This window comes from Aulonocara sp. 'chitande type north' Nkhata Bay, linkage group LG15 (assembly GCF_057382095.1).
Source record: "Aulonocara sp. 'chitande type north' Nkhata Bay isolate Kocher_YH1m ecotype deep benthic linkage group LG15, A_spYH_male_GT1.1, whole genome shotgun sequence".
In the NCBI taxonomy this organism is placed as follows: Eukaryota; Metazoa; Chordata; class Actinopteri; order Cichliformes; family Cichlidae; genus Aulonocara; species Aulonocara sp. 'chitande type north' Nkhata Bay.
The window spans coordinates 33,278,776-33,350,864 of NC_141358.1; the positions used below are offsets into that span (position 1 = coordinate 33,278,776).

The 72,089-nt window shown below is 40.6% G+C and overlaps 1 protein-coding gene across 6 annotated transcripts; it reads left to right on the forward strand.

Annotated features, from left to right (window-relative positions):
* Positions 1-29,870: 29,870 nt before the first annotated feature.
* On the forward strand, positions 29,871-56,831 carry map3k7 (mitogen-activated protein kinase kinase kinase 7). 6 transcript variants are annotated; one of them, XM_086262967.1, is made up of 18 exons: positions 29,871-30,153; positions 30,665-30,784; positions 30,903-31,013; positions 31,092-31,157; positions 31,237-31,282; positions 33,710-33,848; positions 36,380-36,504; positions 37,285-37,413; positions 37,740-37,870; positions 43,662-43,743; positions 47,340-47,470; positions 47,829-47,976; positions 48,723-48,803; positions 52,823-52,890; positions 53,479-53,578; positions 54,250-54,311; positions 56,246-56,361; positions 56,614-56,831. In XM_086262967.1, the coding sequence occupies exons 2-18, from the start codon at positions 30,692-30,694 to the stop codon at positions 56,792-56,794; spliced, it is 1,809 nt and encodes a 602-aa protein (XP_086119093.1). In that variant the 5' UTR covers positions 29,871-30,153; positions 30,665-30,691; the 3' UTR covers positions 56,795-56,831. The 6 variants fall into 6 exon arrangements, with proteins under 6 accessions (XP_086119093.1, XP_086119095.1, XP_086119098.1 ...); XM_086262969.1 differs by having other exon boundaries at positions 30,714-30,784; XM_086262966.1 differs by lacking the exon at positions 29,871-30,153 and adding an exon at positions 30,164-30,388 and having other exon boundaries at positions 30,714-30,784.
* Positions 56,832-72,089: the final 15,258 nt, after the last annotated feature.

Consider the following 72,089-nt stretch of genomic DNA (forward strand, 5'->3'; position numbering starts at 1 on the left):
CACCCCTTCTTCTTCTGTGGGCAAAGAGTGTGAAAATGAAGCAGTCAGATAGCAGGTGCTAGATAAGTCACTTTGGTTTGTAAAAGTGTTAAGGGAAAATAAAATTAATGCATCAAACATTTTCTGGAATTCATACTTGGGCACAACTGGGCGTAACTGCGGACAAAAGTTTTGGCCTGTCTCAGTAATCTAAATCCCCCAGCATCCAGCATCAGCATGGAGGAGAGGAAGGGACTCACATCGATTAGTAATGACAACAACATTATCATCCTTCTGGCAAACAAGGGTTGGTGCATGGTTTTGTTAAACCAGAAAGACTATTATGTTTCAGGGGCTCATAAGTATTTTTCTCACTGAGCAGTGACAAAAATTACTTACATGAAACAAGACCCAGGAAGTGGTTACAGGAAGAGAATGACAGATTGTCTGAAGCAGTTAGAACAAGACAATGCTATTGACCGGATATCATACCACAGGCTATACCAAGGGGAAGGTTCACCAAGTCTGTGTGGTTTACCGAAGATACATAAACAGGGTTTACCTTTAAGATCAATTGTCTCGATCACCTATAGCATCTCAAAGTTTCTGGTTTCGTCCCTCAGCCCAGTGGTAGGCAGCTCTAAACACCACATCCAGCACACCATGGATTATGGAGAACAAGAACACCTAAAGAAAGAAGTTGGAGGAGAGATTACAGGCACACAGGGTCGTTTTGAGAGGGTTGAGAGATATCTTTGGCCTTCAGAAGAACGGTATGGGTGAAACTGTGGGGGATGTGCAGAGGGCAAATGAGTGAAACCAGTTTTCAACAGGTTAAACTTCATCTCCCCCTCCTCAAACATCAGAACCCTCAGCTGCCCACCTCACCACACTCACTTCTACTCCCCACCAGCCAAACCCATTACCAGCATCCCATCAGCAGCCCCAGAGACCATCTCACCTGCCATCAGCCAGAACTGCCTGCATATCACACCTATTCAGGTGAGAAGAGAGATGGAGAGGCGCAGACAGCAGAACCCAATGTCATAAGTCCCAGAGTGCTGAAGGCCTGTGCTAGCCAGCTGCGTGGAGTACTCCATCACCTATCCAACCCGAGCCTGCACCTCCGAGAGTCCCAGTGCTATGTACAGTGGAGTACAGAGGACTGATTCATCGCTTTGTGAGGTGGTGTGAGATGAACCACCTGCAGCTGAATATGGCCAAAACAAATGAGCTGGTGAGGTGGTGGACTTTGGCAGAAACAGATCCCAATCCTCCCCTGTCTACATTGGTGGGATTGATGTCGAAATAGTCACATTCTATAAGTATCTGGGAGTCCTGAAAATCCTGAAATCCAGAATCCTGAAAATTAAGAATTACAATAATCTAACCTAAAAGTAATAAATGTGTGAACTGGTTTTTCAATGTCACTCTGAGACAGGATGTTTCTAATTGTATTTGTAAGTCTTTTAGGGCTGAGTACAATAGCCTATGTTTTATCTGAATATAGAAGCAAAAAATAAAAGGTCATCCGGGTTTTTTATGTCTTTAACACATTTCTGCACTTTAACTAATTGGTGTGTGTTACTTAACTTGTCACGGTGGTTTACTGAGTAGACTCAGGTGCGGAGCTCAGAATAAAGACAGTGCATTTATTTACAGTGAAGCAAGGTTGACAACAGTTCGAATGTGCAATAATGATAGTTAGTGCGTCCTTCTTCCCGTGCTCAGCCCGTGCGTGGTAGTGAGTGCCCCTCTCCTCCAAGTGCTTCCTTCTGCCAGTGGATCCTCTGTCCCAATTCCTTGGTGCACACAAACAACAGCAGAGATGAATATGTTGAGCAATCAACACTGAGAGAACGCAAGCGGCTCGTAACACTACCAGGCTTAGTGCAATACTCCAGTGCTGTCTGTCTGCCACACCATTAAATAGCCCTGCCCAAGATGGTAGATGATTGGCAGCAGCTGGTGAATTGATTGCAGGTGCGGCAGCACCGAGCGACAGAACTTCCGGTCGGAGGTCCCCTGTTGCTAGGTTACCTCCGTACACACCACAGCGGAGCAGAAGGGGAAAGACAGAGCGAGAGGAGAGGCACACACATATATACACACCAGCAGGTCAACCGGTTGGGGCACAGTCAGATCCTGACAGTACCCCCCCCTCTAATGGGAACCTCCCAGCGACCTACCAAACTTGTCAGGGTGCCGGCGGCGGAATTCTCTCACCATGGCATCATCAAGAATTGTGGACCACGGCACCCAGGAATGTTCTTCTGGACCATACCCATCCCAATTCACCAAAACCTGGAAGCCTTTACTGCAGCGCTGGTGATGGAGTATGCCGGGGCAGCGTTTATAATCCAGGCCGGTGGCGGGGTCCCGGGAGGCAGGCACAGTGGGCTGGTCCGAACAGGTCTCACCTGAGAGACATAAAAAACATTGTGAGTTCGCATATTACAAGGCAGGCTCAACCGAACTGTCACCGGGTTCAACACAGCTTGGATAGGAAACGGGCCAATGAACCGGGGAGCAAGCTTCTTTGATTCAGTTCTGAGGGGAATGTGTTTGGTCGAGAGCCATACCTGTTGGCCCACCTGGTAGTCCGGTTCCGGGGTGCGGCGGCGATCGGCCAGTCTCTTGTTTTGTTCTGCCGTTCTCAAGAGGGCTGCTCTGGCGGCACACCACGCCTTCCGACAGCGCCACAGGTGGAGCTGGACAGATGGGACGGCCAATTCCCTGTCAGTGATGGAAAGCAGTGGGGGTTGATAGCCCAAGGAAGCCTCGAACGGGGATACTTTGGTGGCCACTGACATGCTGGAGTTGAACGCATATTCCACCCATGCGAGCTGCTTGCTCCAAGTCGACTGATTGGACGAGACGACACAATGCAGCATAGCCTCCAGCGACTGATTAGCCCGTTCTGTCTGACCGTTGGTTTAACCCTCTGGGGTCGCCGGATGCGCCGGCGCGTCAAAATCACATGACCACTTTAAGACGACACAGCTACAAGATGCAGCACGTCAGAGTCTCCATTTCAACTTGGTTCGAAAGTGTGGACTTCAAACTATATACCAATTTTTGAATTGTGTCAATGGGCCACATAAAACCAGAGTTATGATAAAAAATACACGCAATGTTTTTTTCTGAACAAAACAGTGGCGTTTACAGCGGGAAGAACGGTAAAAACTGCGTTTTCTACAGACAGCACTAGCAAACACTCTCCGCTTGCGAGTGAAAAAAAGAAAAGAAAAAACACCCCTTCCCTATTGGTGTTAGAGTTTACCATGTCAGCCAATCAAAAATATGATATGGCAACAAGTGACATTTGGTTGTTTAGGGAGAAGGGGAAGGAATGACAAAGTCGGAACATGGAATTCGCATTTCTCGGCCTTCACAGACGATTCTCCAATAGGCGTTGCCGCACAAGCCTCACGTGCTCCACATGTTCCACCTAGCTCTGGGAAAACACGAGAATGTCGTCTAGGTAGACACAGTGGTTAATGAGATCATGCAACACATCATTAATCATAGCCTGGAAAACAGCAGGGGCATTGGTGAGCCCAAAAGTCATCACCAGGTATTCAAAATGCCCAAGGTGAGTGTTGAACACCGTTTTCCATTCATCCCCCTCATGAATCCGCACCAGGTGGTAAGCATTGCAGAGGTCCAGTTTGGAAAAGACCGTGGCGCCCTGAAGGAGCTCAAAGGCAGACGCAAGCAAGGGCAAGGGATACTTGTTCTTGATCGTGATCTTATTCAAACCCCTGAAATCAATGCACGGCCGAAGCATCTTGTCCTTTTTCTCCACAAAGAAAAATCCCCCGCCTAAGGTTGACATGGAGGGTCGAATGATACCGGCCGCCAAAGAATCATTAATGTACCATTCCATCTACTTCCGCTTGGGCTTAGAGATGTTATAAAGCCAACTGGTGGGCAAGGGAGTGCCGGGAATCAAATCAATTCCACAATCGTATGGTCGATGGGGCGGAAGCGAGGAGGCTTTGACTTTGCTGAAAATCTGGGCCAGGTTGTGATACTCAGGCGGGACACCAGAAAAATCAAGGGGTTCAACGGGCTCTACGGGATTAGCAACTGCCGCACCCAGAGTGGCGGAGCGTAAGCACAAGGCATGACACTGACTGCTCCACCCAGAAATACGGCCCTTTGCCCAGTCAATCTGCGGGTTATGTTGCTGCAGCCAGGGATAGCCCAATAGAAGAGGAGCATCAGCAGATTTAAAAAGAAACAGGCTGAGCTGCTCCGAGTGATTGCCAGAGAGGGTGAGTGTGATGGTTTGAGTGCGGTGAGTAACCATAGTCAGCGGGCTGTCATCAAGAGCCGAAACTTGGAGAGGCTCAGGGAAAGGAACAATGGGTAAGGCTAATTTAAGAGCTAGCGATTCATCCACAAAGCTCTGCTCAGCTCCAGAGTCAATTAGCGCAGTACAAGGGTGAGTGAGGGAATGAAAAATCAACTTGGCTGGACAGCTGAGATGAGGGACAGAGTTAGCTGTGGCACTCGCCAGTATTCCCACTGCTACTGGCGGGCGGATTCTTTTACTTGCTCATGTCTCGGCCCAGTGTCCCCTTTTCCCACACACAAAGCACTCACCCGTGCACTGTCTTCTCCTCCGATGAGAAGTACTGAATCGAGCCCAACCCAGCTGCATCAGTTGTACCTCATCCTCCGCTGGTTCTTCTTCTTCCTCTCTCCACTGAGAAGGAAGCAGTCCGATAGGCGCATTAGTGCCCCCTGCCGGTCACCGTCCCTCTCCTGCCTGTCTCCCAAATTCTCTCATATGATTATCAAGCTGAATGCACATATTAATTAAAGCACTAAGAGTGTCGGGTAGCTCTTTTGTAGCTAACTCACGCTTGATTTCTTCATTAAGGCAGTTCAGGAAGGCTCCCCGGAGTGCGTTCTCCGCCCAGCCCGTCTCCTCAGCCAGGATCCAAAAGTCCATGGAGAAATCCGCAACACTCTTACGTCCCTGCTTCAGGGTAAACAAATGGTTAGCGGCACCATCTGTGTCTGTCCCTTTATCAAACACACAGCGGAACTTGGTTAGAAAATCTTGATAGGAGATATTAGGTTGAACATTCAAAACATTCCACCATAAGAGTAATCTTAGCACAATCTGAGCCATAACCCTGTGTCTGTTGTCTGAAGATTAATGAACACTGCATCAGAAAGCCTCTACTCTTAGTTAAGTCCCCATCAAACTTCTCCGGGACTGGTAATGTGTGTTCTCACTTAGGTGGAGGTGGCGGTGAAGGAGGTAGTGGGCAAGCTGCGGCCGCACTTACTGATGGAGTGGGTTGTGGATTTTTAGCTGAAGTCCTGGGGGCAGTGAGTAACATACCTTGGAGGTCTGCTAGCACCTGTCGCATCGCCAATTGTTCTGTCATAATATGCTTCATCATGCTCTCATGGCGGTCCAAAACTTCGCCCTGAACAGAGAGCTCTCGTTGGACAGGATTAGAGTCCGCTGAGTCCATGGCTGGCTGGAGTATTCTGTCACGTTGGTGACAGAATACTCCAGCCAAATGGTTTACTGAGTGGACTCAGGCATGGAGCTCAGAATAAAGACAGTGCATCCTTTTTCCCATGCTCAGACCATGCGTGGTAGTGAGTGCCCCTCTCCTCCAAGTGCTTCCTTTTGCCATTGGATCCTCCATCCCAATTCCTGGGTGCACACAAACAACAGCAGCGATGAATACGTTGAGCAATCAACACTGAGAGAACGCAAGCTCGTAACACTACCAGGCTTAGCAATACTCCAGCGCTGTCTGTCGCTCTGCCACACCATTAAATAGCCCTGCCCAAGATGGTAGATGATTAGCAGCAGCTGGTGAATTGATTGCAGGTGCGGCAGCACCGGGCGACAGCACTTCTGGGTCGTGGGGTCCCCTGTTGCTAGGTTGCCTCCGTACACACCACAGCGGAGCCGGAGGGGAAAGACAGAGCGAGAGGCACACACGCACACACAAATATATACACACTGGCAGGTCGACCGGTCGGGGCACCATCAGATCCTGACATAAATAAATGTGGATATCATCTGCATAGCAAATGATGAAATGTATGCTTCTAAATATACTGCCTAAGGGAAGCATTTATAATGTAAACATAATTGGTTCTAGCTCCGAATAACAACAATGGGTTTTCCCCAGAAAGTTTCCCAGTTATCTATAGAGCCCACATCATTTTTTGGACACAATCCAGACAGCCAGCAATTTAAACACAAGCAGGATAGAACCCTGCTGCTGCATGTTTTTGGCTGTGAAACTGATGGTGCAGCTTCTCTGATATGCCAATAGAGAGAAGCAGTCACACTCCTGGGACACATTGCTGATAAAAAAAAAACAGAAGTGATGTTTTCATTGTAAATGGTTAAAGCTGTACTGAATGCAGAGAAAGTAAGGTAAAAGATTAACTTAAACTTTTCATGATACTGTGAGATATGCAGGAACTGAAAAGGGAGAAATGAAAATGCTGAATCTACTACTGGAGGGAAATACAAAAAAATGTAACTCAGTTATGTTTTTGTAAAGAATGAAATATACATTGATTTGGGATGAAGGAGTTCTGTGTTTAATCCATGTAATCTCATGAGGCTGGCTGAACCCACCACAATGAGATATGTGGTTATATATGGCATAACAGCTTTAACGTAAGCCAATTTACTACACTGAAAACCAAATAAATACAGGTTAATAAGGTGGGTTTATAAAACTTTTTGTGTTTGAAAGGGTTTTATGATGAGTGTAGACTTAGGAAAGGAACATTTTGTTTAAATGTTTTAAATGATAGCGAAAGAGACAAAACCACACCAACTTGAGCAATTGGAAAAAACTTATTACCAAAACAAATAAATAGAATTATTTGATAACATCATTTGTAAATGTTGCATCGCCCTTTGCATTTGCAAAGTGAATTGTTTATTAGATGTCCTTTGTTGTATCATACTGTTGTTTCTGTGTTTAACTGCAGTATAACAGTGATTTCACAGGAAGAGTTCTTTCCATAGAACAGGGCCTGACAAGTTCTGATAAAAGTGCTGATCTACTGCTTGTACATAGGAATAGATGTCTGCTCCTGGCCACAGAGAATACAACATCCCTTTGGAGCTGGAAAATAAGCAATTTTCTACTTGGCTTAGGGCCTCATCCATAAGAAGCATGGATATATGTGACCTCTGCTTGACAGTTTTGCTGATGTGCTGCTGACACTGGCATGTATAAATGATTCTCAATTTCCTTTATTAATTTCAAATGCCACTATAAATTTGCCTCTAACTGGACCTGACCCAACATTTTAGTTCACCATCAAACACAAGAGGAGATGACCACACACGCACACACATTTTGGTCATAGTATTGAAAGTATAGAATAGTACTGCAGGTGAGCTTAGAATAGGCACATCTACACCTGTTCTTCACCTGCTGCATGTGGTTAGAGTAATCCTCCAGCTCACAGCAGGTCTCCCAAGCAGAACTCCCATTTCTGGGGAATGCCACAACAGCAACCTGATCAGCCTGGGGACAGGGAAACATAAACCAGGCAGAGTGCTATGTTTTACCATTCAACAGAACTTTCAAAATAAGAATGTGGGATTCTCTATTAGTAAATTTAAATGTGTCATAACTGCACTGAATTTCCTTTCATTAATAGCGATGATGACCAGCTCATCACTCAGAGCACGAGGGTCTTGTATTTTCAAGCTTTCAGTGACCACTTTTAATCATAGCGCAGTTGCACAGCTGTGTATTTCTGTGTATTTAATATAAGTGAGTTTTTCCTTCCCACTGTTGCCAAAGTACTTGCTCATAGGGGGTGTGATTGTTGGGTTTTTCTCTCTATGTATTATTGTAGGGTCTACCTTACAATATAAAGCACCTTGAGGCAATTGTTGTTGTGATTTAGCGCTGCATAAATAAAATTGAATTGAATTGAATTGAAAAACAAATTTGCAACTGATAGCAAAAGGTTTGTGATTTTTGCTTATTTATCACAAACAGATTGCAAGTCATCTAATAAGAACTAATGAATGCAGCCTATCAAGTTCATTAGTGTGTATAACAAGCACTTAACTCAGTAATACACAAGTTAACATTTTCTAAAAGACTAGAGACTGAAATCCTTGCCCATTCTTCTTTGCAAAACAGCTCCAGCTCAGTCCGATTAGATGGACAGCGTTTGTGAACAGCAGTTTTCAGGTCTTGCCACAGATTCTCGATTGGATTTAGATCTGGACTTTGACTGGGCCATTCTAACACATGAATATGTTTTATTTTAAACCATTCCATTGTTGCCCTGGCTTTATGTTTAGGGTCATCGTCCTGCTGGAAGGTGAACCTCCGCCCCAGTCTCAAGTCTTTTGCAGACTCCAAGAGGTTTTCTTCCAAGATTGCTCTGCAATCCATCTTCCCATCAACTCTGACCAGCTTCCCTGTCCCTGCTGAAGAGAAGCACCCCCAGAGCACGATGCTGCCACCACCATATTTGCATCGCTGTGTTCTGGAACCTAAAGGCAACTAGAGCAGCAGCAAGCCCCAGCACAGAACAGTGCATCACTGACAACTAATATTATATTGGTGTAGTGTAGTGTAAATAGGGATGGGTATTGAAAACTGGTTCTTGTTGAGAACCGGTTCCTACTGTTTCAATTACTTGGAATTGTTTGCCATTTTTGCAAACGATTCCCTTATCGATTCCAGTCGCCCCGAATGACGTCACCACATTGCGGAGCGTCATTTACCTGGCAGGAAACATGGCGACTCAAACGCTAAAAAGTTTGGTTATACTTTACGAGAACGGATGACAACAGGGCAACTTGCAATACTTGCAAAGTGGATATTTCATTTAAGGGAGGAAACACTACGAATATGCAAAAGGATTTGTTCACAAAACACGCGATAACCTTAAATGAATGTTGTGTTTTTAATTCCGCTCCAGACTCGTGAATCTCAACACAGCAGCAGCGGTAACGTTTGCACATCCCGTTAATGCGGCAGGTAAATAATCAACTAACAGTGCATATTATGTTAGCGCTATCTGCCTTATTACAAAACCTGCCATTACTGTGCGCTGCATTTAGGTGACCATGATGAGAGAGACAGACAGAGTCTGGCTCAGATGCTGGCATTTCTCACTGCAGTCTACCGGTAGCGTCTCCTTTCAGGCCAGAATAGATGAATGTCACCGAGCAGTGACTAAGTTTGTGGTAAAAGGCTTGCACCCATTTGCCACAGCAGATGCCCCCGATTATCGGTAAGTGAATGTGTTTAATTGTAGGCAGGGACATTACTGGATATTCTTGTGTAATTGCTACAGAATAATTTATGTTATACTTGTCACGGCGGGTGTGAGGAAGCAGGACCCAAAAGCAGATGATGGACGAGGAGTTGAAAGTTGTAACAGAAAAGTGATCCTTTATTAATGACGGCACAGGAAACCGAAGCAAACTGACAAAAACACTAAGAAACAAAAACACTAAGAGGGACTGAGACCAAAAACCTATAACTATAACTGTGGTGGAAAATAACAGGCAAAGACTATGACTAAGACTAATGTAGAACTGACAGACGAAAACCATAACTATGACTGAGGGTGAGGAAAACTAACTAAGACTAAGGTCAAAATAAACAGACGACCCGACAATGGCATGCAGAAAACAAAGGGCTTAAATACATACATGAGGTGATCAGGGGAAGTGGAGACACATGGGGGAACAGCTGACTGACATAAACCTAATGACAGGACCAGGAGAGGAACGCTAAATACAATGAACAAAGAACACATGACACTGTCAGAATAAAACAGGAAATACTAAAACTAAACATGGCAACACAACTTAACAGACCTACGTGATGAATAAATACAAAACCCCAAAACATAGAAAACCAGAAGAACAATAAACAATAACTGCCCAAACTAAAGACAGATAGGAAATGACACAAAACTAATCACATAACAAAATGAGACAAATACAAACATGAACTCAGAGCACTGGGTCAGAGACCCAGCCTGTGACAATACTTTGTTATTGCTACAGAAGAATATTTATTTTATTATTTTACTTTTTTTTTTCCTGGGGACCCTGTGACACCCCATTGAAGAGCCGTAGGCTGGATCTCTTAAGCTCTCACTGTTGGGTTTGTAAGGCCATGTTACTCCTAAATTTCTATCTTGTTCAAATAGAAGATATAAAACAAAGTTTAAGCTATTCGACCTTAGTGTTCTCCTTTTTTTAAAAAAAACGATAAGAGAATCGATAAAGAGTCGAATCGTTAAACAGAATCAAAAATGGAATCGGAATCGTGAAAATCTTATCAATACCCATCCCTAAGTGTAAATAGCATACTTTATTCAAGAGTTGTCAGTTGAGTGTGCAGAAGCAGACATGGGCTGGTACTGACATCAACCAATGTGTTGGGATTGCTGCTGAGATTAATTTCACGGTCTGTCTGAACTAATGTTTGAATGCATATTTTGACCATTTTTAGCTTGATGAATTTTTGAAAATCAAATGTACATTCTAAAAAAGTTTTAAAACATGCTGTTAGATACATTAGAGGGATTGTTGCATTAATTTTAACATCTTAACTCATTCTACGAGAGATTTGGCCTTGGACTTTTGTTCCCAACAGTTTTTCTTGAAACATTATTGTTTTAAAGTCATCTCTCGTAATTGATCTCTATCTGATATAAGTACAGTATTAAATGTATGCAGTATCTTTTTAGGTTTCTTGAAAGTCCTGCTATCTGTACAAGTGTGTAGATGTTGTGCAGAATTGTGATATGACTGCAGTTTATTTTCAGTGTAGGAAAATATAAACCTGACAGGCAAAGAAATGTCCAGCTCTACTTATGTTCCATAAAGGTGGATATACTGATACATACAGTGATAAAAAAAAACATTAGTTGTAATAGTTTGAACATATCTGAACCACCTGTAAAATAGCAGAAAAATTAGACTTTTCAATTAGGTCAAAGTAGTACTCCAGCTAAGACTGTTTCCTGTTGTCAAAATCACTATGGTCTGGCTTTGAAGCTAGCTTTGGCCTGTTTGATTCATGGAAGGTTGCCCAAAAACAGGATAAGGGTTTGCATCTTCTGTATAGAGAAAGATTTTTACACATGTAGGAAGAGCCAAGATATTCACTTCTCTCTTGTTTGTTCAGGAAAACTAATACACGGCCGCAGCTTTTCAGCTGCATCCTACACACCACCATAACAGCAACTCTTCCTTTTATGTTCTTTTTATGCAGGGAGGCGTGATTGCCGATGGAGCTCCGGTGAGTTGGCCTCCCCTGCAGCTGCGCCACAAACCACGCCTGCCACAGATGGCATCCATCTTTCAAGCAGCAAACTGCTCATTATTGGCACTTTATTTGACTGGTTGTTCAGACATCAGTTGTCACAGTTTATCAGTGATACCAAGGTAGGGTCAAAATAAGCAATTGCCAAATCCCCTCAGCTGCAAAAGACTTGTGTAGAGAAAATGCTGGCACAGAGCTCTGGAATCTTTCTAAAGCCGCAGTCACTCTGGCATCTTTACAGTTTAACCCCACAGTTGATTATGATTCATGTCACCAAATAGGTAATAATTATTTTTCAGGAAATTGAAAAAGTGGTGCATATGAAGTGTTTAGTGTAAACAAATACATTTACTCTTCTTGCACTTCAACAATGGAGTGCAAGAAGTCAGACAAATTATGTGGTCATTTCCAGTCGTACTAATGAAGCAGCTCGCTAGTAATTATTATATATACCGTTTTATAGTACATTTTGTTAACTCTGCTGAATTCAATAAAGACAACTCAGCAACATAGCAGTTCTATCAGCATTGAAAAATTAACCACATCCTTAGTAGTTGATTTAAAATGATTATGAGTATATTGGATTTCAGGAAGGAAATTTTATTTGACTTATTTTAATGCAGTGGGTTGTTTTTACAAAATAAAACTAATGGTCAAGTGTTATATCTTATACACTCTTTTTCATTATTCAACTTTTTGTTGTAACTTTTTTTCATTGGTTTTTGTGCAGGGCTACTTATTTTTATTTTAGTTTATGACCAAATGCTAATTTAGAAAGCCAAGGCAAGACTGAAGACAGGAAAAATGTTGGTCACTTAATATACTGTTTCATAGTTTTTGATTATGGTTGTTTGTTTGTTTTTTCAACATTAATAAGAAAGCTGTTCATTGACACCAACGTCACTGGTCAATGTGAGGTCTGCTATGATAGCTGATAGTAGAGTTGGATTTAAACAGAAAAACTTCCTTGGTGTCAAACTGTATTTTCAAATCGCAACATGGCATGATCTGCCATTGTCTGAATTATAGAGAAGGGATTTATTCCTTGCTGAACTTGAGAGCCACAAAAACATTATCAGTAGTCACTAAAGGCCTGCAGGCTTCGCTTAGTGAACACTGGGATTAAGAGCAACAAGTGAAGAATTGCCTCCATGAACTGATTTTCTTGATAAACCACCTATAGAAATTTGTCAACAGAAAATGACAGCGATAGTCATTTTCTTTCATATTTTTTTCTTGAAATTTGATTCCTGCACTACATTTCAGTGAAAACTGAACTTATGTCAGCTACATCAGTGATCATGCTGTGTGGAGCATTGTACGCCACAGACTAAAGGCCTATGGTCAGACAGAGAAATGGTGCTAAGGGGTGGCCATAATCCTCCTAAATAGGGATGGGTATCGTTTAGGTTTTATCCGATACCGGTGCCAAACCGGTACTTTTGAAATGGTGCCGGTGCTTAAACAGTGCTCAAACCAGTGCTTAAAGAATGGAGAACACAAAGTTGGTCCAAAAACCTCTCATGTTCAGCTGTTTTTTTGTAAAAAGATAACAATGTTAGCCTTTTCTGCAGCTATAGGGCATATATGGTATCATTCTTGGCTGGAAGCAGTGCTTAAACAATGGAAAAAACACAAAAAATTTTCCAAAAACCTCTCATGTTTAACTGTTTTCCACTTTTTCTTTGGTCATTTTAGCCTTTTTGGCCAGGGTGAAGGGAGTATCTGCCATCAAACAAGAAGACAGCCGCATGTAGCTATGATGATGTTTGCTAGTTCACCTTACGTGCATTAATGTAATAACGTGGTTAGCCTACTCAACGTAAATTACACACGAACAACATTAAGCTACTCACGCAGAGAAGAACGGCTGCTGCTGCTGCCAACATCATCCGTCATCATTTCTGCTACACTGGCAGGGTTACGGCTACACCCGCAGTAGATGTGCCCGGTGTGAGGTCTCACAGCAAGCTATCAAATACGGCGCATTTCTCGGCTTTAAAAAAAAAACGCTATGCGTCGCCAGGTGTTTCATCGGATTTGAGGAGTTACCTCCTTTGCACAGTATCACCTTAAAGCACTTGTTGCAGGCTGCTGAGTTTGCATATTTTGCTGTGAAGTACAGCCAGACTTTTGACCGCTTCACCTTGGGCATTTTTAATCTGTAGCTCTGCTCTAAAAGAACGTACGTACCTGGACCCGCCTACCATCCTTGGAAACATAAAATGATTGGCTAGAATCTAAAGTGTACCACAGCTCAGGTAAAAAAAAGCACCGAAATAAAGCACCGAAATGTGCGCTGCTTTTCGGTCTGGTTACTACCGTTTATGTCAGAACTGGTGCCATCATGGCACCGGATACCGGTACCCATCCCTACTCCTAAATCCTTGAAAGGTTGTACAGCTGTCCCAATGGCATTAAAAAAGAAATTAGTTCCTTGTGCTCGAACAATTTCCATGGGTAACTTTAAAATTCTTCCTACTTTTTCATCAGTGTTTCTTTAAAAGCATTCCTGCAGATACTCGGAGTAAAATTCAAAAACAACAAAAATGCCCTTGATCCCGTTGGAGACCTTCACCCACTCTTGAGACTACCACAGTCTGTTCTTCTGTGTTCTCCCCTTGATAATATCACCTGCTCAAGGGTATGGATATTATCCTATCTTGCTCATCCATGTGCTTTGATACACAACACTGATGTGCTCATGTACCAGCTGCTTCCTCAGCAGAATGTTCTGTCTTTATCACAGTCACACATTCTTAAATTGGTGAGTGCTGTCAGAGTGCCAACAGAAAAGTTGCCAGGAATAACTGATTGCATTAACTTGTTTGTTTGTGATGTGGAAAACAGCTGAATGTTTAAAGTATCTTCAACCACTACTTTATAAATCCTATCATTCAGCACTGCTTTTGGATTTACTGTCATTGAGACAGCCATGCAAATTCAAAAGTGTTAAATTTTTTGGTGTTAATAGTCTCCTTGCAAAAGTAGAGTTAATTTTACTCTAAGCAGAGTCACATTCTTTTAATGTAACTCTGAGGTGTAAAATGATAGTAGTTAAAATCGAGTGTTAAAAATGAGTGTTTCTCTGTCAAATCTGGAGGTGTTAAAATGGAAACATTAACTCTTGACCTCTTAACTCTGAACTCCTAGAGGGGCTATGACACCAACAGAGTAAATTCACAGACTCCGCCCCCAGCACGGCTCCAATCGAAGCTGAAGTGAAGCCGTTTCAGAACATTTTGCTCTATATATTTGAGTTGTTTGCCATGCTTGGTAAGTCATTTTTTCAAAGATTGTTTCAATTGTTATTAGCTTTTACTTCTGTGGCTCTTTGGAGTTGAGACAAAGCTGTGTGAAAGGCATTAGCCATGTTGCTCGCTGATAGCATAATATTCTGTTTTAGCTAGCTGAAAGGTATTGTTTGCGGGCAAATACCACAGCCTTGAAAAAAAGGCTTTTCAGTCAAACCTTTGGTCAAATACACCTAAAACAATGTCTAGAATGTGAAATGTTGGTATAATGGTGCTACTTGAAGCCTGAAAACGATCGCCCATAAAAAAAATTAAAAAAAACGAGCACACAGCAGTAGCAGACATCCTGACTGGGTTCTACGTTAGCATAGATCCCTCCAGAGTTTTGTGCACACGGTTTAGGTAAAAATGAAAAAGGTTGAGGTTTTACATTTAGTTCAGTATTACCTGTTGCCTGTGTCCTTGTCTTTTGGGAAAATACTTTACACAAGTAATGGCTCAAAGAGGATTCCTTCTTACTGTGCTGCAATTGTTTACTGGATTATTTGTGCCATTAATTAGTGTCAACTAATTTTTATTCAATCTCTGCACAGGATATGCTTGTGAAGATGGAATATGGGGGAGAGCAGAAGTGCGTTGAAGTTCCACAAAGGGATGAATGAAGGACATGCATATTGTATTGAAGAAATAAGTGATGAGAATGCTGTTATTTGCATTTACCATGTCAGACCTTTTGATAAACAAAATTCTAATGAAAGTGAGAACATGTACACTGTTACATCTTTCAGAAAATGTTTTGAAATTGTGGTGCACAGTTCAGAATAAATGTTTTTCAAAAACCATTGCATCTTTTTAGTAAATGTTTATTTCCAAAAGAAATTTCTAGAAGTTCAGAACAGTAAAATTCCCGCTTTTTAGAATGAATTAGAAGATAACTCTTACGTAGTTAAACTAAAATACTCTTTGAGAGTTAATATATAAACTCTTAACACCAAGTGTTAAATTATCAACTCCAGACAGATTTGGTGTTTAACACTAAATCAGAGTTAATGTACCAACTCTCCAAAAAGAGTTAAATTAACACTCTCTGGTGTGGACCCATATAGACACTTTAATAGTGTTGAAATCAAATCCGACAGTGTTAATTTGGACATGCTGGATTTGCTGTGTGTAAAAGAGCTTTAGTGAAGGATTCTTTATCAGTGGTACTGTGACAGTATACTTAGATGATGTCACAATGCGATGTGAGCCCTCTGTTAACCTGTTCTGTTTACAATAAAAATATCAAGCTCGACCGTGGCTCAGGGGGTTGGGAATCGCATCTGTAACCGGAAGGTCGCCGGTTCGATCCCTGGGCTCTCTGTCCTGGTCGTTGTGTCCCTGGGCAAGACACTTTACCCTACTTGCCTACCGGTGTTGGCCAGAGGGGCCGATGGCGCGATATGGCAGCCTCGCTTCTGTCAGTCTGCCCCAGGGCAGCTGTGGCTACAACTGTAGCTTGCCTCCACCAGTGTATGAATGTGAGAGTGAATGAATAGTGGTATTGTAAAGCGCTTTGGGTGCCTTGGAAAGCGCTATATAAATCCAATCCATTATTATTATTAAATGAGAGTAAAGCCACTCCTGCTTTGAACAACTGTGTACCAGTGATTTGTTTTCTTAATCATATACTGTATATTGCTACACTCAGCTTAGAAGAATAAATATATGAGAAAACAAACAAGCCAAACAATCACTTGCTAATGGTGGTTATTGTCAGAGTGGTTGGGTTTAATTTGATATATTTTAGAGGGAGATGTACATACACTCATAGAGCAGAACATTAAAACCACCAGTCAATGCAACTAATGGTAAATAGACTGATTCGTATATAATGCTTTTCTACTCTGCTGGAGTACTCAAAGCACTTTATACAACATGCCACATTCACACAAGCACTTACCTAAGATTCACACACATTCACGCACATTTGAGCAAGTTGGGATTAGTATCTTGCCCAAGCATATTTGGCATGCACACTGGGGGAGCCAGGGATCAAACCACCAACCTTTCAATCAGTAGATGACCTGCTCTTTGAGTGCCCCAAAACGGTCGCACGACTGAAAAATCGGCTCAAAATGGGCCCAAAATCGCACAGTGTATGCCCAACTTAACTGTGTACTAATGCATAGTGGCAGGAGAGCCATGTTCAGCATTAAGATATTGTTTTACATTCTTCCTATTTCATGTGCGAACAGTCATTTTCTGAAATGTGACTGAAAAGTCACATTTCTGCTTTTAAGATGTACGAGTGCCAATAATGTTGCAGAGTCTCTGATAACAGCAGTAAACTTTATTCTGTTTTTAGTCAGATATGGTTTTAGCCTTTGGATCATGAAGATATTAACGTATGGTGGAATATGGATTTAATCTACTTTTCCTTTTTACACACCGCCACCATCACCATCACCAAATAAATAAAAATTCTAATTGATACTCACACTGTATGCGTGTGTGTTCTTGCTATCTTTGTGGGGACCAACAACCCTCATGGGGACAAAAATCCTGGTCTCCATGGGGTTGAAGGCATTTTTCACACTCAAAATGTGGTTTTAGTGTCAGGGTCACGGTTAGGTTTAGGGTAAGGGTTAGGCATTCATTTTTGATGGTTAGGATAAGGGGCTAGGGAAACCATTATGTCAATGAGATGTTCCCACGAGGATAGCAAACATGACGCATGCGTGTGTGTGTGTGTGTGTGTGTGTGTGTGTGTGTGTGTGTGTGTGTGTGTGTGTGTGTGTGTGTGTGTGTGTGTGTGCGTGTGTGTGTGTGTGTATGTGTGTGTGTGTGTGTGTTTAGCAGTGACTGGTGAAACAAATTCAGATTAACAACAGCTCAGTTCCTCTAAGTGTTAGATTGAGCTGTGACAATGAGCCAACATCCAACACAGCTGACTTCCCCTAAATAAAATGAAGCCATCATTGATAATTAACTTTTCCTACTATGACATGCCAAATATTCTGCTGTGATGCCGGTCAGTCACTATTTATTAATAAGGTTTTAAAATAAAATAAATTTGCTGCTTGTCACTTTATTGATAAACATATTCAATTGTCTTGTTGTTGATTTTATTTGCTCATCAGGAATTCGCCATCTTCACACTGCAGCATGGATCTAAGTTTTTGACCATACTTACTGTGTTATTTTTACATTTTTAGGTGATTGATATATTATCAACCTTCTTATCACTTCCTGTAAAAACATTAAATGAATGAAGCTAGCCTGTCTAAAACTGACTTAGTGCAGTGACGCATTTAGAGAAAAACTTGCTACAACTATTACATGGACATTTATGTCTTTTTAAAAATGAAAACATTCAGCATTTTTTAAAAAAATAAGAAATAAAAGTAAATTAAATTCAGTAGGGCAAATAAAGAAATGTGTAGGGCAGCTGGGTATAATAGTTTTGCCTCATTAAACATAAGAAAAGTTTATTAAGCACCAAGCCCATCACAGATGTATCGCCACAACAACATTAAAAGGGTCTAAAAACTCTCCCAAAAGGTAACATTAGTATTAGTGAATGAAAAGGTTGGCCAGATAAATCTGATCGGGTTCATTACAACACGTGAGAAACTCATCACACAGAATGGAAGGGAGGGTAAGGCAGCATTGTCCCACCTTGCTACTCCTCTCAAGACAGCATATCAACTGTGATACATTGGAGGAACAATGCAGAAAGGTCACTCTCAGCTGGTTATCTGTGGTGGTACTGCCACCACCAACTATGTAGGGCTGCAGCTGTTTTGTCACCCTGTGAACAGGAAGCAGTTAGAGGGGGCGCAATCCAATTAAAATCAACTCTTCAAGTGAGAACAGAAAGACGAGAAATAATACATTCATTTCTGCTTGGGCTCGAAACATACCTTGGCTGTAATAGTCACATTGCTTGACACTTTTACTGGACTTAAGGCATCCTTTCAGGTTTAGCTCTTTGATTCACTCTGCTGAGTATTCAGCCATTTGCACACTGCTTGCTCGTACTAGTACTAATTAGACTGTGGGATTATTTTTTCAGGTTATGTGTTTCACCTGTCAAATAAATTCAGCATAAGTGAAAGAAGGATTTAGATACATTTTTAAATGACTTGGCAGCAGTTCCCAGTGTCTAACCTGTTTACTTGTTGGGGTTGGAGGGAAACTGGCAGCGACAGGAGTTGTTGTATTTGTTTTGTTTGTTTGTTTGGATTGGTTTTTTACCATTCACTCTAATGAAATAATGCAAGTCTTCTCGGGGAAAAGATCTCCATAACACCAAACGGCAGTGGTCGTGGCACTTAAAAGCCATAAACACAAGATAAATGTTCATCAGCTGCATGAGTGAACTACAATCAATCATCCAAGTTGCAAGAGGAAAAAGATTATTTAAAATGTAGCAGAGTGCTGATGGTGACATAAGAATGAGTAAATGAATCCATCCTAATTGTGAGGAATTTCTTTGTAAGTGGCATACAAACAGATGAAATATGCTGGCCTAATATAAGTGGAGAAAAAGAGGGAACTGTGACTGATCGCTATTAGGCTCATCTGAAAGAGAGGCCAGCTGTTGGAAGTACAACAGCAACACCCTGTGGCTGTGATAACTCATAACGCTGACTCCTGACTTTAAACATGGCCCAAATTTCTTCACAGTGAAGGTACATTACAATAATGCATATTGACAGCCAAAACTAAATCAATAAAATCATCTTTGGCTCAGGAGGTAGAGTGGGTTGTCCACCACTTGGAAGGTCAGTGGTTTGATGTCTGTCTTCTTGATTTTGTCAAAATTACCCCAATGTATCCATGCGTGCAAATGTTAGACAAGATGCTATATACAAGACGGTATACTGCACTCTGTATAAATGTGTGTGGATGAGTGAGGCTAGCAGTTAAAAGCGCTCAGTTACAATAGCAAAATAGTTTATAAATATAAAAAGAGTAACTTTAGACTCTAGATTTCTAAAACTTGATGACTGATAATGTTGTGCAGTTTTTGCCTGCTAATGTAGTGGGTTAGATTTTGTAGATGTTCTGTTCATGCATGGGGTCTGTGAACTCAGCATGAACGTTCCACTTCTCTCTTTGCTCTCTAATGCTGGGCAGACACTGTGCGATTTTTTTCAGTCGCGCGATTCAGCTCCTGCTCAAACTGTACGATTGACTCGCAGGGGTTAGAAGTTCATAGGTCACGATGCAGGGTCTCACACTATACGGCCTGATGCTCTGATGCGACCTGAGTGCTCAAACTATGCGTACATAAAATGAAGGTTATAACAGAAATTCTGTCGCTCGCTCTCCCTCTCTGTCTTTCACTCACACAGACACGCACACCACCACCATCAACTTTGCTAAATTTCTCATGAAAAACATTGATCAGGCAGCTGTGATTGAGCAGCAGTGTAGATCCAACTATTTTCAAGGTTGTTGTGTCGTGATAATTTTTTGAGTCCACATCAAAAAGGCTCGGATGAGCTTTCCAAAGTTCTACAAGTTGTGCCTCCATCGCTTGTGTCCAGATCACACGCTGCACTGCCGTGCTGCGCCGTCTTTTTCGCTGACATTTGTGTTTGCGCGTGCGCAGTGTGACAAACTGCGGTGACACCCTCACGACCAAGCGATTGATGATCGGGAGCTCGTTGTGAGGTGTTAATCGTGTCTCGTTACCCCACGTATACTACACGATGCACGACGCACGATGAAGGCCAAAATCGGGCCGATCGCCAAAACGGTCGCACGACTCAAAAATCGGCTCAAAATGGGCCAAAAATCGCACAGTGTAAGCCCAGCATTAGGGAGCGCTAACACAGTCCAAGGATCTACCTCTATAAACAGACTACACAACTACTATCACCACTGTGCAAGACTTAATTTACATGCAATAACCCACACTCTAAATGTATGACACTATTCTTTCCCAGTTTGTATATTTGTACATTTTTTTAAATATATTTTTCATATGTATATAGTGCTTCAGAACTGTGCACCTCACCCCCCTTTCTTTTCCTACATGTTTGCGCTGAGTAGGAGATGCTCTGTATTTCATTGTACATATGTGTAGTGACAATAAAATGCATTCTATTCTAATCAGAGGCTGGTTATAAGAAGCAGCTGAGTCCTGGCATTTGGCAGTCATTCCTGCCGTAGCTGGCGATGATCACAGCCTGTTATTAAGCATTGCAGATTAGATTCATTTCCCCAGGCAATTGTTAAGCTGTGTACCTGTTAAAGGGTGGTGAGTAGGATCCTCATAGGTTGTCTGCATTTTGACTTATAGTCAGTGTTGGGACTAACGCGTTATTAAGTAACGCGTTACAGTAACTACATTATTATTGTTATTGAGTCGTTTGGTACCGGGCCGCGAGAGTTGAGGCTCAGGTGTGAAATGTATAGTTTTCAGGGTTTTTTAGCGTTATTTTGTTATCGTTTTTATCGTTTCCTCGGTTTTCCTTGGTCTTTTCACGTGTGTTATGAATAAATTTTATTTTTTTCGGTACCGGTACTAGTTTTATTTTGTTGAAAAAGACACAAAGCTGGAGTTATTCTGTCTTTACACTGCAGCTGTTTCTTCTTCTCTCATTCTCTCCCCCTCCCTCTCTCGTTTCTACTTCAATCATGAAACTGATCAATGATCAGCTGATCGGCTTTTCTCTCTTATTTGTTTATCGCCCACTTCGCGCCAGAAAGAAGAAACCAGCGGATGTCGCACTAAACAACAGCTGCACGTTTAAGCTTGATCAGCTGTTGTTAGAATTTATTTAATATTAATTTCTAGTATCAGCTGGTGTTTGCTGGAGCCACAGCTGTAAAAGCTGCTGCTCATGATGTCGGTTTGGATATGTGGTGAGAGGGAAACATGAAGATGAAACCTGGAGATGTCCTTACTGAATCATCAGAGCTCAACAGGTGATGGAAAAACTGGTTTACCTTTTACCTGACATTAATGAGTTGAAGGGAAGTTATGAACTGTTTATGAGAGACAAATAACACCAGCATCCTTTTTTTTAACGTAGCTGACAGCTGGTAATTGTGCGGAGGCAGGTCTAGCAAAGTTTTGCCAGGAGGGCCAGGTAGGGCATTAACAGGGAAAGGGGGCACAAAGAAATACTTTTCTTTCTTATTCTCATTTAAAATGTCTAGCTTTTATTAAATAATTATCTAAATCTTACAACAAACAATTGATAGATTGATACATATATACCATCAAGACAGTGAACATCACTGTCACAATAGCGTTTTTGTTTTTTTTTCATTCAAAGGCTTTATGATTTTTCCTATAATGGCGGGCCGGTCTCTAGTCAAAATGCCCGGGACGATTTTTTGTCCCAGTCCAGCTCTGTATGCAGCTCATCTGCAGTCTGGTGTTACCTACATCTTCCTATTCAGAAGGCAGAATTTCCGAGTTCTGAGTACAATCAAAGGACCACAACTGCAGTTTTGGTGTTGGATGTAAAAAGCGCACATGACGCTGTGACGTAGGCTAGAATCATGGCAGCGGTCAACGACGGTCCAGGTGTGGGATTTCTCTCGTGGAAATATGCACATTATTTTTTTCCTTTCTATTGGTAGGTGGCACAGTGCACTTGTGGCAAGTAAGCAAGCTAGAAGACTGGCAATCTTGCTGGGTATCCAATTACAGAAGCAACACATTAACAAGAGAATTCTGAGTAAAACCAAAGTTACTTTCCCTAGTAACTAGTTACTTTGAAACTAACGAGTAACTTGAAGTAACTGAGTTACTTTTGATAAAAGTAACTAGTAATGTAACTAAGTTACTAATTTAAAGTAACTTACCCAACACTGCTTATAGTAGGGTGGACCCCAGATAATTGTTCTTCTCTTCCTTGTTACAGGCCTACTCTGCTGCTATCTTGTTGAAGGCTGATTGTTGCTTTGTTGTGTTGTGTTGTGTTGTGTTGACTTGCATGTCACTGTGTGTGTGTGTGTGTAGACAAACTATTGTATAAATGGGTACATGTGGCTATCAGTAAAAGGTTCTTAGTGTTCAGATGGAGTACGAAAAGTGCTATCTGAGGTGCCAGTCCACTTTGCTTTATTTGGGACGTAAAAATGTAGTTTAAAGAGTGGATATCACCATTTATAACACAAAATCTTGATTCTTTGCTGGTAAGAATATACTTCTTTCTTCAGGCATGGATGCAACATGCAGTCATGTAGTTCAAAATTTGCCAAATTTAGATCAGTTGTAATTTTGGATTATTATTGGTGGAATCCCAAAATTTTATCAACACACCTCATGCAGCACTGATGCTGATAAAATAGGGCCACAGTGGCTCTCTGATATAGGCGGGTGCACATGCACAGCTTAAAAGCTTCACTGAGGTGAAAATAATTTTTTCCATATCACTCCCGCCATCAGGATGTCATTAGATAACTGGAGAAGCTCTTTCCCCGGAGTATAGAGACCAGAGAGAAATATATCAAGAAACCTAGCACATCTTAGGGAACTGAAGGTTGCTTGTAAGTATGAGCCTTGTGAATTTAATGTCAAGGATTTTTAAATTAATCATCCAGCCCTGAAGACAGATCAATTGTCCTTTTAAAAATCTCAGTAAATACCATCCCTAGCTACTACATGAAACTTTGACATTGCAAGGGACTACTCAACTTCTATTGTGATGCTGCTGGATGATGACACATGAATTCAAGGACATATCTTTTGTAAACAACACAAGTCTCCTGCGCAGAAGTTGTGGAGGAATCACTCTTGAAAAGATTTTAGGCAACATGCACCGAAATTTTGACTGTGCTCTCAAACCATATGTCTATTGAGGTAGGTCTAAAAAAAAACCTTCCAGGTGAGACCATTCTAATCACCTTTGAAATGAGTGATTAGAATAATTATTTCAGGCTAGAGGGATGGCTCCTGCTATTAACAACCCTCTGTTCAATATCACAACAAATTAGTTCATGCTCATTAGTATGAGTTGTGCTTGCTTAGTGGTTTGGAAAGCCTCCATTGGGAACATGCTTTATTACTCCCTGTGTGTAGAGCATGTAATTAACATTCATCAAATGCTGTGTTTATATAACGTCCCTCCTCAAAAATGTAATTTTGACATTATGTAAGTGTTATTTTCCTTATCAAGGAGGGTCTTACTGCTAAATTTGCTAAATTGTTGCATCAACGATCAGCAGAATCTGCATCTGTAGATACAGGGAGTGCAGAATTATTAGGCAAATGAGTATTTTGTCCACATCATCCTCTTCATGCATGTTGTCTTACTCCAAGCTGTATAGGCTCGAAAGCCTACTACCAATTAAGCATATTAGGTGATGTGCATCTCTGTAATGAGAAGGGGTGTGGTCTAATGACATCAACACCCTATATCAGGTGTGCATAATTATTAGGCAACGTCCTTTCCTTTGGCAAAATGGGTCAAAAGAAGGACTTGACAGGCTCAGAAAAGTCAAAAATAGTGAGATATCTTGCAGAGGGATGCAGCAGTCTCAAAATTGCAAAGCTTCTGAAGCGTGATCATCTAACAATCAAGCGTTTCATTCAAAATAGTCAACAGGGTCGCAAGAAGCGTGTGGAAAAACCAAGGCGCAAAATAACTGCCCATGAACTGAGAAAAGTCAAGCGTGCAGCTGCCAAGATGCCACTTGCCACCAGTTTGGCCATATTTCAGAGCTGCAACATCACTGGAGTGCCCAAAAGCACAAGGTGTGCAATACTCCGAGACATACCGAAGGTAAGAAAGGCTGAAAGACGACCACCACTGAACAAGACACACAAGCTGAAACATCAAGACTGGGCCAAGAAATATCTCAAGACTGATTTTTCTAAGGTTTTATGGACTGATGAAATGAGAGTGAGTCTAGATGGACCAGATGGATGGGCCCGTGGCCGGATTGGTAAAGGGCAGAGAGCTCCAGTCCGACTCAGACGCCAGCAAGGTGGAGGTGGAGTACTGGTTTGGGCTGGTATAATCAAAGATGAGCTTGTGGGGCCTTTTCGGGTTGAGGATGGAGTCAAGCTCAACTCCCAGTCCTACTGCCAGTTTCTGGAAGACACCTTCTTCAAGCAGTGGTACAGGAAGAAGTCTGCATCCTTCAAGAAAAACATGCCTAATAATTCTGCACTCCCTGTAGAAGCTAGCAAAGATACTTTAAACTAAAACACTCTATTTGACACAAAGTTGCATCAAAATCCAAGCAAACACTGGCAAAAAGTATTCAGATATTTAGTTTTGCAGACAATTGTGAGCAAAATACAATCACAGTATTTGTTCAATAGCTTTTCAGAAATTCTGGGTGAGTTTATGGCAACTATTACAGGGAGTGCAGAATTATTAGGCAAGTTGTATTTTTGAGGAATAATTTTATTATTGAACAACAACCATGTTCTCAATGAACCCAAAAAACTCATTAATATCAAAGCTGAATGTTTTTGGAAGTAGTTTTTAGTTTGTTTTTAGTTTTAGCTATTTTAGGGGGATATCTGTGTGTGCAGGTGACTATTACTGTGCATAATTATTAGGCAACTTAACAAAAAACAAATATATACCCATTTCAATTATTTATTTTTACCAGTGAAACCAATATAACATCTCCACATTCACAAATATACATTTCTGACATTCAAAAACAAAACAAAAACAAATCAGCGACCAATATAGCCACCTTTCTTTGCAAGGACACTCAAAAGCCTGCCATCCATGGATTCTGTCAGTGTTTTGATCTGTTCACCATCAACATTGCGTGCAGCAGCAACCACAGCCTCCCAGACACTGTTCAGAGAGGTGTACTGTTTTCCCTCCTTGTAAATCTCACATTTGATGATGGACCACAGGTTCTCAATGGGGTTCAGATCAGGTGAACAAGGTGGCCATGTCATTAGTTTTTCTTCTTTTATACCCTTTCTTGCCAGCCACGCTGTGGAGTACTTGGACACGTGTGATGGAGCATTGTCCTGCATGAAAATCATGTTTTTCTTGAAGGATGCAGACTTCTTCCTGTACCACTGCTTGAAGAAGGTGTCTTCCAGAAACTGGCAGTAGGACTGGGAGTTGAGCTTGACTCCATCCTCAACCCGAAAAGGCCCCACAAGCTCATCTTTGATGATACCAGCCCAAACCAGTACTCCACCTCCACCTTGCTGGCGTCTGAGTCGGACTGGAGCTCTCTGCCCTTTACCAATCCAGCCACGGGCCCATCCATCTGGTCCATCAAGGCTCACTCTCATTTCATTAGTCCATAAAACCTTGGAAAAATCAGTCTTGAGATATTTCTTGGCCCAGTCTTGATGTTTCAGCTTGTGTGTCTTGTTCAGTGGTGGTCGTCTTTCAGCCTAATAATTCTGCACTCCCTGTAGACGAACCTTCTTGCTATGAGACAACAGTACTAACCCCAAAACAAAAGACAAAATTACAGAGACATTAAAGAATGTTACAAATAGTATAAAATAGTAAAAGAAAAGAAATGAAATGACAGGTTTAATTTATTTTCTTCTTGAAGAATGTGGACTTCTTCAAGATTTTAATGGTAAATGAGAAGAGGAGCACCATAGGGGGAGAAAAGTGTTGATGATTCTAAGGGCCCATGACTGACAGGGTCCCTAGAAAACAGTAGAAGAGTCAACTAGTCTATTTTTTATAACTATAAACTACAGCATATACCATATTTTATTTTGTGTTTGGTAAAAAACAAGTGGTCCAAGTGCACACGCTCCTAGCTGATGCTGAGTGCTAGAGCTGTAGATAGTAAAGTGGTTTTATAGTCCTGCAAATGTGTCTGTCAGCATGCAGCAGTGCTGTGTGATACTGCAAATTTGGGCATTGATCCAATACCCAATAAATATCAGTATCAGTAATGGCAATACCAATACTGATACTGATATTTTTTTAATTTCTAAGGGCAACTTATGTAGGTGAGAGCATTGCGATTTTTGCTTTCCGTAGTAATTAGTTAACACAACAAGACACACCTTTCAGCTATTCATGCATTTTGAAACTGGGTTTTTTGGAGACCTGGAATGTAACTGTGCCTATTGTTAAAGCACTTTGGGTCAGCATGTGTTGTTTAAATGTGATATAGGCTGGGGAAAAAAATAGACGTGTAGTCAAAACAAACAGGTTCAGATATTTTTCATTATGCATATTCTTCTCATTTCCAAATAACAAATTAATTTAGTTGGGCCAAATACTGAACTTGGAGGACAGAAAAAAAATATTGATCCTATATTGCTAATATCGATCTGATATCAGTACCACCATTGGTATTGATACTATTGACATTTGGACCGATCCACCCACCTTTACCATACAGTTTTCATTTGGACAGAGGAGGGAGAGGGGTTTTCTCTTCAATCCATCAAGATCCTATAGCTGCGCATTGCTGGAAGCAGATAACGTATGGACTGCCTAATGTTGATTGGTTATAACGGAATAACGGAGCTCTCTGGGAAAGATGGAACAGTGAAAAACACCAAAGATCACAAAATAAAGCATCAAAAGCACTGACAGTGGCTGCAGTGAGGCTTTTCATTGTCTTTAACACTCAGTTTCACTACAGCTCTGTGCATGTTATAACTTTGCTCTCCTCCATGGTCCAATGGCACATCATGAAGATCTTGGAACAAATGATTTTACACCGAGACTGTCCTTTACAGGTGTCACCGAGCCCTAACTCATCTGGAGGAATCTGGCCCTTATGTGAGAGTTTTGTTCTTTGATTTTTTTTAAGTGGTTTCAATACCATTCAATCAAATATACTCAAAGACAAGCTCACCATGATTCCTCCTTTGTTTCCTGGATCGCAAACTACCTGACAGAAAGGACACAGTTTGTCAGGTTGGGGAACTGTGTTTCTAGGAAATTAATCAGCAGCACGGGGGCTTGACAGGGGACTGGCTCAATTCCTTTTCATTGTATACAGCAGAAATAGAAATGCTTGGACGACACTGCCATTGTAGCGTGTATCAGGAATAGACCAGAATCTTAATATGGGAATATTGTAAAAGCCTTCAGTGACTGGAGTCACAAAAACTACCTCATATTGAACAACTATAAGGCAAAGGAAATGAGAGTAGATTTCTCAAGACTCCCAGACCCCCTGTTACGACTGATCGTAATCATATGTAAATTTGAGTGTCCAGGTGCTCCTCTGGGATTGGTGCATCCAGGGTGGATGGCTCACACCGATTGGCTGAGGACCGGGAGGCAGCGGATATGAAGAGACCGCCGGCGACTGCCACTTCATTCATCCTCGGCCCAACCCAACCGGCAGACCGTTCACTGTGTCACGATGTTACCATGTTGGTTAATGTAAGAGCATGTAGGGGTGGACCGCCTTTTTGTTTGATCAGTTTTCTCCTGTTTTTTTTAGGCAGGGAGGAAAGTGATTGTCGTTTGGTTTAGTTCCTTTGAGTAGGTAAGTTGTGTTTATTCCTGAGATAGCCTACCTTTTGTTTGTTGTTTTGGCCTTGGGTTCACCCTGAAGTTATGATATGCTCCCTTCCTTTGTTTAACTGCACTTATTGTAAATAAATCACTGTCACAAAATATTAAGTGTGTGACGTGCTGCTTGGGGTTGGACGGGGATGGATCACCCTTTATGTTGTGGTCTGGCCGTGCCTAGACGGGCCATAACACCCCCTCTTCAGCCTGTGAAAGTTTGTGGGATGGACATAGAGATGGTAACAAAATACAAATATCTAGAAAACACCTAGATAACAATCTAAATGCGTCCCTGAATACCAACCTATACAAAAAGTGGCAAAGTTACCTCTTTTTGTTAAGAAAACTAAAATCTCTTGATCTGCAGTAAAATATTAAAGATGTTCTATCAGTCTATGGTGGCAATTGTCCTGTTCTATGCTGCAGTCTACTGGGGAGGCAGCATGAGTAACAAGGATGCAAGGAGACTGGACAAACTAGTGAGAAAAGCTGGCTTTGTAATTGGTGCCAGACTGGAGATGCTGGGGAAGGATGCACATTAAAGACATTAGAAGCCATCCTGAATAACGCTGATCACCCACTTTATAAAATCTTTATGGAACAAAAGGCATCAGTACTGGAAGACTCCTCTCTCTCTGTTGTAAAACAGAGTGATATAAGAAATCAAATACACCCACAGCTATCAGGCTTTTCTCATACAAATAGCAGATGAACAATTTCAGACAGGAGTTTTTCTATTTCTTAAATAAAGCTTAGAACAGACACCAAGGGTGTGTTCCAATAGCCCGATTTACTTAGTAAGGTTTCTAAACTTAATAGGTCTTCCAATTCTCCAAATACTAACAGAAAGAGCTTCAATGATTTCTTTTTGCTTCCTTTAGCATAGGATACACTGGAACATCCTTATGAAAGGGGAGGTGAAAACGATGATATAATGATATAACCCTGATATAGACCTGCTTATATATTTCAAGTTTTAAACAACAGCCTGTTAAATTCACAGCTGAACTTTGAACCTCTCACTTGCTTTCCATGAAGAATGCAGAATCCTGTATAAGCCCAAGATTATGATGTATAAGTGATAAAAGCTGCACTTAAGCTTCTGTATTATCATTGTTCATTACTAATGTTCCTTTTCTGAATTGCAGTATTTATATTTTTTTTTCTTTTGTACGAGTAAGCTGGGATAAGTGATAGACAGAGGGAATTTCACAGAAATACCAAACAGAAGGGAGGAAATGAGCTGCCCTGGATCACAGCAGGTAAATGTAAGAAAACAAGATGTATTTAATCTTATATTCTGCCAGCCCTAAAAATAAAAGACTGTACAGATGTTGAGTCAATATTCTGCTTAGATAAACGGAATTTTTTGCTTTCATGCAAGATTGACGACATGTGCAAGACACATTATTACATTTACATGTTTTTAATGAAAACATTCTTTTTTTTTATTTTTTTTTTATTGATTGGTACCTTACACTAAGGACAAATACAAAATATATGTTATCTTGGAAGTAAATTTAAATTCTAATCTGTAAAATGGCATAGAAGTATTTTTACTGCTTCAACATTTTTATTTATAATATTAAGTATCGGAAATTTTCAGAAAATAACTGAAATAATAATTTTTCAAACAAACTAAACAACCAAACAACTGTCTTTGTCCTGAGACCTAGTTTAGGACTTGTTCTAGAAACATCTTTACAACAAAGAAATATTCCACACGAAAACAAATTTCTTACTTTTTCTTTGTGTGTTATATCCGAACTAATTATGTCATTTACGGGGGAAAAAATGCTTCATTTTCTGAAGCTAATGCATTACGCTTCCGTACCTTTTTTGGGTTTCGGGGGACAGAATTACAATACGCACACACTTCCTGGTGGAGCTCCCCCTCTCCCCTGCGAAGAATCAAAATACATTCCTAGCAAGCCAGCTACACAAGTTGTCAAAAAGTTATGCTTGTTTGTCAAGTGGATAGACAAAACAGTTTTTATAAAAATGGACGTTATTCCAGGTTTTTTTTTACATGAATAGTAGAAAATATCCCCATGTCCACATAACCGGCACTGGTGACAAGTCATCTACGAAGAGTTGGATTGTTGAAGCTAAGAAAGTCCTGGTAGCTAGCGTTACCAACCGGGCCAGCCAGCTAACGTAAGCTGCTATTTTAACAGGCCTCGAATTGCTTGTCTTTTTTAAGGTTGTGTTGTGACAGTGTCAGACTCTGGTGAGGAATGGTGTAGTCTTATTCTGTCGTCCCAGATCTTTAATTATGCAAAAAGCTAACTTTAAACACTTATTTTCTCCAGTAGTTTTTCGTAGCAGCTGCATAACTGAGCTAGTTATGCTATGCGGTTAGCCTTGACTGCATCAAGGGAACTGACAGTAGGTAGGCAAACGCCGATCCGTTTTTCGGTGCTTGACAGCCGGCCAAAGAATGACAATTTGCCATTTTTGAAGGCTGTAACGTGTTTGTTTTATTGAGTAGCCATGTCTCCTTACGGCATCAGTCATAATTACGCAGTTACGGTAAAAAAAAAAAAAAAATACGACTGCGTAATTGCAATTGATGTCTTGAAACCTATCTAAGTATCCTTGTGCTGATTTATTTATTATTTATTAATATTGAGCTTTTTACCTATGTGTTGTTTGCTCGTTTTCATAGTAAGTTACTAGCTGACCTAAGCTAGTAATGTCTCTATCGTTACCACCAGCGGAAATGCTTGAAACACCACCTGGGTATCCCTTTGAAGAAATCAATTATGAGGACATTGAAGTTGAGGAGGTAACTTGGGATTATTTTTGCTGTTTTTCGTGTCACTAGCGCATGACAACAGTTAGTGTCAGCTCGATGAAGCTCTTACCTAGTGAGTGTAACTTTGATGCTAACTACCTGTTCTCAGGTGGTGGGGAGAGGAGCTTTTGGGGTCGTCTGCAAAGCAAAATGGAAAGGAAAAGATGTTGCAATCAAGACTATTGAGAGTGAATCAGAGAGGAAAGCCTTTATTGTTGAGGTATTTTTTCGTTATTGAAATATTCTCAAGATTATTTCAACAGCCTGCCTGTGTGTAACTTTTCCTTTTCATCTCCAGCTCAGACAACTTTCACGTGTGAATCACCCCAACATTGTGAAACTGTATGGCTCTTGCAATAGTCCAGTAAGTTCACTAGGATAACAATGACTATTTGGTCTATTTGGTTGATTTTGAGTTTTTGATGGTGTTCTTTCCACCGCAGGTTTGCCTTGTGATGGAATATGCAGAAGGTGGATCATTATATAATGGTGAGTCAATATGTTTTAATAGAAAACACTATGGTTGTGTTACATGTTACACCATTTATTTTGCTTTGCTAGTAATGAACACTGCTTTAGACAGACACAGCCCTGTTGAGTTGATCCTCCAGTTGTTTGCATGTTCAGCCACTTTTCTGATTCGTTAGAAGTCCATGTTTGCACAGCGACATGCAGCCCTTACATGCACATACCTAAATATTCAGATAAACCTGGGAACTGGTGGGGTATAAAATTGATCAGTAATAAAATAATTTGTGTGCGTACAGTTAAGACAGTTAAATTAACATTTTCAGTAAGAATGAAAATTGAGTATTTGAACCTTCTGCAAATAAATTACATACATATATTTCTTACAGCCTCATTTTCAAATAAGTTAAAAGACTTATCCTATGTATATCTAGGCTTGTTGTTTCTTATGTTTACCATGAGTGCTTTTATAAGCAATTTGTTGTCATGTAGCAGCAGAGTCTGGGATTACTGGATGTCAGATAGGTGCAGGTTTATTTGAATTTTTTCGCCTAATGATGGCCTCCCTTTCTTGCGAAATCTCTTTCCCCCTAACTTTCAAACCATGAAAAGCAAATTCAACACTTCAGAAATGAAATATCATGAAATAAGAGGGGAGCAGCCCTCACCTGGCCCAGCTGGCCAGGTGAGGGCCAGTTTCCTGGCCAGGTGAGGGCTTTTCCTCTGCAAAAGGGGGACAAATTTAAATCTCTGACCTCAACTAAAAGGTCAAGGTCAGAGGTCAAGTTTTTGAAAATCTTGTGAATGTGATAACTCAAGAAGGATGCCATTTTTTTGTTTTAAAAAAATTGAATTAAAGCTGTCTCCACTTCAGTCACAACTGTTTTATATATAATTCATTTTGGGTAGCATTCAGAGACAAAACGTCAAAAACTTGTGTCTTAAACATTATGGAGGGCACTGTTAGTACTAATTTGTATCATGTTCATAAAATATTCTGTGCTCAGTTGTACTTAAAATTTGCCAGAATTGTTATGGGGCAAATTTCGCTGAATTTCAGTGAGTTTGGGGTTTTCCCCTTGTAGCTATCAGGTTTACTTGAATGAGGTTTTGGGACAAAGTAGTTTGCTGTTCTTAGTGGTTTGCTTATAATACATTTTCATAAACTACATTTTTGGACATAGTTTTGTGGGACATTGCGGGCAGTGAAGCAAATATAACAAATGCTGAGAACTATCGAAAAGTCCTGTTGTTCTTGATGATATTGCGTGTGTTTGTGCGCAAATGGAATTCCTGGTCTCTGACTTTGGCTGGCAATTGTTGTGATGATGGAAATATGCTTACACCAATGGCATCATGGTGGACATGATAGTGTAAAAATGACTGTGTGAAGATGAGTTTGAAATTAGTTTTGCGGAATAAATTTGGACAAAATGAAGTGTAAAGTGAGTTTTTCTAACAAGGCTGCAGATAGCTCAGTTTGTGTTGTGATTACATTTCATGGTGAAATATGCTGACACTTTGAAATCCAGTCATAAGATATTGTTGAAACAATGCTTTTGGATGTCTACAAATTTAGAGTTTGAACCTCAACCTCTTTTCCACTGCAAATGAGACTCTAGGCAGTTTAGTCTTACTACAGAGTCAGGTCACATGTATATGGTTGAATGAGAAAATACACATTATTTTATATCAGTTACTCAAAATTAATGTCATTAATATTATAATTTTTTCTTAAAAATATATATGCTGTTAGAGGGTCATTGTGGGTATTTAATGTGCATATATGTTTCTTCGTGTGCTTAGGCCTTGTATCTGTTAGCTGTTCTGGCGAACATTTTTGGTTGACAGAATGTTTATTAAGGGTCACCCTTTATTGATAATCAGTAATGATAATGTCCCCAATGAGTTTGAAATTTTATGTTGACAAACACTCATTTTTATTTTTATTTTGATTGGTGAACTAATATACACTCCTGGGATGTCTTGTAATACTCGATTGAATTTCAAATTAACCTAGTAAGTTGTAAGATATTTCTCCAGCATTTTTAAACATGCTGCTGTCATTTAAAAAAAAAAAAACATTAATATGAATTATATTTTTAAATATGATTGTATAATAATGATCATTATTTACAGGTATTCTGTTCCTCCTGGTGTCAAAAATACTAAATTATGTCTTGGAAGCTGTTAATGTAACACTCTTCTCCTTGTGAAAATAACACCAGGCTGTTTCAAATTTATAACATAGGTGCATCTGCTGGGACACTGAGGGCTAGTAATAGCTTTTTGTCAGTACTCTTAAAGAAGCTATAGTGAAAATGCACATGGGTGTTTCAGTCCATATGACAGTGTCATAAATACTATAGGGACCCCACACTTTGCCTAGTTGGTTTGAAGGTATGCTGTCTGTGGTCGCTGTTTGAGACTGTGTTTTCTTGTCCACAGTACTGCATGGTGCTGAACCCCTCCCCTATTACACTGCTTCCCATGCTATGAGCTGGTGTTTACAGTGTTCCCAGGGTGTGGCCTATCTCCATGGCATGAAACCAAAGGCTCTCATTCACAGGGACCTCAAACCACCCAAGTATGCACCTTTTCACCTCACACACTCCTTTATGTTTCCAGCAAATTATTTCTTTAAAGTAGTTTGATTCAGTTTGTACTATATTGTGTTCTTGTTAAAATATCTGGTATCTTTTGAGAAACATGTAGAGGCTTTTTTTTTTTTTTTTGGCATGACATTGTAAGCCACTTAGTTGAAAGTTACTCAAGATATTAACTAGGGCTGCCACAAACGATTATTTTGATAGTCGACTTGTCACCAATTATTTTTGCGATTAGTCGACTAATCAGATCATGCATCCATTGGACGTAAAACGTACAGCTTATTGCACCAGCACGCATCTGCTCTTGTATAACTAACTCATTAGCTTACAGTTTGAAGTGTTTATGGTATGTGCTAACTAAAAATAAAGACAAGATGATAGTTTATTAAATTTTAATTAAATCTGCAGGTTGTTTCAGTGAAGTTTAAATAAACTCAGCCGCCTGCTCCTTGCTATCTAAAATATAACAAGACACCGGAGTATATTCTCGAGCATCTCACACTTCTGATAATCAGTTGTTTGCTTGACGTTTATTCAGCTGTGTAAAAACTATAACTTTATTTCTCAGCCAAACCGATTTACTCAGGAACAAATAAAATACTAAAAAAGCCAAACAATAACATTTTTAAGTTCTCTAAGTGACTTATATTACATGTTTAACCTGAGTAGTGAAAGACGGCGGTGGGTTTGAAAACGATTTGCCGGGAGTCCGGTGTTCTCACAGGCTCTAATGAGCCTTGAACCCCGGCTAACTATCGAGCTGGTGAGACGTATGTTACCCACTAGCTATCGAGCTAGTGGGTAACGCACATCTCCGAAAACGTCAGAGCGCTTTTGAAAATATGTGGTGTCTTGATAAACTGAGCAGATATTTGAGGTTTACACAGCTACATTCTCACCTGAAAATATGTTAAACTTTATTTTGTGACCCAAAAAGAATAATAAGAGTAATATTAAAACTAACTAGCTGCCGCCATTGTTGACTACTGCGCTGGGCCGCGCTATGAATTCTGGGGCACAGCTTCTTCTTCTTCGGGGTTTAACGGCACCTGGCATCCTTGTAGATGCAGTGCTGCCATCTTCTGTTTCAGTCCGTTATTACACTCTTAAATTCTACTACTTATTCCTGCGTCTTTTGTGATCTTACAAAGCTTCAAACGACGCGTCGAGTATTAAATCAGTCGTCGACGATTTTACTAGTTGACTAATCGTGACTAGTTGACTAATCGTGGCAGCCCTAATATTAACAGACATTTATTGCGACCTATCAGGAATGCTGAGGTGTGTGGAAGTGTCACAGTAAGATGTGTGTTGTATTTTGTTTTTCTTATTTTATTATGGCTCTTTTTATTTACCTTTAGGATGCTAATGAAAGTTTGGAATTGTGACATGTTCAGAATATATCATTTTTCTTTCTCTCTCATGATACGAATCCTACTATCAGAGAATTTGATAAAATGCTGTATTTTTCAAAAAAGAAGAAGAAGAAGAAGAAGAAATTAGCAAGACAGTGTACTCCAACCCTTAAATAACTAGCCAAAACATTTTGGCCATAAATGAACGACATTTGGATGTGTCTGATACAGGCAAAATGGGAAGGTGTAAAGACATTATTTACTTCGATATACATTTTGTTTTGGGCTTATTCAGATTATATTCTCATTGATTATGGAAAGCCTAGATGGAAAAAAGGGAAATGAAAAGCAGTGGTTGCAATTCAATCTGGCAGCTTCAGGATTCAGGGAATGGCATTACATGCCAGCAATGTAAAATCCTGATCAAAGGAAGTGGTAAATACCATGAAGAAAACCTGTGTTATCAGCATATAGAGTTACTTGCATCTTCTTTATAACAGCTGGATCAGACTAACACACCCTCTATAAATGCCAACTCTTGCAGGGCATCCACACAGGATGGAAATCTCATTATTATGTGAAGACTGTCTTTATTCTTATTGCATGGTCATTTCCTCTGTGGAAACCCTTTAAATGTGTTGCACTAAAAAAAAGAAAACATGTGGAAATACAGAATAGTGGTAGATTTGATGTAATTGTTTACTGCTATATAGGATGCAGTAATTAATGAAATATGTTGTGATATCTGGATTATATTCCATTGTCTCAGACCAGAGGCAACACTTCCAGCATTAATTAAAAAAAAAAAAAGCAAGAAAACTAACCTATTACTAGTAAGTATTCTGTAGGAAGAGAGGACCAGCTTACCTGTTCTGTGTAGATCATTTGGAGAGTTTATAGAATTAATGAAGCCTCTCATAGTCACAAATTGTCACCTATCCAATATTGTACAGGAATTTATTTCCTGCATTATTACTATAGAATTTCCTTTGTCTCAAACAGTCGTAAGAGCCGAGCACTGTCATTCCTCTAGTACTTTTTAAAAAGAAACATTTTAAACCAAACCGGGCTGAAGTTAGTTACAGTTAGTCCTATGTTGTTTAGTTCAAGGCACTTTTTTGCTGCTAACAGGATGTATGTCTTCCTTGTTTCAGTCTACTTCTGGTGGCAGGAGGCACTGTGCTGAAGATTTGTGACTTTGGAACAGCATGTGACATTCAGACACACATGACCAACAACAAAGGAAGTGCAGCATGGATGGCCCCAGAAGTATTTGAAGGCAAATATGAGTAGTATTACAGCTGTTTGAAATGTTTTCCTATTTTTTGACCAAGAAAAACTGAGATGTGTTTTTCTAATTACCTCAGCCTCATCATCTTTGTCATGTTTCATCTAATTGGAGATGGGTCCTGCTATTATTATTATTATGATTATTATTATTATACTATATATTACTTCCACCATACTCTTATTTATTGATAGTAGCTACCGAACCAGTGACAGTGAGATGATGAATGGAGTCATGCTGTACTGGCTTTTCTTCTGTAAACGCAGAATTTTTGTTCTTACACAACCAAGAGCCTAATGTAAGTCTACAATAAGAGACTGATTAGAGGATGTCACAGGGAAAGATGAATTACTCCTAGTCATTGCCTTGTTTTTGGATGCATGTTGCAAGACTCCAGTGCAATTAAACAAGCCGCTTTTGCCCCCTCAGTGAACCCTTCACAACTAATTTCCATCAGTGTGGAATGTTATCAGAAAAACCCAGCGCAGCAAGTTTGAAATAGGTGTATGATGTGCACTTTAATTCTTCAATAACAGGCTCCATAATTAAGCAACACAGGAGCCGTTCCTTGGTGAAAATGGCTCCCTTATTTTCATCCTCCTCCCCACTGAAAGCAAGAGAAAAGCTGCTGCCTCTGCCAGGCACATTCCTCGCTCTCTTGTCAAATGTTCCGCAGAGAATTTCCTTTATCAGTCAGTGATGTCAGACTGAGCCTTTTCCCCCTCTTTGAAAAGGACCTAAGTGTTGCTGTGGGTTTCTTTCTACTCACAGGCAGCAATTACAGCGAGAAGTGTGATGTGTTCAGCTGGGGAATCATTCTTTGGGAGGTGATCACCCGCAGGAAGCCCTTCGATGAAATCGGAGGGCCAGCTTTTCGCATTATGTGGGCTGTGCACAATGGTGAGTCACTCTTCCTGTCTGACTGTGTGGGTCTGTGTGTTTGTTTGTGGTGGGTGATGCAGAGGTCACATCCAGCTGTCGGCCACTAAGAGTGCTCAGGCATGCATGCTAGAAGATTGTCAAAATAAAGATGTTGGCAGAGGGGGTAAAAGACATGTTGACCTTTTCAGCTCTCCTTGCAGTTTATTGCATCCTGGATGCAGCACTACTGACTCAAAAAATGGGAGGCAGTAATATATAATATTTATTTCTCTTGTGTTGTGTGATGCAGATATGTCTTTCCCTGTAACTGCGTGTGACCAGTTATTTCTTTTTATTGTATTCAGGCACAAGACCACCTTTAATCAAGAATTTGCCCAAGCCCATTGAAAGCCTAATGACTCGCTGTTGGTCCAAAGACCCCTCTCAGCGGCCTTCCATGGAAGAGATAGTGAAGATCATGACTCATCTAATGAAGGTATTCTGCCTTGTGTACTTTTAGTAAATTGAAGTAAATGAATCAAAAAACTGCAGTCTCCGGGGGTCTCATCAGTTTGTTAAAATTAGGGATGTACACCTCTAGCTGACAGCAATGTTTAATCATTGCTGTCCTTGCTTGTCGGCACCAGAAAAAGTAGCTGGTCGAATATATTCTAAACATATTAGTTTATAAATGGCAGTTACCAGTCCAGAGATGTTATGACTAGGGATGGGTATCGTTTAGGTTTTATCCGATACCGGTGGCAAACCGGTACTTTTGAAACGGTGCCGGTGCTTAAAAAATGGAAAACACAAACTTTGTCCAAAAACCTCTCATGTTTATCTGTTTTTTTGTAAAAAGATAACAATGTTAGCCTTTTATGCAGCTATAGGTCATATATGGTATCACTCTTGGCTGGAAGCAGTGCTTAAACAATGGAAAAAACACAAATTTTGTCCAAAAACCTCTCATGTTTAACTGTTTTCCAATTTTTCTTTGGTCATTTTAGCCTTTTTGGCCAGGGTGAAGGGAGTATCTGCCATCAAACAAGAAGACAGCCGCATGTAACTACGACGGTGTTTTCTAGTTTACCTTACATGCATTAATGTACAATTACACACGAACAACATTAAGCTACTCACGCAGAGAAGAACGGCTGCTGCTGCCATCATCATCAGTCATCATTTCTGCTACACTGGCAGGGCTAGGGGCCAGGGCTCTCCTCTTCCGTTTCTTGGGGGATGTTGATAACTCCGGGTCCGATAACAGGCACCACACACGGAGTAGGTACGGTGCATTTCTCGGCTTTAAAAAAAGCGGTATGCGTCGCCAGGTGTTTCATCAGATTCAAGGTGTTACCTCCTTTGCACAGTATCACCTTAAAGCACTTGTTGCAGGCTGCTGAGTTTGCATCTTTTGCTGTGAAGTACAGCCAGACTTTTGACTGCTTCACCTTGGGCATTTTTAATCTGTAGCTCTGCTCTAAAAGAACGTACGTACCTGGGCCCACCTACTATCCTTGGAAACATAAAATGATTGGCTAGAATCTGAAGTGTATCAAATCTCAGGGAAAAAAGCACCGAAATAAAGCACCGAAATGTGCGCTGCTTTTCGGTCTGGTTACTACCGTTTATGTCAGAACCGGTGCCATCATGGCACCGGATACCGGTACCCATCCCTAGTTATGACACCACTATCCATCTCTCCCTCTATCTCTCCGGTCAAAGGGGAAGTAAACAGGCGACGAGTATTAAATGGTGAAGTTGTGCAGATTTTTGTGCTTTTTCAAAAAAAAATTGAGCAGCTGTATTTTTGCCATTCAAAATTAATAATTTCATTAAAACCAAGCAACCAAATTTTGCACCAGGGTGTGGACACTAGCATGAAAGAAAACAGTTTAGTCTGTTTTGCATTTGGGCTGATATATACACCATTTGTGAAAGAATGGGGCACTCTCAGGAGCTCGGTGTATTCCAATATGGTATCGCGATAGGGTTCCGAGTGTGCAACAAAAATGTCCTTGCTACTAAATATTACACAGTCAACTGTTAGTGGTATCATAACAAAGTGGAACCGATTAGGAATAAACCTTGTGGAAATTCTTCCTAAAGGAGTTGAAGCTGTTATAGCTACAGGAGTAGGGCTGCACGATATTAGGAAAACCTGCGATGTGCAATAACTTTGATCAATATTGCGATAACGATATGACTTGCGATAAAATAAATAGCAAAAAAAAAAATGAAATGAATACATAATTTCCATAATGGAAAAATACATCATTTCCATTTTACTGCAACAGTTTATTTAAAGAAAGCTGCTGTATGAGCAGTGTATGAGCAGTGTAACAACAAAGTGCACTTTAACATTGAAACATTACCCCCATAAAAAAAAGACATCCTTCCCGGTCTCTATCATTAGTTTTAAATAAACATAACTTAAATTATACTGCAAATGATCTCAATGCAGTTGTTCATCATTTTACCACTCACCAAGTAGTTATGATGTAAGTCAAAACTGGAGAGGAAACTTTACTGTAGTGCTTGCGTAGTTTTCAGCTTGGCTTAGTTCAAACATGACGGTCTTGCAGCATGTTTCGTACATTTGTGGAATGGCGACATGGGAAATGTAGTTTCGTGAGGGGATGCGGTATCTCCGGTCCACTTTATGTATTAGACTGGTGAAGCCCTCTCTGCTAACTGTATTTATAGGCATCATGTCTTTAGCCAAAAAATGTGTAATGGCCTCTGTTATTTCTTTATACCGCTTCGACGTTTTCTCATAAGGAGTTCCACTTGAAAAATCTGATACAGAGACTGCTGTTGGATTGCTGTGCTCTTTGTCTTAACATTAGCAACCTTTGTTTGGCTAGCCCTATCTTTCTGGAACTCTTCAAACAGTTCTCTGTGGTTGTATTGAAGATGATGGTGGAGATTAGTCGTGATTCCTCTGGTGGTTGCCACAAGTGTTCAGGAAGTTTTGCAGAGTACCTGTGTTTGGAGAACGTCGTCTTTATCAAATCCAAAGTACCTCCAATTAAGCGAGGTACTATTATTATTATTATTATTATTTTTTTTTTTTTTTTTTTTTAAGCCACGAGTTCATAGTCAGTAGCATTCTTGTCATGTGTCTCGCTCTCAGCCATTACAACTCTGACTCATTGCTGCAGTGTTGTTCACTCCCCACCTCTAATCCATGTGATTGGTTAATGCCGTGAAGGGCTCTATTCGACTGATCAAATGTGTAAAGGGGTTTCTTTTATTGGTAAATTCTTTAAAGCACGTGTGTAAACATTTTAAGGTACCCAATTATCGCCGTTTACGCCGTCTTTTGCGATGGGCCCATCGCACAGGCTGATATCGCGATGACAATAAATTTTCGATTTATTGTGCAGGCCTATACAGGAGGCAGGCCAACATAATTTTAAACGCTATTAATTAAGAATGGGACGTTTATATACGTGTGAACTAAGCCTGGGCAATATGAGGAAAATCTAATGTCACAATATTTTTTTGATTATATCATGATACACAATATATATCACGATATGTTTAAATAACCTCCAAAAAACAAAAATTGTTTTCAACCATACAGTGCCTAAATTTGCACTGGTATGCTCATTCAATATTTATTTTTCTGCTTTGAATACAAGAAATCTGAATGAATTAAAATGTTTTATTTAAACCATTTTTTTTAACCATCAGTTGCACGCAGAGGTTTTTGACCAATGACAATACTGTCACAGCAGGTGGTCAACACTAGACCTTTAAAAAGCAAACAAAAGATCATAACGAAAAAGGACATCGAGTAATAATAAAACAATTGAAATTGTTCTTTTGTGCTTATAATATATAAAAATAGTAAAATTAAAATGTGATGACCCCAAATTACAGAAAAAAAAGTCTAGACGGTGACTATAAAAACGATTGACAAAGAATCAGGTATCACAGCTGTTTTATTTAACATTTTCTTTGGTGTGTGGGAAGATATTGACATGCAGAGTTTAAAACATTCTTCATTTTGCAGTGGATGACTTTTCGGCTGTTGGAATACATTTGTGCTACTGCTTCCCGTTTGCGGCAATAGTTTTACGGCACATTTTAACCATTTAACACCATTTTAACAGTCTTACATTGATACCAAACGTGTATACTAAGAGGTTTGAGGGGTAGCATTGGTGGCCAACAGTATTTTTGAACATTGATGTAATTATGCAAATTATAGATAGTCTTGTGTATTATTTTATAACACTTCTAAAATACATCATTCATATGTTTGAAAAACCATTATACTATTCTAAACAAACCACATCTTTATTCATATACAGTGGGGCAAAAAAAAGTATTTAGTCAGCCACCGATTGTGCAAGTTCCCCCACTTAAAATGATGACAGAGGTCAGTAATTTGCACCAGAGGTACACTTCAACTGTGAGAGACAGAATGTGAAAAAAAAAAAGCCATGAATTCACATGGTAGGATTTGTAAAGAATTTATTCGTAAATCAGGGTGGAAAATAAGTATTTGGTCACCTCAAACAAGGAAAATCTCTGGCTCTCACAGACCTGTAACGTCTTCTGTAAGAAGCTTTTCTGTCCCCCACTCGTTACCTGTATGAATGGCACCTGTTTGAACTCATCATCTGTATAAAAGACACCTGTCCACAGCCTCAAACAGTCAGACTCCAAACTCCGCCATGGCCAAGACCAAAGAGCTTTCGAAGGACACCAGGAAAAGTATTGTAGACCTGCACCAGACTGGGAAGAGTGAATCTACAATAGGCAAGCAGCTTGGTGTGAAAAAATCAACTGTGGGAGCAATCATCAGAAAATGGAAGACATACAAGACCACTGATCATCTCCCTCGATCTGGGGCTCCACGCAAGATCTCATCCCGTGGGGTCAAAATGATCATGAGAACGGTGAGCAAAGATCCCAGAACCCCACGGGGGGACCTGGTGAATGACCTGCAGAGAGCTGGGACCAAAGTAACAAAGGTCACCATCAGTAACACACTACAACGGCAGGGAATCAAATCCCGCAGTGCCAGACGTGTTCTGCTGCTGAAGCCAGTGCATGTCCAGGCCCGTCTGAAGTTTGCCAGAGAGCACATGGATGATACAGCAGAGGATTGGGAGAATGTCATGTGGTCAGATGAAACCAAAGTAGAACTTTTTGGTATAAACTCAACTCGTCGTGTTTGGAGGAAGAAGAATACTGAGTTGCATCCCAAGAACACCATACCTACTGTGAAGCATGGGGGTGGAAACATCATGCTATGGGGCTGTTTTTCTGCCAAGGGGACAGGACGACTGATCCGTGTTAAGGACAGAATGAATGGGGCCATGTATCGTGAGATTTTGAGCCAAAACCTCCTTCCATCAGTGAGAACTTTGAAGATGAAACGAGGCTGGGTCTTCCAACATGACAATGATCCAAAACACACCGCCCGGGCAACAAAGGAGTGGCTCCGTAAGAAGCATTTGAAAGTCCTGGAGTGGCCTAGCCAGTCTCCAGACCTCAACCCCATAGAAAATCTGTGGCGGGAGTTGAAAGTCCGTGTTGCTCGGCGACAGCCCCAAGACATCACTGCTCTCGAGAAGATCTCCATGGAGGAATGGTCCAAAATACCAGCTACTGTGTGTGCAAACCTGGTAAAGACCTATAGTAAACGTTTGACCTCTGTTATTGCCAACAAAGGTTATGTTACAAAGTATTGAGTTGTATTTTTGTTATTGACCAAATACTTATTTTCCACCCTGATTTACGAATAAATTCTTTACAAATCCTACCATGTGGATTTATGGATTTTTTTTTTTTTTTCACATTCTGTCTCTCACAGTTGCAGTGTACCTCTGGTGCAAATTACTGACCTCTGTCATCATTTTAGGTGGGGGAACTTGCACAATCGGTGGCTGACTAAATACTTTTTTGCCCCACTGTATACTGTGCTATATAGTGTCAGAACTATAGTAAACGAAGGTCACTTAGCAGTTGACCAACCCTATCTCTTTTCTGCAAGGTAAATATGGCTTTGTGTCAGTGATCTCTGGTAGATTCATTCTTGGTGTTCTCTTAGTGTTTGAGGTTGTAACATTAAGCCAAATATAGCTTAAACTTTCCATATATTATTTATTATATATATTACATATATATACATAATACATATATTATGTCTCAAAATATCACCAAGTCCTACTCTCCTGAATTAATTATACTAATAGGATTTTTTTCATTCATAGTAAGCCTGAGTTGAGAACTCCCAACATTATGTGTTGTTTTCATTCTTTTTGCAGTACTTCCCAGGGTCTGATGAACCCCTTCAGTATCCATACCAGTATTCAGATGAGGGACAGAGCAACTCTGCAACTAGTACAGGTACATCTCATGTTAAGGTCGTGTGAAGATGACCCTCTAGATTATGTTTAAATAATTATAGTTCCTCTTACTGCTGCTAATCGCTTTTCTTTACAGAAAAACTATTATGTGCGTCATTAACTTACTTCTTCTACCACATAGGATTTTTTTCCTTTGTTAATTCAAACTGTTTTCTCTGCCTGCACAAATACCATGGATGTTTACAAAGGTGTACTATGAGCGGCATGTTGTTGACCAGCACAGCAACTCCAGTGTATCCTGGTATCTATACAGTTGCCCAGTACTGAGCTCAAGGTCACATGTGTTTTAGAAGTTCTCAGAATAATATACCTTCAAAAGAAAGCAGCCTTGGCTTAAGTTTGTGGGCAAATGATTGCAGTAAAATTCAGGCCAGTACACATAACATTAGCAGCTGGATTAACATTAACATGAAGCAGTAAGATAGATGTTCCTAAGTACATAAGTACTGGAGTACACCAAAACATCCTCAAAAGCCAGACATCATTCCGCGATCCAAGAAAATTCAGGAACAAATGACAAACTAAATAAAGCCATATCTAATTCAATTCAATTCAACTCAAATTCTTTGTTGTCCCAAAAGGGAAATTAGTTTAGCAACAGGATAAAAGTAAACGCAACAATAATATAAAATTACAATAATAGTAATAGAAAAGCTCTGGGACTCCAGAAAGCCACAGTGAAAGCCATTATCCACAAATGGGGAAAACATGTAAGAGTGGTGAACCCTCCCAGGAGTGGCCACATGACCAAAATGACCCCAAAAGTGCAGTGACGACTCATCCAAGAGGTCCCAAAAGACCCCAGAAGGACATCAGAAGAACTGTATGCCTCAGTTAAGGCCGGTATTCATGACTCCACCAGAAGAAAGAGACGACAAAAGGAACATAAAGGCTCTTCTCAGTTTTGCTGGAGAACATCTTGATGATCCCCAAGACTTTTGGACAAAAGTGTGTGTCCCCTGGCATCTTGCATTACTATAACACAGCATTTCAGAAAAGGAACATCATACCAACAGTAAAATATGGTGGTAGTAGTATGATGGTGTGGAGCTGTTTTGTTGACTTGCTATAGTAAATGGAACCATGAATTCTGTTGTCTACCAAATCATCCTTGAAGGAGAATGTCCAGCCATCAAGCCGAAGTTCACTTGGGTTCTGCAGCAGGACAATGATCCGAAACACACCAGCAAGTCCACCTCTGAATGATATAAGAAAAACCAAATGAAGACTTTGGAGTGGCCTAGTCAAAGCTTTGAACTGAATTTGATTGCCATTCTGTGGTATGACCTAAAAAGCCGGTTCATGCTCAAACTCTCCAGTGAGGCTGAATTACAACAATTCTACAAAGATGAGTGGGCCAAGATTTCTCCACAGCGCTGTAAAAGACTCATTGCCAGTCATCACAAATGCTTCAGTGCAGTTGAGGGTGCAGTGACAGTAACACTGAACAGAGTACACAGAAGTGTGGCATTTTTGTGAATTTATAGGACCAGCACTGAATCAGTGTGGCATACAGTCAGGTCCATAAATATTGGGACATCGACACAATTCCAACAAATGAAACAAACAAGATGTGCTTTAACTGCAGACTGTCAGCTTTTATTAGAGGGTTATTACATCAAAATCGGGTGTAGGAATTAAAACAGTTTGCATATGTGCCTCCCACTTGTTAAGGGACCAAAAGCAATGGGACAATTGGCTTCTTGGCTGTTCCATGGCCAGGTGTGTGATATCCCCTCATCCCAATTGCAATGAGCAGATAAAAGGTCCAGAGTTCATTTCAAGTGTGCTATTTGCATTTGGAATCTGTTGCTGTCAACTCACTATCAGTGAAGCAAGCCATCATTAGGCTGAAAAAACAAAACAAACCCATCAGAAAGATGGCAAAAACATTAGGCGTGGTCAAAACAACTGTTTGAAACATTCTCATGAAGAAGGAATGCACCGGTGAGCTCAGCAACACCGAAAGACCCAGAAGACCACAGAAAACAACTGTGGTGGATGACCGAAGAATCCTTACCCTGGTGAAGAAAACACCCTTCTCAACAGTTGGCCAGATAAAAAACACACTCCAGGAGGTAGGTGTATGTATGTCAAAGTCAGCAATCAAGAGAAGACTCCACCAGTGTGAATACAGAGGGTTCACCACAAGATGTAAACCATTGGTGAGCCCCAAAAACAGGAAGGCCAGATTAGAGTTTGCCAAACGACATCTAAAAAAAACCTTCACAGTTCTGGAACAACATCCTATGGACAGGTGAGACCAAGATCAACTTGTACCAGAGTGATGGGAAGAGAAGAGTATGGAGAAGGAAAGGAACTGCTCATGATCCTAAGCATACCACCTCATCAGTAAAGCATGTTGGTGGAACTGTCATGGCGTGGGCATGTATGGCTGCCAGTGGAACTGGTTCTCTTGTATTCATTGATGATGTGACTGCTGAGAAAAGCAGCACGATGAATTCTGAAGTGTTTCGGGCAATAATATCTGCTCATATTCAGCCAAATGCTTCAGAACTCATTGGACGGCGCTTCACAGTGCAGATGGACATTGACCCAAAGCATACTGCAAAAGCAACCAAAGAGTTTTTGAATGGAAAGAAGTGGACTGTTTTGCAATGGCCAAGTCAATCACCTGAACTGAATCAGATTGAGCATGCATTTCACTTGCTGGAGACAACACTGAGGGGAAAATGCCCCAAGAACAAGCAGTAACTGAAGACGGTTGCAGTAGAGGCCTGGCAGAGCATCACCAGGGATGAAACCCAGCGTCTGGTAATGTCTGTGTTCCAGACTTCCGGCTGTGATTAACTGCAAAGGATTTGCAACCAAGAATTAAAAAGTGAAAGTTTGATTTGTGGTTCTTATTCTGTCCCATTACTTTTGGTCCCTTAACAAGTGGGAGGCACATATGCAAACTGTTGTTATTCCTACACCATTCACCTGATTTGGATGTAAATACCCTCTGACAGTCTGCAGTTAAAGCACATCTTGTTCATTTCATTTGGAAACCATTGTGGTGGTGTATAGAGCCAAAAATGTTAGAATTGTGTCGATGTCCCAATATTTATGGACCTGACTGTAAGTACACGTGAGCCTCCCACCTCTCCCAGGAGCCACAGATGCTCTGCCCCCACCCAACTCCTCCATAGAGATGGCCGTGGCAAGACGATTCAAATACAGCCTCAACTCAAATGAGACAACCACCTAAGTTTAAGCATATAACTAAGCAGAGGAAAATGCATTGTAGTAATATTTTCAGTCTATTTCAGATTTCTATATTTGTCTGTTAGTTCTTTATTTTCATTATTTGATTTTTTTTCAGTGTTTTGAAAACTCAAAGACAACAAAAATCCACAAAGTTAATGTAAAGATGCAATACCGGTGAAAGTGTATATTTAAAAAAATATTGAAACTGTCTCTGTGCCAGTATAAATTTGAGCAGATAGCCCTTGTGCCAAAAATTTACTGCAGTCTTGTTCTCGATCGCTCCTTTCCTGCCTGCCTGCTTTGCTGTCCTGATATTAAAACTGATAAATAAATTTAACTTCTGTCCTGTGTCTATTGAAATGACAGGTTCATATGTAGACTACACTGGTAACAGCACAAGCTACAGAAGTGATGCGAACATGGAGCACAGTGATTCTCAAGGGAGCAATGACACTATTAAGATTACGCCTCAGTTTGCACCTCATTTCAAGCCAAAGGTAAGACCATATTAAAAAGGGACGTTTTTACTGTACATGTAATGATTTATCTTTTTTTTTTGTCTTCTGTTGACAACTCTGCTGGTTTCTGTGTTGTGGTGTTTTTTTTAACATAGTTTTTACATAGTTTGGATTCATCATAATGCATATGTCAATGAACAATGAAACAAACATAAAGGTCCTTAAAGGACAATTTTTTCTATTAGCTGTTATATTGACTGGTAAAAAAATGTATATCCCAGGTTTGCAGAACACTGAAAACCCAGAGTCAGCCATGAAGTTGCACTGATAAGCACTTAATCCTCATTTGTAATACAGTCTTCTGTGGTTCAGTAAAAGTTTCGTGTTTGTCTTTCAGGGAGACACATTAAGGAATGTGTCTCTTTCCAGAGGGGGCAGCGTTGAGAGTCTGTCAGCACGAACACAGTGCCTGTCTTCTTCTGACAGCAAAAGAATGAGTGCTGACCTGTCAGAGTTGGAGCCCAAGATGCAGTTTGCACCTGCAGGTAATGCCAGACAAAACTTGGCACAAATCAATACATCAAATACATTTAAGAAAAGAAAAAAAAGACCAGCTTAACAAAGCATATTGGCCTGATCATGCCATTACTTCAAATTTAAAAAAAAAAAAAAAAAAAGGGGGGGAGTGCATGCAGTATTAATATTGAGGCAGTCTTTGCTGGTCCAGTCTGGAAGCTTCTTTTTGGCACCTAGGTCGCCCTTTTATGTGATTTCATCACTTTGAATTGAAGATTGATTCCTCATTAAAAGTGTCAATATGTCTCTGAAGATAGGGCCTCTCGAAACCAGCTGTCGCTAATCTCCTTTCAGCAGATGTACTCGTGCTGTCATAGAGAAACTAAATCAAGAACTCCTCTGGTGTAGTTTCGATTTCAATGTGAATGTCTGTCAGTTTTCTTTCTTGTTTGTTTGTTTGTTTTAAATGTTGTTCACAATTAAATATAGCTTCAGTGGTTGGGGTTTCTAACATTTAATTATTGAAAACTCTGTTCTCAGATCACCTTGTTGAACTTTTCCAAAAAGCAAAATGCCTGCTCTTGTCTGTGCTGAGGAAGGTAGTGCATTCTCTGCTGACTGTCTATGCAGTACTGATTCACAGCTCCTGGAATGAATGGTGCATGTTTCCTCTGCATGCACAGCTATGTTCTGCATGTGTATGACCCACATTTGCAGTCCAGCTGTGGGCATGCTTGTCCTGTATGCAGCTATATGTGTATATGTGTTTTTGCAGCAAACCCCCCGTATAAGCGAGGCCACCGTAAAACTGCATCATTCGGAACCATACTGGATGTCCCCAAGATCGTCGTTACAGGTATCACTGGACTACTGGTCTTTCCGGTGACACGGTGGAACTGGCTTGAATGAGCCTGTGGGTTACTGTCATCAGACATGGCTTTCTGTTGTGTGTCACTCCATATGATCCCCTCAAGAATGCAGATAATGTTCATAACATTTAAATTTTTTTCGAATTTGCCCTCTGATTTAAAAACACAAACCAAAAATTTAAAATTTAAAAAAACAACAACACAGAAGTCCTTGAAGCTGATTTTGGAGTTACATACATCATAGCTGTGTCATGTCCTGTTTTCTGTTTTTTCTTTGTTTGTTTTTCGTAAAATATTGAAGTTTTCTCATCTGTTATCAACACATTTGTTGGAGCTGTGTGCATATTTGTCCACTAAAAGCAAGTGGTTGTTAATCAGTACGTTATAGTCAGTATTTTGACATAGATGAGATAACTTTCCTAAGTCCTGGCCCTCTCCTGTCTCTTATATCCCTGGCTTGGCTGCAGCAAATCACGGGTAGCAGTAGTAAATTAGTGCATTTGAGCTTGTCCTTGACTTTCATGCTTAGAGGACATTGAGAAAGCATGGCTATTTTTTTTTTCCCCATTTCTCACTCACTTTCCATCCATCCACATCCACTTTGAAAAAAGTCATTTTGATTAATTTCCCTCACAGTGAGGGTCAGAGCTATTATTATAAGTTGAGATATGGATCAAAGGGAATGGGGACAACTCTGCCTGTCAGAAATACTTCTATTTTGAAGATATATGAGAGACATTGAGTAAGTGTTTCATTTAATCAAGTGGTGCAGGGAGTCTGCATGGAATTGTTATAGATGGTAAGGCACGCACCTTTGGATCTGCAAACATGTACAAGGAAAAAAAATAACCAATTTATGTAATGAGTGTCAGTAAAATGTGGTCTGATCTTCATCGAGTCACTTTTCCATGATCCCTCCAGATCACCGCTGACTCACCACCAAACCAATCACGTTGGTGGTGAGTGAGCGACCCGACCGTGGGGTGTGCTTTGATCTGTGAAACGTTACATGTGTAACACTGTCTATGTGACTACATTTAAGAAGTGCTTAAAATATTTGAAAAATGTTTAGTGTCATCTTGTCAGTACAGAACATGACATCATCAGGTTGGTTGTTTGCAGTCAATAGGTTTATATTAGTGTATGTTATCTAACTAGTAATAGAACCAATAACTCTAAAACTAAAAATTTGTCTTAATAGGATCACTTTTCATGGATGTAAATTAGAAATTTGGGGAATGTCCTGACTATAGAAGAATCCCTTTTCCAAGTGGGTGGTGTTAAAGTTGATATCGCTTATTTTATTTATTTGTTTGTTTGTTTGTTTTAGGCGTCAGTTAATTGTGAATCACACAGGCCTAGAGATCAGTCAAATCCACCAAAATAAGTCTGCACTGGTCGTGACTTGCGACCAGTTGCAAATGGTTGCTGTGAGACTCATTGCTATAGAGCCATCCACGGAGACCTAAAGACTTCATTGACCACTGACCCCCGTGACCTGTTTGGCAGGCGATTGCTGGATGTTGCGGCCAGTCTTTCATGTGATATTAGTTGCAAAGATGTATACAGTGCTACACCAAAAGCTTCCTGGGGATTTCTTTGGTAACTAGCAGGTCGCCAACAGTTTGCATAGAAGATGCTGACCAGTCTGCAAACTACTTGCCAAGCAGTTGTGCGTTTTTAAAATGTGTTGGTTGCAACATGTCATTGCTGGTTGGTGAAAAGTTTATGCAAAATGTCACATTTTTAATCGTTAATTGCATTGTTTGCCATAACTTTGATTACAAGTATTGCTTTTTTCAGTCCATTATGAATGTATTATTATTTAGAGGCCCTGTCACACTGTCCTAGAGATTAGATAACAAACACCAGCAACCGCAATTTTAACAGGAGGACATTTTATCTTAGACTGTCCCAGTTCCCATTTAATATTGCCATTTCAGAGATTGTGACCATATATAATACAGATTAATGGTATGTTGGTAAAATGTCAAAAGTCTGATGTCTTGAATAATATTTAGCATTTTTGGGAGTCCTAAAAAGTTTAATTCCATTCAAAGCTTAGTTGATTTTGGTGTGAAGCCCAGAGGGACCTGCCTGCTAATAAAATATCATTTTAGGTTAGTACCTGTGGCTAATTGTCATGTTGTTGCTCCAACTGTCAACTCTTAGCTTCAGAGTGACTGTTATTCCTAAAGACAGATATGTAAATTATTAGTGCTATTATGAGGAGTGGTAGTAGTATTACTCCATGTACTATTGGTTGCACTTGTGTTTTGGTGCTAGTTTGTGACTCTGTGTAACATATAGGGATGGATATCGTTTAGGTTTTATCCGATACCAGTACTAAACCGGTACTTTTGAAACGGTGCCGGTGCTTAAACGGTGCTCGAATCGGTGATTAAAGAATGGAGAACACAAAATTGGTCCAAAAACCTCTCATGTTTAGCTGTTTTTATGTAAAAAGATAACAATGTTAGCCTTTTATGCAGCTATGGGGGATTTATGGTATCACTCTTGGCTGGAAGCAGTGCTTAAACAATGAAAAAAACAAAACACAAACTTTGTCCAAAAACCTCTCATGTTTAGCTGTTTTCCACTTTTTCTTTGGTCATTTTAGCCTTTTTGGCCAGGGTGAAGGGAGTATCTGCCATCAAACAAGAAGACAGCCGCATGTAGCTACGATGGTGTTTGCTAGTTCACCTTACAGGCATTAATTTAATAACGTGGTTAGCCTACTCAACGTAAATTACACACGAACAACATTAAGCTACTCACACAGAGAAGAACGGCTGCTGCTGCCATCATCCGTCATCATTTCTGCTACACTGGCAGGGCTAGGGGCCAGGACTCTCCTCTTTGGGTTTTTGTGGGATGTTGCTAACTCCGGGTCTGATAACAGGCACCACACCCACAGTAGATGTGCTCGGTGTGAGGTCTCGCAGTAAGCTATCAAATACGCCACATTTTTCGGCTTTTAACAAAATGCTGTACGTTGCCAGGTGTTTCATCAGATTCAAGGTGTTGCCTCCTTTGCACAGTATCACCTTAAAGCACTTGTTGCAGGCTGCTGAGTTTGCATCTTTTGCTGTGAAGTACAGCCAGACTTTTGACTGCTTCACCTTGGGCATTTTTAATCTGTAGCACTGCTCTAAAAGAACGTACGTACCTGGGCCCGCCTACTACGCTTGCAAAGGTAAAATGATTGGCTAGAATCCAAAGTGTATGACATCTCAGGAAAAAAAAAAGCACCGAAATAAAGCACCGAAATGTGCGCTGCTTTTCAGTCTATGGCACCAGTTCTGACATAATACCGGTACCCATCCCTAGTAACATGTGTGGAGAAAAAACTGGAATTCTGTCAGAACTTGAAATTGCATGCAACTGAAGAGTCTTGTAGTTCCTGCAAGGTGATCGAGCTGATGTTCTGATTGCACCTAATGTCATCCTGGCATAGTGTTAACCTGACCAGCAGATGAATTGCTGATTACTAGAATGAGTACTGTGACATTTTGTGTTTTTGTCTGAGCCGCCCCCAACAACCTCTTTTGTATTTTTGTCTGGAGTGGTGGTTTGTGTGTATGCTGTGTTCTCTGTCAATGGCGGTTACTTATAGCCCCACTGTTTTTGTTCTCTTCTACCCATCCCTGAGTCTGATTCTGCTGCAGGTGTCTTTATGTTAAAACAGAGTTTTTCCTTCGCACTGTTGCCAAGTGCTTGCTAGGGGGATTGTTTGGGTTTCTTTCTAATATTGTTGGGTCTTTACATTTCAATATTGTGAACCTTGAACAAGTGGCACAACATAAATAGAATTGAATGGATTGGTTATGTTCCCGCCACACCACAACTTATGATGGTTAAGTAAGTGCAACTGTTACAGTATGGCTCTGTGGGTCTGGATCCCCGTCAAGCCACAAGCAAACACAGGGATTAGTCCCCCAGTACCACTATCCATAGTACTTGAGGTCTCACTCTTTCTCTTGTCTGTCCTTTACGCTTTTCACAGCCACATGTGAGTCTCAGAGACGTCGGTCTGTACAGGATCTGCCAGGCATCTGCACAGAATCCAGCCAGGTAAGACATGTGCAGAGGACCTGTGAGGTTTTAGCTTTTTGATGATTAGTGACTTTAGGGATTGAGCGTTTAAAGAGATCTAACTTAAATCACATTTTTTAGTTTGAAAGATAACAGTTAGCTTTTCTAGTTTCATGCTCTTTATGGTGTGCCCAGAATTATAGCTTCACTGTTCAGTCCTTAGCAGTTCAACAAAACCATATTCACAGATCACGTCACAGCATAATGCGATTGTCTACTATACCATTAAAGTATCAATGCATTAGATTCATTAGTAAACTTAAAACCTGCACAATCAGAGTGCACAGTACTTTCGTGTCAAGCTTAAAGCATAACAGCCACATTGTGGGACACAAATGTGACAGAACTGCTTAAAGTGGCTGTTAAATGGTGCGCTCATTATTCTTCACTATTGCTGCTAACAAAACACTGTGGAGCATCTTCAAAGACATGACATTACTAAAAATGTCTCCATGTTGTCTACAATGAGTGCACTATTTTGCTCATATTTTGGTCCAGATGTCATTTTCTCACTCTGAGACTTGGAGGGTATTATTGACTTTTTGGCTTCTTTTGTAACCTTTGCAGGGGAGTAGGAACAGCAGTCGATCTTCCAGTCCAAGTGTGAGAATGATGCCGCCTGACAAGACAAGTGGCAGGGGCTATTTCTCCCCCGATGACCCCACAGGTAATGACAACTGCACAAATTCCACTACAGTTAACTACTGTTTACTACATTGGGTAGTGCCACCCAATGTACAGCCACAATTGAGAAGGGAATCACTGTTGAAAAGTTTTTGTAAGCTATTTGTTTGAAATTATGAGCAACAGTACAGAAATTATTATATAATTATTGTAAGTATTAAGTCTCAAACTGCCACATTGGGAAAGTATTATTAGGACTGAACATATGAGTCATATCATGTGCAGTAACAGCTGGGAACTCCTGGCATCTCAGTTTCTGATGAAAACTGCTAATTGGTAATCCTCAAAAAGCTCTCCTCTTCCAAATCCATGACAGTCTAAGTGAATTGAAACAAATCCTTTCTGGACCATATCAAAAAGTTTAGTTGCGAAGAACTTCTTGTCAGCTGTTCCCCCTGAGGTATCCATGTCAAATGTCAGAGTGAAAAATTGTACCCCTCAGTGATTTATTACACATCTATTAAACACAATGACTATACCACCATCAATATCACTGTGGCCCAACTTTATAACTCATTCAGGCTACCTTTATAAATGTTAATGATTTTTCTGTTTTTTGGCCAAAGATGTGTTTAGGACGTGTGTTGCTAATTTCTGACATTTCTGTTTCTATGAAGTCTCAAAACAGCCTGTTATATATCTTTCTCCCCTCAGATACAAATGGCTCAGACAACTCCATTCCCATGGCTTATCTCACCCTAGACCATCAGCTGCAGGTACACCATCCTATCAGGCACTTGTACACAATGCACTGATGTGTAAATAATAGGGGTGCAACGATACACAAAATCCACGATTCGGTTCGATACTTTGGTGTCACGGTTCGATATTTTTTCGATACAAAAAAATGTTCATTCCTTTTTAATTTGTCATTTATTAAAATTATAAATATATATTTTAACTCAAAAGTACAGTTTTTAAATGTAATGTTGCTGAAACAACAAAATAATTTAAAAAAAAAAATCTTATCTGGTCGAGAAATCACTCATCTTTGGAAAAGAGTTTATTTCAGAGGAATGGCTCTTTTCAAAATAAAAGCTATACTATACGCTTCTTCTGGGCTATATTCTCAGCAGCATATTAAACATATCAGGTCCCCATAAGGAGAATCATGTGCTAACGGCTGTCTAGTTTGTAGCATACGTACTTGTTGTTTTTGTCTGCTTCCACTTGTCTTTGCACTAGGATGATGTCGGCGTAAATGTGCAGTCATATTCGTTGTGTTCCCACTAGTGCTGTCAGCGTTAATCTCGTTAAAATTGACATTAACGCCATAACGCGGCAAATCTCCGTTAACGAGTTACTGCGGATCGCCCCGTGTGTGGGGCTGGACGGCGTCAACACGTTAACGAGCTAACTGCGCTAACGCACTAATTCCCAACAATGTAATTGAGCATTGCGTGGTACATCTAACATACTGTTTTACTTTTGTCCATGACGCGCTTACCTTCAGGGTCATACTTCACATGAAGACCAAAATAGTTCCAAACGCCAGATCTGAATGAGGGTGGGGGAGGTTCAATTTTGGCTAGCGTTGAGGAAGTTGCCATGTTGCAACGAGCTTAACATCTGTCTCGCTAGCTTGCGCTGAGCTCAGTGGATCTACGCTCGACAGTGCAGCCTAGACGGAGTAGTTGAACGCAGATACACTGAGCTCTCAACACAGACAGCATCATCAGAAGAAAAGTTGATAAAATAAATTAAAAATTTTGTATTGTTCGATACATATGCGTACCGAACCGAAAGCACTGTATCGAACGGTTCAATATCGATACGAGTATTGCTGCACCCCTAGTTAATAACCCTTCCTTCCCACTGTCACCAAAAGTGCTTGCTCATAGTGGGTCATATGAATGTTGGGTTTTTCTCTGTATGTATTATTGTAGGGTATTCCTTACAATATAAAGCGCCTTGAGGCGACTGTTGTTGTGATTTGGCGCTGTGTAAATAAAATTGAATTGAATTGAATTATGCTTTGTAATGTAAATGCTGTATTGAATCTGATGCGGCTCAGCTGCACTGGTATCAATTCAAGTTCATTGAGTTTTATTTTTAGAGTGCCAAATCACAACAACAGTTGCCTCGAGGCACTTAGCTATGAGGCGACTGAGGCCATGGGACATCAGCCATCTCATTATTATTATTATTTGTAGAATCCCAGTAGAGCACTACGATCTTCCAATCAGATGCTCCTAGCACAACCTAGGTGTCGACTGAAGTCCAGAGGTGACCGGGCCTTTGCAACCGTGGCACCGAGACTCTGGAATAACCTCCGTGTTCATATTCGGACCGCCGAGTCTATCCAGTCTTTTAAATCATGTCTTAAAACCCATCTTTTTACTTTGGCTTTTGATTCTAACTAGTTGGCTGTTATCTGGCTTGTTGTATTGTCACCTATTGTTTCCTGCCCTGTTTTCTTACCGTTTTGTTTTAATTGCCTCATGCTTTTACTGACTGTGAAACACTATTGTCAACTTTGTTGTTTTTAATATGTGCTATATAAATAAATTTTGATTAGATTAGATTACTATTATTATTATCCCTGAGGACATGATGCTCTGTAAACAGAGTAATGTAAATTTAAATACGCACTAGCTGATACTAATGCCTGAGCAGAATATTTTTAAACAGCGTCCATTTTCATTTCCAGCCCCTTGCTCCCTGTCCCAACTCCAAAGAGTCCATGGCTGTTTTTGAGCAACACTGCAAGATGGCCCAAGAATACCTGAAAGTGCAAACTGAGATTGCCTTGCTAATCCAAAGGAAGTAAGTGTAGTGACTAAAGTCAAGTGTTGCTTAATTATTTTTCTTAAATTCACTTTCATTCAAAGACCTCACATAAACCCCAGTGGAAGATGCTTATTCATTGTGTCTTAACTGCCAAATCTCACAGCTGTAATGTGTGAATGTTTAAAATTTTAATTGCATAAAAGCTACCAAAGCTGCATGCATAATCTCGTAACATAATGTTGAAAATGACATGCCTAAAAACGCAGCCCCCCCTGACTATCTGCACAGGAAGGAGCTCATTGCTGAACTGGACCAAGACGAAAAGGACCAGCAGAACACGTCCCGTCTGGTGCAGGAGCACAAAAAGCTGCTGGAGGAGAATAAGAGTCTGTCCACATACTACCAGAAGTGTAAAAAACAGCTGGAGCTGATCCGGGTTCAGCAACAGAAGAGACAGGGCACGTCATGATGAGACACAAACTCTGCCACTCCCCCTCCTCACCCCCCCCCCCCCCCCCCCCCCCCTCGTCACCTCCACCCTCCTGCGCTCCTCCACATTGCACACCAACACTACCCGTCATCTGCTCTGCACATACACTGCTCCCAGTCCAGCTTTGGAAAGAGACCTCTATTCTACTGTCTGCTGCATGTTGCATTGTAGACCCAACAGGAAGACCTTTGTCTCCTGTACATACATTTGCACATCCTCACAGTGTCTTCTGTGAGCGCAGACCAAACAATCACTGGTCCTCCATTCAGATGAGCCCAGACACTGCCGCTGCCGCCACTGCGCTTCAGGACGGAGCGAGGTGGCTGACGTCTATGACCGAGACAACTTGCTGATGAGACGCAGGTTGTGTTTTCTCTGTGTTTGCTCTCAGGGCCTGTGGGCTAACCAGTCAGTGTCTGTTTGCGCTCCTCAGTGGTTAATGGCCACACCATCCTCCTCAGAATGTGAAACTCAAAACAAAGGCTTTGAAGCAGAATGTGCAAAAAAATCTTTCTGCAGTGCGTGCTAGGAATCCCTGTTATCCAAATCATAGCCCCTTTTTAAATTCACCCATTATCTCTACCTTTTTAATTGTGAGCATGAGCCTCTCCATAGACCTCCAGTCAGATGTGTCAGCAGAAGGAAGAGCTTCACATTAAAATACACATTAAAAAGTGGGCTAGCTTCCAGAGTAAATACAAGGAGCTGTGGTATCCCTTCTTATTTGACCTCAGTGTTGTTTTGCGTTTTGTCTTTTCTATTCAGTAGTTCACTTTGTGTCATTTGTTTGCAATAGGACATATTTTATCTGGTCTGTGAATGGCCTAACGGACAAAATAGAGGAGGGTCACCTCCCTATACAGTAGAAGTTGTTTTTAGTTCACATGTTGCCTTAGAAGTTGCCTGCATTTTAAGTGCTTGTGTTATGTGATATTTAGTGGGGATAAAAAAAATTTTTTTTTTTAAAGATATTTTTGATCTACTGAACATGAATGAAATAATAACGGAAAGAAGAGAGATAGATGTGTATCATTGAACTGATAATGTAAATGTCTGCCAGCAGCTTTATTCCCAGGACTATGAAATGTACGTTTTTTTTCTTGGTGTCTCACATCTCGTAAGTATTTTTGCACAGTTGCTATTTAATCAGGTTATATTCAAATTGTATTTCTCATTATACTGGTTCTGGTTTTAAACATCCAAGACTTAACAACATCTTTCTTTTTAAGTCCTCCTGTTGAGATTGAATTATAACACACACACACACACCTCTTTTTCAAAATGTTTCATAAGTTATTGGGAAGGGGGTGCAGCATATGACATCAAGGAAGGCATTATGAAATAAACAAAATGGTGAAACGATGTGATGTGTGTGTTATTATGGAGGATGAAACTACAGAGACTAAAACCAATAGAATATACTTTTTAAGGCTATACAGTTAGACATTTTAACATGGGGGGGGTCATCTTTCAAGGTGGACATTTTATTCAGATTATTATTTTTTTTATGACAAATCTAACAAATTTAAAAATGTAACAAACCCACATACAGATTCAAAAAACACAACCAACCTGTACAATCATGTCCAACATACCCAAGATTCCTTTTTCATTCCTGGCTTCTCTTACTTTAGTAACAACAGTCCTGCTACAGTAAGAGAGATTTCAACCCAATAAGTCGACTCAGGGTGACATAAAAGGCAGTACTGGCAGCAAATAGTCAATCTTAAACACAGACAGGTCAGTTGGCTGCTGTCTAAAACTATAATATATGATAAATAATATATGATATCTAAACATAATAATCCAAAGAGGCTATAATGCAAACCAAAAGCTACAACGATGCTGCAGCCACTGAATCACTAAAATTGGAGGAATGCTGCGTAAATAAAGTCCCATAAGTGCTCTTGAGGCAACCTGTCAGCCAGCAGACAGTGTCATTGTCTCATCATTAAAACACAAGGAGCTCAGACTGTGCCTTTTTTCGTTTGTTTGTTTTTATCTTCACTTACAATTTTAGATGTATTTCTTTAGTCAGTAGGGAGAAAGTGTCTGCATGTTAAGACAGACACTCCAGTTAATAGAATAATCAACAAACTAAAGCTTTTATCAAAGAAAATTTATGTTTACTTAGGGAATAATATGTCTTGTTGGTGCAGAGTGGGGAATATTTCTGCACACTCAAACTAATAGATCTATCATTTATTCATGTATCCAGTAAAACAATTCAAATATTCTGTCATTGTAGTTCATAACATGAGGAAAAACAAGACATTACAGACATTTTAAACAGCAGAATTTTGAGCCCAAATCTGAATCTCTGCTGCAGTGCCTCCAGGCAGACAGCAGGTGGTACTAAACACACAGTCTTTGTAATGGAGCCACATAGCTGTGGATCTATTCTTCCTCAGATAAAGAACCATACATGCTCTGCCTACTGATTGCCACAATGAGTGTGAATGCCTATTTTCACACGCTACACTATATCAATTTTGTGCAATGTGCGCTCTTTTGAGTGGAGCAAATTTGGCCACCAAATCTGTCTCACATAAGACGCATCTGGCCATTGACAGTAAGGAGCAACCCCCCCCCCCCCCCCCCCCCACCCCCCACCCCTACAGCCACCCCCCTGGCTGCTGGTCTAGATTTCAGCTCCAAATTCTGACAAAGGGGTTTTTTTTGGTGGAGGGGCATTTGTGAGGGTGCTGCTTGTGTTTGAAGTTGAAAGCTAAATAGGGAACAATGACTCACTTTATTGTAGAGAAGTGATGTCATCTTCCTTCTCTTGCCAGGTATTCTGTGTGTGTGTGTGTGTGTGTGTGTGTGTGTGTGTGTGTGTGTGTGTGTGTGTGTGTGTGTGTGTGTAAGCTACTCCTCACTGAACTGGTAAACACAAGGAAGACAGAAGGTTGTTGCCAGCTTTGTCCAGCTCTCTTTTGTCTCAGAAGGCCATGTAAGGTTTGGCCAGCTGTAGGAAATCCAGTTTGATGGTTTATTTGTGTGTGCAAACAAGGAAGGAAGGCTTCTGTCCACAGGGCTTGTGTGTCGTTGGCTGAATTGTATTTTGTAATTATGATGTTTTATTTTCACAAGGAAACCTTCATGTCTGCAACTGGTTAGGACTTAAATTTAAAAAATAAAACAGCATGTAGCTGGAAAATAGTTTGTATATTCTTTAGTAACACAACTGATACCAAACCTGAACTCTGGTCACAAACCAATTTTGGTAAAGTTAAGAGCAAAAACATAGCAATATATGTCATCAAACTAAAAAAAAACAATATTAAAGTAATAGGGCACCTGGCACGTGATTGATTTTGATTCTAGTGCCGGTACATTTAATTTCATTGCACTTGAAAGGACTTTGCTTCAGCTGACATCAACATTTTGTTACCAAAAAGCTGTTCTAGGTCCTTTGTAAGGTTTGACACCCAACCTTAGCTCAGTAGTTTCTACATCTGTTTAACTGTGACCACACAATTATAAAATGTGTTCTTTCAGAATAGGCTTGTTTAAGCTCTCACATTTTCCAATATCCTAGCACAATTCCCAAGTTTTTGCACAGAAGATTCCATAGTTGTACAAACACAACTATAGAGAAAACATGTTAATGTAAGATATCTGCAAAAGTGCTCTAGGTCACATTTTGATTTGTTAAATGCTTGCACGCAGGTTGAGGTTCAGTAATACTTGTATAATATTTTAGTTTTATTGTTGCAATTCAAGTGTAGTGTATGTTTTTGTTCTGCCTTCTCAAACCTAAACCAAATCAGAATGCAAATTATGTTCTCTTATTCATATATAGAATAGAATAGCCTTTATTGTCATTGTACAGAGTACAACGAAATTGGAGTGCCACTCCCTTGGTGCAAGTTTCAATAATAAATATAAATGTAAAATATAAAAAGTACAAAAAAAACAATCGTAAGTACTCAAACAATAGTATGTACAATATATACAGGATAGCAGCATTAATATAATGACAGTATGAATAGCAGCATAATATAATGACAGTGACGGTATGGAATAGGTTCAATTGTTTTTGTGCTTATTTACTACGGTGATAGCTCTGGGAAAGAAGCTATCCCTGAATCTGTTTGTCCTGATGTATATGTATATGATGATGTAATACGCAATGTAATACGCAATCCTGAATTGTCTTTGTTGAAGCGCAGTACTGAATGCAGCGGAGTAATGTCATCCCTCTCCTCACTGGAAGGGAAAGTTGAGGTTGCATTGGAAAACTGTGTGTGCTTTATGTTTTATCTATGGCATGGTAGCCATGGAAACTGGATGACATAAATAGGCTAGCAGTGGCAGAGAGAGGGATGTTGCAGTTTTTAATAATGGACAGAATTTGGGTCATGATATCTTGCTTGATCTGATCTTGTTAGATCCATAAATTGCATCATGTGCCACTTAAAATTTCATTAATTTGCATGAATCCCTGCTTGGTCTTCAAATCAGCTGCAGGCAGTCATTTAAGAACTGAGTGATGTCTCCTTGCAATCATTAAAGCAATGTTAGAGGAGGAAAAAGCCACATGTTCTTACACCAATTTTTTTTCTTTGTTTACTTCATGTCTTATGTAATTACATACTGCAATTCAGCGACATTAACAGCTTAAGCATGGTAATTGAGATCATGAATCACTTTGCTATTTGGAATAGCACTCAACACAATTATTTCCCATTCATAATTTCACTGCAGGTTTATTTAGAGGGGCACTAATAAGAGTGAGGGAGGGAAAGAACAGTAGCTGCTCTAGTTTCTGATGCAGAATTGCAAGGAAAAGCTCTGACAAATTTTCTGTGATTATTAGCATATCAGTGGTTTGTTTCTGTTTAATTAATTTTCATGGAAGAGCATCTGAGAAACGTCTATGGGATTTTATAGTGGCAGAAAAAGGTCAAAGTCTGTGCAGCATGCTGGAATATACAAACTATGGTTCCTTAATGACAAGACGCTGCTAACAAGCCAGCAAGCAAAGCAGACTTAAAAGCATCTATTATGTGTCTTGTGCAAGCTCAGCCAACACTGATGTTAAGGTACAGACCATGGAATACATTTCAAAATCACAGCAAAGAGATGGGTGATAACCTAAACAACTAATCAAATGATTTTAATTAAATTGGTATTTAAGAATCAATAGAAGAAAATACTGAAAGAAAGTTTCATTAACACAGGAGAAAGTACTGATATGAGCTGAAGTTAGTGTTAGTAAACACACAAGTACTGAATTCAAGTAAGGGCTGGAAGTAGTTGAAGTCTCATATGAAGCCAGTGCTGAAAGTTAAATGCGTAAATGATCTGAAGTGTTCATTGAAAAGTCCCAAAATGAGTTAACTTTCTAAAAGAGGTTATTGTGTCAGTGAAAACACCAGTGTAGTCAAAGGCAAGTGCTGAACGCAACTGGTGTTTCTTTATTTAGGTTCCCTTTTGCTATCACCTGCTAAACTGTTACTTTTTCTGGTGTTGCTAGGAGGGGAAAAAGACTGCAGCAGCATGATAATCCTAGTAATAAATACATAAAAAAGGAGCTCTGTGGTAACTGGCAGTCTGTTGCAGCAACTGTTGTGTTTCTTGCTCTTTTTCATCACTTCTGAAAAATGAGGTTGAGTAGCTCATCTACTAATCGGAAGGAATATATATACATATATATATGTGTGTGTCAGTAAACGCTACCATCAAACTGACTAATTTCTGCCTAACAGGCCACAATATGTGAGACTGGGCAGTGCTCTGTCTGATTTGGAGATGAACATGTCAGGAGCTCCTTATGGCTGTCTTCCTGTTCAACTTGTATGCCCCTAGACTTTCAGTACAACTCATTCCAACTACAAAAATACTCTGATTCTGCAGTGGTTGAGAACAGAGCACTAATGTTTTGTTTTGTTTTTAAAAAATTCACTTCTGAAGGTGAATAAATCAGAGAAAAGCTAATGGACTTCACATTGAAGAGAACACCTACATGGCTCCCGTCTGGGGGTTTCCTCCTCCTCATGGTGGGATGGACGTGCGGTTGTCATCAGGATGTGAGGCCTCGGGGGGGCTGCAGTTGGCCCGGATCTCCTGGATCTATCTGTGTCTGCCTCTGGCTCCTGGGGACATTATTGTGCTTTCCCACCCTTTTTATCAAGTACAATTTATGGCAAAGGCACATACAGAGACACTTGCTCACTTCTTACAGCTGCAGCAGTTTGTGATACATTGTGCTTTTCTATTTGTGCTCTATCCCTTTATTATATTTTCTCATATTTTTTACCCCCTTCATTCTTTTTTTCTTCCTCCTGCCTGTCAGCTTAGACATGGTCATACTACATATATAATGTAATAACTGAAGCCTAAATGCATCTGACATAAGACGCATCTGGCCACTGAGAGTAAGACTGCTCCTCCCAGGCTGCTGGTTTACATTTCGGCTCCAAATTCTAAAAAAAACAAAAACAAAAAAAAAAACGCATGAATATGAGCAGCCTATAGAGCTCATCTTAGAAAGAACTAATTCAGGCTCTAATAACTGTAACAAAGGCTCTGGCCACTACATTGAAAACATATACCAGAGAAACAGAGGCCAAGACAATAAATAGCCTGTTCTCCAAAGATCCATCCAGCATGTACCGGGGGAATAGGGTAGACTTACCCAGAGCTGAAACTGGAAGAATATCAGGAAACAAGAAGCTTTAAATAACACCAGTGCCAAGTGGCTGGTAAAGCCACAATCAGACCATAGCAACCTCCCAGAGCTATATACACCACCAAGACAGACATCCAACAACAAGTCTCCAGAATGAAGAGCTGTGCAGCACCAGGACGTGACATGATCCGTGCCTACTGGCTGAAGAAGCTATTCTAATCTGGGATCACCTGGCAGCACAAATAAGGGGTCTGCTAACAGAAGGTACTCCTCCAACTAACACAGAGCAGAACAATCCTGGTAATGAAGGATCTCATAACATCAGCCTATTGCCTTTCTTTCCATGGCATAGAAGCTCCTATCAGACATCATAGCAACCAAACTGAGTAGGCACATGAGTGAATACATGAGCACAGCTCAGAAAGGAATTGGAAATAACACCAGAGAGCCAAAACACCAGTTCCTGGTCAATAGAGCAGTATACCAGGGCTAAGACCTGGCAGGCAGATCTGAGCAAGGCCTGAAAATTGCCCCACACATGGCACAGGTGGAGGCCCTAAGCATCAGATCCAGAGAGGCAGCAGTCTACCACAGGCAACAGGACCCAAGTTGCAGATTGGTGCCCTAGGCAAGGCAAGGCAAGTTTATTTGTATAGCACAATTCAACAACAAGGCGATTCAAAGTGCTTTACAGAGACATTAGAAACAAGAACAAATAAAAAGCATGATTTAAAATTGATTAAAACAAGCAAATAAACTAACTAACTAATTAACAAACAAACAAACAAACAAACAACAGTATATAAAATCAAAACAGATCAAATCAGAACAGTAGATAAGATCAGTAGTTAAATGTAAGTTTTGAAATTTAAGCTTAAAGTGTGGATTTGGTGCTTTATTCAAATGCAGCTGAGAACAGGTGAGTCTTCAACCTGGATTTAAATAAACTGAGTGTTTCAGCTGATCTGAGGCTTTCTGGGAGTTTGTTCCAGATATAAGGAGCATAAAAGCTGAATGCAGCTTCTCCGTGTCTGGTTCTGACTCTGGGAACTGATAAAAGACCGGATCCAGATGACCTGAGGGATCTGGAAGGTTCATACTGGGTCAGGAGGTCACTGATGTATTTTGGTCCTAAACCATTCAGAGCTTTATAGGCCAGCATCAGAACTTTAAAGTCTATCCTCTGACGGACAGGCAGCCAGTGTAAAGACCTCAGAGCTGGACTGATGTGGTCCACTTTTTTGGTCTTAGTGAGGACTCGAGCAGCAGAGTTCTGAATGAGCTGTAGTTGTCTGACTGATTTTTTAGGTAGACCTGTAAAGATGCTGTTACAGTAATCAAGCCTACTAAAGATGAATGCATGGACTAGTTTTTCCAGGTCCTGTTGAGACATCAGATCTTTTATCCTTGATATATTCTTGAGGTGATAGTAAGCTGACTTTGTTAATGTCTTAATGTGTTTTTCTAAGTTTAGGTCTGCATCCATCACTACACCCAAATTTCTCGCCTGGTTTGTGGTTTTTAGATGTATAGATTGAAGTTCTCTGGTGACCTGTAATCGTTTTTCTTTGGCGCCAAAGACTATTACCTCAGTTTTGTTTTTGTATAGAGACTATACAGCACATAGTAGCTGTGTGTGAAATGCAAGCTAAGAGAGCGTACACTTAGAAGAAAATCCAGGTGGCCGGGATAGTGTACAGGAACATCTGTGCTCCATATGGACTAGAAGTCCCCAAAGAGACTCCACCAAAGGGGGTGGGGAACAAGAGGGCAAAGGTCCTGTGGGACTTCAAGTCCCAAACAAGCCAGACATAGTGGTGCAGTTGTGGTAGATGTGGTAATCATGATTTTAAAGATGAGAAAATAGAGAAGTACCAGAAGGAAGAGCTGGAGCAAATAAAGATAAGATAAAGAAAAAGCAAAAGATAAAGTTCAAAATGGTCCCAATGATAATAGGAGAATTAGGAGCTGTAACCTTGAAACTGGAATAGTGTATAGATTCAATAGATTCAAGCCACGGCACCAGAGGTCTCTGCCCAGAACAGAGCGCTTTCTTCTTGTATCCTCTTTTCTTGCTCCCCACAAAGACACATCTGGCCTTAGAGGTGACTGAACATTCTCACATGGTTTGTAGTGACACATTTTGGTTCGCTGGGAGCTCACCTGGCTTTTTCTCTATGTGAAAACAAACCAAACCAAGGGGGAAAGCTGCAAGCTCACAAACTCGTCAACCAATTCGGACAAGGGTAAACTACGTATAGGTGGGAAAACGCCCTAAGATACTGTGCAGAACCCTCAAACTGCCTTTGGAAGTGGACCCGAGCATAAGGAACACACACATATCGTGTGTGTCTCTGTGTGTGTGTGTGTGTGTGTGTGTGTGTGTATATATATATATATATATATATATATATATATATATATATATATATATATATATATATATACATACATTTATATGGTAAGGAGCTTTATATATATGCATGGTAAGAAAGCTCCTTACCATGCATGGACGGCTTCACCCCAAGTCCAGCACCCTGAGGCTGTACGCTAAGCGCAAGGAAGGGGGCCGGGGACTGGTGAGTGTCAGCACCACAGTCCAGGATGAGACAACGAACATCCAAGAATACATTGGGAAGATGGCCCCAACTGACCGAGTGCTCAGTGAATACCTCAGGCAGCAGAAACCCAAGAAAGAGGAGGGAGACGAGGAACCATCATGGAAGGACAGACCCCTGCACGGTATGTACCACCGACAGATAGAGGAGGTGGCTGATATCCAGAAATCCTACCAGTGGCTGGACAAAGCTGGACTGAAAGACAGCACAGAGGCACTAATCATGGCAGCACAAGAACAAGCTCTGAGCACAAGATCCATAGAGGCTGGGGTCTATCACACCAGGCAAGACCCCAGGTGCAGGCTGTGTAAAGATGCCCCAGAGACAATCCAGCACATAACAGCAGGGTGCAAGATGCTAGCAGGCAAGGCATACATGGAACGCCATAACCAAGTGGCCGGCATAGTGTACAGGAACATCTGTGCCGAGTATAACCTGGAAGTCCCGAGGTCAAAATGGGAGATGCCCCCAAGGGTGGTGGAGAATGACCGAGCTAAGATCCTGTGGGACTTCCAGATACAGACGGACAAAATGGTGGTGGCTAACCAACCGGACATAGTGGTGGTAGACAAACAGAAGAAGACGGCCGTAGTGATCGATGTAGCGGTTCCGGATGACAGCAATATCAGGAAGAAGGAATGAGAGAAGCTGGAGAAATACCAAGGGCTCAGAGAAGAGCTCGAGAGGATGTGGAGGGTGAAGGTAACGGTGGTCCCCGTGGTAATCGGTGCACTAGGTGCGGTGACTCCCAAGCTAGGCGAGTGGCTCCAGCAGATCCCGGGAATAACATCGGAGATCTCTGTCCAGAAGAGCGCAGTCCTGGGAACAGCTAAGATACTGCGCAGGACCCTCAAGCTCCCAGGCCTCTGGTAGAGGACCCGAGCTTGATGGATAAACCGCCCGCAGGGGCGTGCTGGGTGTTTTTTATATATATATATATATACACATACAACCTTTAATATTAATTTGTTTTGGCCACAATAAGTCTAGATAAAATTCAATATGGTGAAAGCCTTCACATGATGGCCCTGCTTTGTTTCAGATCACCTCTGCTGAGACTCAGTAGGATCCCAATGATGCTGTAATAATACAGCTGACAGGCTACTGCTGCGTCATGCTGGAAAGAGATGCACGAGTTAGTGGTGAGGGATTTGTGTGTTACTGTAAGAAGAGCATCTTGTTCCCTCATGCCCTCTGGTTCACGAAGCAGGAACAGACAAGAGTAGGGCTATAAAGGAAAATGAAATAACAACAGCAAATATTCCTGAATACATGATCACTACAACATCTTTTTGCCCGTTGCACACATTTGATTGACACAGTGCACAAGCTTATTCATAATTTAAGCTTGCTCAACATAAAGCTGGGATGCAGTAATATGCTCACATTTTACCTTCCTTCTCCACTGACATTGTGACTATAACATTTCAGTACAGAGCATCTGTTTGGTGGCAGGTGAAACTAAATGTAGGAGACAGGCCATGGAGTTCAAAGTGAACTTTTGCCATGTAAACACAAAACCTCACAGTTTTCCAAAAGCAGAGGTCTAGGAAAAATAGAAACAAGCAGTCAAATGTGAAGAGGGCTTTATTCACCAGTAGGTTTGCTGTGACGCATGATATGCACATGTATGCAATGTGACATGTTGATATGTAAATATATGTACAGAAAGGCAAGCAAAGACAATTAACCCCCAGTACAGATTTCATGTTGCATATTTAGATTTCAGATTTATTTATTTATTGTCAATAGTTGCTTTGTGGGGATAGGTCAATTGAAAAATCTAAATTGCCCACAGGTGTGAATGTGGGAGTGAATGTGAGTGCAAATGGTTGTCTGTCCCTGTGTGTTGGTCCTGCGACAGACTGACGACCTGTCCAGGGTGTACCCCACCTCTCGCCCTATGACAGCTGGGATAGGCTCCAGCAACCCTGAAAAGGATAAGGGGATGCGAATGGATGGATGGATGGATGTTGCTAGAACATAACAAAAATTACAGTGGTGCCCTCTGTGATAAAGAAAATACAAAAAAAAAAAAAAGATGCAGCTGCTGTACCACAGTCGTACTGTGGCAGAGGATGTTCTCGATTGCAGCTCTGTAAAAGTTCTGAGCAACTGGGGGGAGAGTCCAGCCCTCTTCAGTTTCCTGAAGAAGAAGAGTCTTTGTGGAAGCTTCCTCACCAGAAAGGAGGTGTTCAGTGGCCAAGTCAGATCTGGAATTTGATGTTATCCACACACTCCACCACCTCCCCTTGGATGAGGTGAGGTGGCTGCTCTGTCCTCCTGAACCTTCTGTAGTCTACTGGCCTTGCTGGTGTTAAGCAGCAGATTGTTCAGTAAACACCACTGGGGCAGGTGCTGGATCTCCTCCCTGTGGAGGATTTCATCATTGTTTTTTATAAGACTGACTATAGTGGTGTTGTCTGGAAACTTCAGAACGGTTTTTGATGAGCAGATAGCTGTGCAGTCGTTAGTGAATAGTGTGAAAAGAGTACTGTATTCAGGACCAGAGTGGATGATGTTCTGTCTCTTATTCTCTCATCTTAGCCGCTATTGTGCCTGATATATGACCCCTATTAGCAAGCACTTTGGCAACAGCGGGAAGGAAAAGCTCCCTTTTAACAGGAAGAAACCTCCAGCAGAACCAGGCTCAGGGAGGGGCGGCCATCTGCCACGACCAGTTGGGGTGAGAGAAGGAAGACAGGATAAAAGACATGATGTTTTATACAAGTTTTATACAAGTTCTTACTAAAGCATGTCAGTGATGCATGCTAAGATACAATATATGTTGATATCTCACTGAGATATCAACATAATACCAAAGAACTTGTCCAGGACTATTACACTGTCCCATGAAGCTGTAGTCCAAAAATGTAAATTTCTGTCTTCTGGGAATGTTTGCATTTCTGATAGTAGGGATCAGTTCATTAGAAATGGTAGTGTTACTTACTACAATTTATTTTCCAGAAAAAAATGCACAGAAACATTTAAAGCTGCAGTAAGGTAGATGTTTTATTTCTGTCTGGGTGTAAAGTTGGTATAGTAGTGCAACAAAATTCACTCTACTTTTAACTGTTTGTTTCCACCAATTCTTGAGAAAGTCATCTGACATTTTAAAATAATGAAAAAAAAAAAGATCAAATAAAACTGCTGGACCGCTCCGTGAATTCATTGTTTTAAGCAACATATCATGTATCCACTGGTTGTCTAAAAAGGTTGATTACTGTAGTTTTTAAAATATATAGCGAGGTTAAAATTAGGTAGTGAGTTAATTTAAAACTGTGTATTGGTTCATATTTCCAACATGTAGTCAGATTTTCAGTAAGACTGATTTCAAATGTAGAATGACTACTTTTAGGATGCGTACAGTGTGAGCACTCTCAGTGGTGCACACATATGTGCGTGTTTGTGTGTGTTCGGGGGGGGCGTGTTGGGCTGAGCTGCAGAGTGCTGGCAACAGCCTGTTATTACAGTCCATGTGACTGACAGTGTGTGGGCGAGAAGGTAATTGCTGGAGTATGCCTGTGGTGACGAGGGCCTTCAGGGGAGCGGATGTTGAGCAGACTGAGGCACACAGAACGCACAGAGAAGGTGCAGGCAGCCCAGAACTGATGACTCATCTCTCACAAACCATTCCCTCTTGTTTGTTTACTCTGCTCTTCTGCAGCCTGAGTAAGAGTGCTGACAGACAAGGGACTGTCACCCAGTGACTGGGCCGTCTTAAAGGATTTCACCTGTTTAGACTTCAGGACAAGCGGCTTATTTAGATCCAGGTCCGCTTCCCGTGTAAACAGCCTCCAGAATTGGCAGACTCTAAGCTTCTATTTACTGCACTGAGAAAGAGAGTCAGTCGTGTCTGCATCTACTAACCGGGCTCCTAAAATAAACTGCCAGATGCTAAGCTTTTTATTCATTGTGGATACTATACTGTTAAAAGTATATGCATTGCTTTCAATTAATGAACTGGCACTACGATGGACACCCCTAAGAAGTGTCCCCTCATTTTTAATCTATCCTCAATAAAGACACTGTTCATAATAAGAGCAATAATAATTATCATTATCATCATCATCTTGTAGCTCCTTCCTTTAGGTTTCACAGTAGATTATCTGCCTCTTCTTTCACACCAACCGTCTATGTCTTTCTTCACTGCATCCATGACCTCCTCTGAGGTCTTCCCGTTTTCCTCTCGGCAGCTCCATCTTCAGCATGTTTTCTCATTGATATCCACTATCCACATGTCACTGATATGTGCAGAAAAGATACAGTGACATGTCACAGTGTTACATGTCACATGTCAATCTTAACCTTGTCCCTCTAGCTTTGTCTTCAAACCACTCAACCTAAGTTGTCTCTCTCCAGGTCAGCATCCTGTTTTTTGTTTGTTTGTTTGTTTGTGTTTTTGCATTATACTATCCTTCTGTCACAAATCACTTCTGGCACTTATCTCCTGCTACTCCACCCTGCCTCCCCTCACTTCTTTACTTGTCTTGTATGTGTCCGTTGCTTTGGATGGTTGACACCATGTATTTAAACTCTCTGCTGTTTGTATGTTCATATTTCCACCTGTCTCCCTCTCATGCACACACAGATATTCTGTCTTGGTTCTAGTGACTTTCCTTCCTACTCTCCAGGACATACCTCCACCTCTCCAGACTCTTCCACCTGCTCCCCAGTTCAGTTTCAGTTTTATCATTTTTATTTGTCATATGCAAGTTAACACAGGGTCAACATTGCAATGAAATGTATTTGAAGAGCAGAAGACAGTCACTCAGCAGTATAGTAGGGTGACGGAGGGAGGGTGGGGCACGTAAACGAGAATGAACAGCTTGCAGAACTGGGACAACCAGAAGGAGTGTGGTTGGAGGCGTGGTCCTGCTCCTGAAATTCCGATACATAATCTCCAATACTTTTGTCATCTAACACCGTCACAAAAAAAGGGAGTCAGAGCCGATCCCTATATAATCCCACCCCAGTGCAACCCCTTCTGGCTTTCTCTGATTCTAATATACAGATCTTTTCTACTCTCCCCGAGTACTCAAAGCACTTAATACATCATACCACATTCACCCACTGACACAAGCACTTTCTTCTATGATTTAAGTGCTTACTGAGTAACATTCACACACATTCATACTCCAGTCAGATTAGGTTAACATCTTGCCCAAAGATATTTGGCATGCAGCCTAGGGGGAGCCAGTGATTGAACTACGAACCTTCCGATCAGTAGATGACCTGCTCTACTGACGCTCAATGATCATCACTCTTTTCTCAGTTTAACTTCAGCAGCTGAAGTATAGCTTCATAATATGGTTCATCAACTTTGTCCTCCTGTAGTTACTTACCTTCCTGCCCATCTGACCCTCCCTGAGCTTGGTTTTTCGTGAAAAAACCTCATGTTAAAAGTGAGTTTTTTCTTCTCATTGTCACCAAGTGCTTGGTCATAGAGGGTTGTCTGATTGTTGGAGTTTTCTTTGTATGGTTGAAGGTTCTTCATATTACAATATAAAGCACCTTAAGGAAACTGTTGGTATCAACAGCTCTATATCAGTAAAAATGAGTAGAATTCTTTAAAATAGATACCAGTTCTCAGTCTCTGGAATTGTGTTATAGAGTCTGGTCAAAAAGTCCACTCTCTTTTCTCCTAAGCATCACCTGTGGAGAAAAAAAACAGGTAATTGATCATGTGCGAAGGAATGATTTATTTGAAGAGTTTCAGTCAGGTTTTAAAGCTAATCACAGTACACAAACAGCTTTAGTGAATGCTGTGAATGATCTCTGTGCTTATGCTGCTACACCACATTGCAACGTTCAATACCACTGACTATAGTATTTTATTACAGTGATGAGAGCATGCTGTCCGTATTAAAGATGTTGTTCTATTTACATTATGCATTCTTCGTTTAGGCTTTAGGCATCATTAAAAGGCATAGCATACATTTTTACTGCTATGCAGATGAGACCCAACTATTAAGTATTGTCACAGGAAATTAACTGTCTGCAACACAACCAATCTGAC

Coding starts and splice junctions, on each gene's coding strand:
- map3k7 (XM_086262966.1), top strand. CDS start 30,349: ATGCGGTTAGCCTTGACTGCATCAAGGGAACTGACAGTAG. Junction 30,389..30,713: donor ATCAAGGGAACTGACAGTAG/GTAGGCAAACGC, acceptor CGTTACCACCAG/CGGAAATGCTTGAAACACCA. Junction 31,014..31,091: donor GGAAAGCCTTTATTGTTGAG/GTATTTTTTCGT, acceptor TTTCATCTCCAG/CTCAGACAACTTTCACGTGT.